Source organism: Arachis stenosperma, chromosome 6 (genome assembly GCF_014773155.1).
Source record: "Arachis stenosperma cultivar V10309 chromosome 6, arast.V10309.gnm1.PFL2, whole genome shotgun sequence".
Lineage (NCBI taxonomy): Eukaryota > Viridiplantae > Streptophyta > Magnoliopsida > Fabales > Fabaceae > Arachis > Arachis stenosperma.
The window spans coordinates 119,782,566-119,845,085 of record NC_080382.1 but is presented as its reverse complement, the minus strand read 5'-3'; the positions used below and the strand labels follow the sequence as shown (position 1 = coordinate 119,845,085).

The window sequence follows — 62,520 nt, the reverse complement described above, 5'->3', positions numbered from 1 at the left end:
GGCGGCATGTAGTGGTCACATTGCAACATTCGAGAACCCTAAACAAAAACATAATATTAATTAATTATCAAATTAAATTGATCAAATCATACTATCATTACCAAATAACCAGTAAAACGTATCCACAACATACTAATTTTACTAATTTTACTGAATTAACTGGGTTTTTATTATTATTATTATTATTGTTATTATTATTATTATTATTATTATGATTCATAACACAACATACTAATTTTACTGAATTAACATTTAATTATTAACGATCATAAATAAAATAATTAATTAAATTTTTTATTAATTATAATAATTAATTAAACTCAATTACTAATACTAATAATAACAACAACAATATAATATATCAATAGCTACCTACTCCAATCTAATATGTACAGGTCTTATTTTTCTTCTTCTTTCATTCATTCATTCTTTACATAAGACATTCATTCATTTCTTCATTTTATTTTAACTAAAATACATAAAAAACCCAGTTCACCGGTTTACTAACCATATCATTCATACATACATACATAATTAATTCCTATTTTAATTTCTATTTCTAACCACCTAATAATAAAATCATACATACATACATGTTTAGTCTCTACTTAATGCCATTATAATATATATTACTAATAAAATCTAATATTATCACTATTATTATCATTAAATCAGATTATTCAAAAATAAAAACTTTACATAAGGAAATCAGATTATTAAATCAGATTATCATTAAATCATTAAATCAGATTATTCAATCAGATCATTAAATCACTATTTCTCTTCATTCATTTTTTTATTTTATTTTAACTAATAGGTATAAAAAAAAACAGTATGACTTATTATTATTATTATTATTATTATTATTATTATTATTATTATTATTATTATTATTCCAATAAATTCAGTAATAATCATTAATAATCATTATTTTATTTATTATCTCTCTATTTTTAATAACAGCATTATTATTATCATTCACTTGCTAACAACAATAATTAATTTATTATTTTATTATAATGTATCATAATCCTTTTTTTTTTCTAAATAATCTTATTACACTAATCTATAATCTCTGCATATTATACTCTAACATTACTAATTCCTAAAATTTAACTAATCATATTAAAGTACTCAGACACTACTACTATTACTACTACTACACTAATTTCTAACATTATCATCATAATAATTTACTAATCTCTAACTTAATAATAATTATTATTTTACTTAAAATAAAATTTTTTAAAATAAAAACTTACATAATTAGGATGATCAAGATAATTTGCAATGTGAAGCTCCGGACGATTAACATCTCTTAATCTTCTTCTTCTTCTAGGCATTGTTACAAAGTGGTATAATTTTTTTTTTCTCAACGTCTTAAATGGAGGGCCATGGCTGTGGAGTTAGAGAGGGATTGATGAGGAAGAGAGGGTTGCTGAAAGTGAAAGAATGAGGGAGGGGTTCATTCACGAAACTTTACATACAATGGGTGCCGGACCAAACTTGCATGCGTGACACCTGGCTGGGGGCACAAATCGGACCGTCCGATTTGTGTTCCTTCCCAGCCCCTAAATCAGACCGTTCGATTTCCGTGGTGAAATCGGTCCGTCCGATTTCTTCATCCCAGCCGTCACAGTTTGGTGAAGCACCATACAACCCCATAACGTTATAATACACCAGATTTTCCCCAATATTAAAAATAAAAAAGTGTTTATAATTATATGGTAGAAGAAAATTTTATAAATATTGATATCCAAACCCGTATTTTTAAGTAAAGTCAAAACTCGAAAGTTCATTTTTCGTAAGCACTTTACAGTTTACACTCGAGATCGTATAAACTACGTAACCTTTTATCCCTTTATATATACGTACATAAATACAGACGACGCTACGGAAACGCGGAAAGATTCAGAGCAGAACAGAATATCAAACAACTCGCTTTATCCCTTCCTCCGACACCGAGTCCGACTCGGTGGGCTTCCAACTTACAGTTACATACACTATTTAACCATTTTTCCCGCAACACATACACAGACACTGCCACAATTACACAAACGTTTCTCTCACAATACACACAGTGTTAGAGAGAGAGAGACACACGCGCGCGCACTTAAAGCACAAAATCGAAATCGTTTATTTTCAGTGCCAACCGAAACGTGCATTTTGCGTCGTTTAATCCCCGTCTCCGTCGTTTAATACGACGGATCACTGTGACACGCCGTTTTCACAATCCCCGCCGTCGTTTCGCGATCTCCGTCATTGTTGTCGTCGTTGTCGTATTAAATTATAGCAATAACAGTTGAAAACCCCAAGGAACAGAGCTGGAGCCGCTACAAGATTCCAAGCAGTTGAAGGCTCCGCCAGTCGCCGCCGCCAACGGTCAGATCCGTTATCGATCGCCGTCCTCCGCCGAGCTCTTCGACGGACAGTCCAGCGGGAACTCACCTCCGTCACACGCCGCGGACCACAACTCGTCGGAATTCGAGCATTCCGGAAAAATGCTGAAGCGCCCCGGCCGCCAGGAGTCCCTCGCCGACAAGATCTACCGGTTCCGAGCAACGCTGCTCGTGGTGTCGATCCCGCTTATCCTCATCACCTTCGTTCTCTACATGATGCCTTCTTCTTCGTCCAATGAGTCCGTCGCAGAGTTCACCCTCGTCAACCGGAAGATTTCGCCGGAGAAGAATCCCGGCGGATCCTATGCCGTGATCTTTGACGCCGGCAGCTCCGGCAGCCGCGTCCACGTCTTTCACTTCGATCAAAACATGGATCTCGTCCACATTGGAAAAGATCTCGAGCTCTTCATTCAGGTCAAAATTAAATCGCTGATCTGTTTGCGGCTTTAGATCTTGCAGTTTTCTTTTTTTATCGTTTAACTTAATAGTGTTTGATTTTGTGTATTTTTGCAGATTAAACCCGGCTTGAGCGCGTACGCTCAGAATCCGCAGCAGGCAGCGGAATCTCTGGTCTCGCTTTTGGATAAGGCGGAGAGTGTAGTTCCAAGGGAATTGCGATCCAAAACACCAGTGCGAGTTGGGGTGAGTGTCTTCCTTTTACTACTATATTTTGTGTGTTAATTTTGCATGAGTTTTCTGAAGAAGACTTGAATTTGGATTTGTTTGATAATGCAGGCAACTGCTGGTTTGAGGGCTTTGGAAGGAGATGCATCTGATAGGATCTTGCAAGCGGTGATTATTGCTGTGTCCCTCTCATGTTGAATTATTTAAGCAGTTAACCGAACCTTCTTATTGATCTGAATTTCATTGATTTAAGGTGAGGGACTTGCTTAAACAAAGAAGCAGCTTGAAATCTGAGGCCGATGCGGTTACAGTGTTGGATGGAAATCAAGAAGGTGCTTTTCAATGGGTATGACTTGTAAACTTAATCTTGTTTGTACCATTATGTATCCTGAATAGAGGAGGATTGTCAAGCTTTTCATTGACATAGATTCGATTTATAAATCTGAGACCAGGTTAGGGACTAGAGGAGCATCGGCTTTCTATTACTTATGTAGGTCATAGAGCATATTACTAAAATTATCCCTTGATTTACCTGATGGTGATTGTTGTGGTGGTTGTGGGATTTGAATTCTATACAACAGGGTTTAATTGCTAGTGGTTGGGGAAACAAGATCCAAATGCCTCCTGGTCAAACTTTGTCCATTTCCAACCATAAAACAAGCAAGCCTATAGGATGTGAATTCTCCAAAAAGAATGAAATGTTTCAGAATTACTATACTTCAGTTCATTGGCAGTCCAGTTTAATTGCTGATTCAGTCTATAATGAAATAGCAGTCAGATGTACAATCGATACTATTACAGTTCGAGTTAGTGCATTTTTTCTATAATAAATATTTTACAGGGGATTAAATTAAAATTTATGTATCATTTATAAAGAAAATTTGAGATTTGGGGGGATCTCCGCCACTGGCAGTGGCTAGCTTGGTAGTCCTATCCTAGTTGAAGCAACCTTTTAACAAACATGCCCCGGTATCTACTATCATGATGGGGAGCATGTTTACAACTTAAACCAACTACATTGCATCTTTTGAAAAACCTGCAGGCCGAAATTGAAACATTAAACAAACATGCGGATCACTAGTGTGTTTTTAATGTATGCTAGGCCAAAAGCTATTGTCTACATTCCCATCTTTGCTTGGTTTAAAAAACTGATATGGCAACTTTCACAACATGATTTGTTTCTGAGTTTGTGTAGTGCATAAAACTTGAGCCAGACCTGTTTTGACAGCTCCAATTTTGCATCCAAATTCCAATGGATTGTGATTGCATCTATTACTCATTGCCTCGGGGAAAATGAAAATATGGGTGTGGAGTGTTACTCGCTCTACGATTTTTGGGTAATTTAGTGAAGCTTGAATTATTATCTATTAATGCCATTCTGCTTAATGAGAAAATATTTTTTGTTAGTTGAAGAATGGGTTAAAAAGTTTGCTGGTTTACATATATTACTAGCTCTTCCATGGAATATGCGCTTGAAAATATTCTCTTAACATGCAGAAGTAGAATAACCTGCTTCTATGCTTGCTCTAGAGAGTTTCATTCTTCCTAATTCATTTTGATCTCCTGTTCCGTGTAGGAACTTTTCATAATTTTATCCATCCTATTTGTATGATGGAATTCTTATTTATTTTGACATGCAGTCCTTGTTGAAAATGTCTGGCTTGTGAGTAATCTTAATGCATGCACTTTGTACTTTGGATTGTAATTGCATCACCTTTCTGTGACTTTATGATTTTCCTCTGTAGCTTTAACTTGAGTTTTACCTGCTCCATATTCTCTTGAATTAGTGAACGCTTTGTTAACCGTTTTCTTATTGATCCAAAATGTTTTAAAGCCTATTAATATTTTGCTAACGACTGATGTATGTATAATAAGATTTTTCCAGGTAAAATTGATTTTGTAATTTAACTATTATCTGTTGATTTGCAGCATCAATTTTCATATATTTTCTTTAAGTGTAATTTAATATTTTAGTTATTAAAAACTATTCAATCTGAATTAATATAGTGTTCATATTAATTCAAGTTTCCTAATTATTACTCTAGCAATCAGCCAACGTTGAAGATCCCTCACTATTTTTGTAGGGTGTGATTTTTATTTTTTTTTATTAAAGAAAGTAAGAGAAAGAGAAGGGAATGGATCCTCTCAATTGGAACTCAATTGTAAAATCCAATTGAGAGGGCTGGTTTAAATGAGAGTTGTTTTATATAAGACTGATATGATTTAATATGATTCTCTTGCATTAATGATCTAGACTAGAACAAAACCTCATGTGAGCATTTTAAGTGATCATCTAACCTTTTGATAACTTTTGATCCTGCCAACCATGTAGGTTGGTTATATGTTTATGTGTAAATGTGTGAGTTATGTACCGAGCCAATTAGAAATTAAGGACCTAATTGTAATTGTGTGGGTTGGTAACTAGCCTAGTTGGGAAGTGAGTGAGGGTGAGCGTTCTGTTATGAGAGAGAGAGGTGAGAACTATAAAGGACTATGGGGAAGTAGTGGGAAGGGGTTAAAAAAAGAAAGAAGCGATGGGATCAGAGGCTAGGAGAGAATCAGATCTCTTGAATACGTGATACTTTCTTACACCTTTTTAGTAAATAATATAAACAAATACTAGGAAATTGGGTGATATCTCATTGATGAACTCCATCTTCCTTGCCCTTTTATTACTGCTTCATTCTTCTACTTACTCTAGATGCCAGGTTCTTACATTGTTAAGTACCTAAAGAAAGTAGGCAACAACACAACTTAAAAACTAGCTATTAAGGGGGAAGGACTACTCTGTTTAAATACAACATCAAGCATCTCATACCAACCGATATAGGACTTTGGGCACTCTATAATACCCAAGTCCCTAACAATACACCGCCCTTGGAAAGCCGAGTTCTACAGCGTCTTCACTCTATCTACACTGGTCAAGTGGTAGCCACTTTGCTACTAGCTATTAGTATTCGGTATTCACCTTAATCCAGCCTATGGGTAGCCCTTTCTATGACGCCGACAACCAAGGCTCTGATGCCATTGTAAAGTACCTATGGAAAGTGGGAAGCTACACCTTAAAAGTTAGCTACTAAAGGGGAAGAACCACTCTTTTTAAATATAACATCAAGCATCCCATACTACTTGATGTAGGACTTCGGCCATCCCATAATACCCAAGCCCCTAGCAGTGTATGCGTGAGAGTGTGGCATCAGGAAATTATTATTTATTTTAGATCTCCAAAATTTAGAAAATAGATTTGTTTAAAATAACAGAAAGACCAAATTACTACAATATTTCGGTTGTTGGGTACAAAATTTTGAGTTGCAGCTTTGAGGGAATTAGGATATTGTATATTCTATCCCTTCTAAGAGAAGATTCAGTAATTTATTGATCTGACCTGGTCCTGTTTTTATTTTAGGTGACTATCAACTATTTATTGGGAAATGTAGGAAAAGATTATTCAAAGACTGTTGGTGTAGTTGATCTTGGGGGTGGATCTGTTCAAATGGCATATGCCATTTCAGAGACGGATGCTGCCATGGCTCCTAAAGTATTGGAAGGAGAGGACCCATATGTTAAGGAGATGTTCTTGAGGGGAAGGAAATACTACCTCTATGTTCACAGGTTTCTACTTACTCTTGATATGCTATTTTGAGATGTTATCTTCTACAGCTTCTAGGAGCATTAACTTTTGGACCTGAATACTTCCACTTTTTGGTCTTTATCATGATATATATTCAGATATATAAGTTTTCCATGAGTACCATGCTCCAAGGCTAATATATTTTATAATGTTTCAGTTATTTGCACTATGGTTTACTAGCAGCCCGTGCAGAGATTTTAAAGGTGTCTGATGATGCAGAAAACCCTTGCATCTTAGCTGGCTTCGATGGTAAATATAGCTTCTAATTTTTGTATGCTTAGTGTTTGTTTTGATGCCCCTTTTTCTTTTAATTTTAACCGAATAGGGACAAGAAGCTCTTGAAGTCAGTTTTTGTTCATATTATTGTCATATGTATATATTTTCCCTTTGCACCTTATAATTTTGATAACAAGTAAATGTTTTCAATTCTTCTTAGGATCATATAATTATGGGGGAAAATCAATTAGGGCCTCATCTTCCCCTTCTGGTGCAAGCTTAAATGAATGCAAAGGCATAGCTCTTAAGGCTCTCAAAGTTAATGAGTCAACATGTACTCATATGAAGTGCACTTTTGGTGGGATATGGAATGGTGGAGGTGGGGATGGACAAAAGAACCTTTTTGTTGCCTCGTTTTTCTTTGATCGCGCAGCTGAGGTATTTTATCATGTTATCCAACCTTGGAGCAATTGCTGATAGTCGTCATTTCTAATGCCTCCTGTATGGCCATTCTAATCATGCTATTCATTCACAGGCTGGTATTGCTGACTCAAACTCACCTGTTGCAATAGTTCGCCCAGCAGATTTTGAGGATGCAGCTAAGAAAGCTTGTCAAACAAAACTTGAGGATGCCAAATCCAGTTATCCACATACGGAGGATGGAAACCTTCCATACATTTGCATGGATCTTGTATACCAATATACATTGCTTGTTGATGGATTTGGTAGGTTTTATTCAGATGCTAGTATAGTTGTGCATGAGAATGGTATTCGTGCGAAGTCTGAGTAACAGTGTTTTCTTCCTGCACTGATTTCTTCCATTTGTTGGCAGGTATCTATCCATGGCAAGAGATTACATTGGTGAAGAAAGTAAAATATAATGATGCCCTTGTTGAGGCAGCATGGCCCCTAGGCAGTGCCATAGAAGCTGTATCATCTACGTAACTGATACGTATATCGTCTAAATTGTTGGGGCACGAGTTTTATATGAACGTTTTTGAGCCAAAATACCGCCATCAATTATGATCAGAAATTGCTTTCAGGCTGAATTGACATTGGATATGAATATGAATTGTGTCGACATTTCGGGAATAATGGGAGAAGGTTAGCTTCATTAATTTTTCACATGTAATTAATTCAGATTATACCACCTGATTTATGGCCTTGGAAGATTCATTCGATTCATTAGTGCATCTAGATATATGTTGTTTTTAAGAGATGAACTAAATGGTGATACTTATACCATTTCATTTTTGTTCTATAAATGATTGTATCCGTGGTAATAGTCAATCCTTTCCTTTCTCTCTTTGGGTTGTTGAGCTTTAGCAAAGGTTAAGCATGCCAGCCAGTGGAGTACTGGAGTATCAGATAACTCATCGTTGTTTTACTCATACAATTAAATCGCTAATTGATACAAACCACAATGGCACAGACTCGTTAATTTGGTATGATGTTTAAAACTTTCTCGATACTTCTGGCTGAGCAACATAGCATTTTATCCACTTTTGATTGGTGAATGTCAATTTTTTTTCATTCGTTTCTATAGTACCTGTGGTGGGTGTCTACCAGATATCAAAATGGTGCCTTATTTCATATCACAAGACACAAGCCATGATGAGTCCCGTTGGAAGTGAATTCATTGATTGCTTAAACTATATCAGCTGGGATGCAAGTTTTGAGTAGGATTGTAATGAATCTTTCATATACAAAATAATATGCTAATATCTCTCGGAATCAACCTCTTATTTTGTAAGAAGCCTCCTAGATATGTGATATTACTTGAGGGGTTAATTAGGCATGTGAAAGAAGCTGTCAGTCTCTTTTTTTTTTTTTTTTTATTTTACCAAAGACCCAAACCCACAATCTCTTAAATAAGTATGAAGAGATTATGCTATTTGAGCTATAGCTATCAATCTCATTAGAACAATGGATGCTAACAATGTTACTCCAAATTCTGTTAGCCTGTTACTTACAACTCCCTCATGAAACCTTTCTGCAAAGCCTGCGAAATGGATGAAACTAAAGAAGTCTTTGATGCCATGCTGAAGAACGGTCTATCACCAATGATTCGGACTCTTCGTGCTTTCTTTCGTATATTAAGAACCAAAGCAGAAGTATTTGAGCATAAAAAATTTTGAATTTTATAATTATATTAATTCTTTAATTGAATAATATATAATTATATATGATAACAAAAAATTATGACACATAATAAATTGAATTTTGGGTATATTTATTATTTCAATATAATAATCTTCTATTTGAGACCATCAATCATGTGTTTAGTTTTGTAATTCAAAGTTGATGTTGGCTAAATATATCTAATGTATAAGCGATATCAAGTTGTAATCAAAACATGATAACTTCCACTTAAGTAACACAGTATTATTATGCACTCTCTTTTTAAGTTTTAAGGAAACTTTTTACTGAAATTAATTCTATTATCTATCAATAGGTAACTGTAACTCTTTTTAGAATTTTCCTTTTATAATTTTTAGTTGATATCTTGTTATACTTTTTACTGAGAAAGATTTTCACAAATTAATTGATTCACTCTATGCCATTAACTGCTGAAATTGATTTCTGATGAGGATCAATTTCAGTAAAACTTTCGTTCTTCTTCTGATGAACAATTCTACGAGGAATGCTTTTTTGAAGACCTGAACCGAGGAGGAAAAAAAAATGCCATCATTGATTTCTTATCCGAAGAATATGTAGGATTTGAGTAATGATTGATTTTTTTATTTTATTTTTGAGTTATTGCGGCAGAATCATTTACGGTGGTTTTATTTTTTATTTTTTTGGTTTTTCACGGTATCCCCCAATTCGGCAAGCCAATAATTAATCCGCCGTGATACTGAGCTCCATTTAAGGATTTGTCGCTGGCCAATGAATTGCTGCATGCACAAGGCAGAATTCGAATTCCCGACATTAACTTAAACGGACTAGCTAGCTAACCACTAGACCAATCCAACTTTGTTTTTTTTATGGTGGTTTTATAATTATATCAACTTCATAAAGTTGACTTCTCAAACTTTAAGATGGTTTTAAGTCTCTGTTTTTGACATTTTCAAAATGATGACGGTTCGAATTTGGGACCATGATGAACTGCTGGTTCGCTAGACCAGCCTGTGACGTCACATGGGTCGACGGGATAGTCAGGGTAGAGAGCGATGACTAAATAGTCCTTGGAGATTCGGTGGAAGCCCTCCCTCTAGCACGACCACGAGATTCACTCGATCTACTTCTGCTACCTATCTTCCTGTCTGTAAAGAGAATATACTATTAACAATAATCAGCATATATACTACACAAATAATTCAATATTTAGATTATTTTAAAAAAAAATGACATAATCTCCCCTAAAATTTGACATATATCCACCTTTATGGTTTCCACAAATCCAACCAACCTTAATTCACAGCATCAGTCAAAGCACAATTAAATTTACAAATTTTCTAGCAGAATATATTAACCTGTTTTGATACTTGCATTCATACTATATATGTAATGTTGTACATATAATATTATAATGTCTAACACAGTAATTTATTTAATTCAATTAAAGAGTTTAAATCATTCAATATTTAAGTTATTTAAAAAAAATGGACATAACCTCTCCTAAAATTTGATATATATCCATTTTTATGGTTCTCACAAATCCAACCAACCTCAATGCTCAGCATCATGAGTCAGAACATAATTAAATTCACAACATTTCTAACATATTATAATAACTTGTTTTCATATAAAGGTAAATTTACAAACTTTAGAATTAACTATTGCTACTATTAAACACTGCATAATATATAAGTAAGTGTATTATATGAACTTAAGGCTTGTAACATTTTCTAGGTATATTTTCTACTTCGAAATTCAAGCATCTTATACTTCTTCCTAAATTCTAAGTCAACATACAACTAAATATAATTCCTAAATTAACTTCATCCTAAATCCTAAATTACCATATGATAACCAAATCCTAAATCCTAAATTTAATTTTAACCCTAAACCCTAATTAGCATATAATAATCAAATCTTAAATTCTAAATTAACATATGACTAATTTCTAAATCCTAAATCCTAAATTAACTTCATCCTAAATCCTAAATTAGCATATGATAACCAAATCCTAAATTCTAAATGAACTTAACGCTAAATCCTAAATTAGCATATAATAATCAAACTCTAAATCCTAAATTAACATATAACTAAATATTAAATTAACATATAACTAAATTCTAAATTAACTTAAACAAGAAAAAAGAGAGACCATGGAACCTAAGGGGAGAACAGAGGAAGAAGAATAGAGAGAAAGTGGGAGTTGGATCGGTGCTAGACGGCAACAGCGTTAGTGTTGGACGGCGACAGCGTCGGTACTAGACGGCAACGACAGCAAACGAATAGAGAGAAAGAGGAAATCACGGCTGACGAAGGGGCAGGCGGCGGCAGGGCTGAGGACGGATGTCAGGGAGAGGCGGCGGTTAGAGAGAGAAAGGGAGAAAAGAGGTTAGAGAGAGAGAGATAGAGAGAAAATTTCAAAATGAAGGGGGAGAGGGTTCGCACTTTAAATTTTAGGACTCGTTACCATCGGATTTACCGGCAGATAAATCCGATAGTAACTCATTGCGGGTCACCAAAACACATTATTTCACTAAAATGGGTTTACTGGCGGATTCTTCCGACGGTAAATCTGACGCTAAATTTTGCGCTTATTTCTCCCATTTTCCCTCCAAGTATTACTGGCGAATTTACTGTTGAAAACTGGAATCCACTGGTAACGAATTGACCAAATGAGTTCCACATCAAAATCGTTCATAAATCTGTCAGCAAATCCGACGCTAATGTGCAACACTAAATCCGAGAATAAATCCAATGGTACACAACATTTTTCTTGTAGTAAAGAGGAAGAAGAAGAAAAGGGGGAGACATCGCAACGGCTCTGTGGTTGCCGACGATGACAGCGAAGATGGAACAGTGGTAGTAGCGGTGATGGTAAGTGGCTGTTCGCGAGGGCTAAGGTGTGACCAAAGGAAAAGAGAAGAATGGGAGAAGAAGAAGAAGAAGGAGAGAGGTGTCTTTGCAGTGGGTTGATAGCTAGGAGAGCGGGCTGCGATGGTGGTAGTTTCGGTGGTGGCAGATGATGGTGTTGGAGAGAGCAAAAGAAACGGATGAGAGAGAGAGAGAGAGTGAGATTCGAATGAGGGGAGAAGAGGGTTCGTTCTTTGATTTTACGGCTCAGTTACCGTCGAAAAAATCCGACTGTAAACCATTGCGGGTCACCAAAATGTAACATTTAACAAAGTGGGTTTACCGTCGGATCTTTCCAACGGTAAATCTGACCCTAAAAGATGCGCCAATTTATTTTTGTTTTCCCCCAAATATTACCAGTGAATTTACTATCAGAAACATAAATCTGCCGGTAATTACTTAACCATATGAATTTGACTCCGTTACTACCAGTAAATTCGCCGCTACTCTTCGACACTAATTTCAACGGTAAATCCGAAAGTATTCAGCGTTTTTCTTGTAATGTCGTGTGACATATTCTAGTTGATAAATTAGTAATATAATGTAGTTATACTTTAATTTTAATTTTAATATTTTAATTTTAATTATAATTAGAGTATATCATGTTATACATTTTGATTATTAAATTTGTAATTAGTCATTGATAATGATATATAAAAGAGATAGAGTAGGTGAATGAACGAGAGAGATGGAGAAAGAAAAAAGAGGAGAAAACTCATTAATTTTAGAAGAAAAAATTTTATTTCAATTACAATGAGAGACTAAATTAGTAAAATTAGGACTAGATAATAGATAAAATAATAAAAAAGAAGAGACTAAATTGAATCACAATTTGAATTTGTCCACATCAACTAGTTGTTGTAGTGTCCAGTGTGGCAATAGAGTGCTATATCATTATTGCAATTGCTGACTTAGAACTGAAAGGAATACTAGAAATCACTATAGTGCCTGAAACTCAATCCAGGAGACTTTTATAATAAAATTGGAATCTTAAGAACTAAATTATGTAATCGCATGGATCTCATAGACTACTATGAGAATTTACTTGATGCTTATCGGTATAGACGCAATTTAACTACACTACTTCCATGCTATAAATTGGCCCTTGTTAGGGATTTTTTTAAATAAATAAAAGGATAAATATAATAATTACTACAAACACTATAAGAAAAATGTTGAGTATAGTTACCAAAAAATAATCTGTCGATAATATATTTACTGGCAGATTTTCATTAAAACTAATCCGACAGTATAATCGTTGCTGGTAATAAGTTATCGTAAGATTTTTCAATTCATCAGTAGTTACCATCGGATTTTGTGACAAATTCTTTGCCTAAAAACTATTTAATTACTGACGAAAATTTTTTGCCGATAATTTTAGCGCTCCATTATTTTCTTTTTTGCTTAATTATCGTTGAATTTTTTTCTCGATAAATTAATTTTTTTAAAAAAAAAATGTATGCACAATTAGTGGTCAAATTCATTTTTTTTGCACAATTAGTAGTCAAATTCTAAATAATAGGAACCAAATATGATAAATTAAATATCAAGTATACAAATAAAATAAAAAGTCAAATAAATAAAATTCAATGAAACAGTCTAGAACAAAACTCTAATCACTAAAGATCCTGATAGTCGTCGTCATCATCCCCTACCTGGTCCTGCTAAGACGGTGGATTAGGCGGTGATGTCGGTGCCCCTTCAGTAGCGCCATTGCCACTGGTGCACATATGATCTTGGTACACCGCCATCTATTGCTCCATTCGCTGAAGCCGCTCCAGCTCTCGCTTCCACTCCAGCCTGAGAGAATTTGTGTCTAACATGCATGTGAGGATCTTTTGATAGCTCTCCTCAGACTGTTGCAGCCGCTAAGCCTGATAGTAAAGGCTCTAGATGAGCTCCAGCATCCGCTTTCTTAAATCAATGTTGTCTTCGGGATCGACAGGATGGTTGGTGGCAAAGAAGGATGAAGGTCTCAATGTGGAGGCGCGGAGGTTGTTAGTGAAGAACGATCCTAACCCATAGACGCAATGCTTGTACGACTCAGATGTGGTCTTGTGCCAAACCGTGTCAGGATCGACTTCTGATGTAGCGAAATTGTTGTCATCGTCTCGAGTATGTTGAAATTGCTGGATTGAGGCCTCCAATCTCTACGTGTAGGACTCCTATGTAACACATATTATGATTACGACTATAGTTAATTGAAAACTTTATATCACATGATGTTTACTCACATAATGATCCGCAGCTTGCTGATAAGCAAATTTCTCCTTATTCTCCTTCAAGATGTGAGTATACTTGAAGGTCTTCGCTATCATCGCATCACAATCCAATGACTTAGACTACACTTGTTGAAACGATATATTTAACCAAGTAATAATGACATTATATTTCAAAGACAAAGAGAATTTAATAACAAAATGAAGCAAGTTACATACCAGTCTGGCCTTTGTCTTCATGAAAGTTGCTGACCCAACGATATACTTTGATGACTTGGACAATGCCCAGTTAGCTCTATTTGTGAGACGATGATGCCTGAACCCCCATCAGTCTTCCAATGGACATACAGTGCCTTCTTGATGTCGGGACAGAGCCAAATAGTGAGGTGGTCGCACCTCTCATGTACGTCCTCAATCATTTACTGAAGCTGCCTAGTCATCTGATGGTCGAAGATCTTCCTGATGATGACATCGTGAGTCTTGTCTCATATAAATTTCTCCTATACAAAGAATATTTAGCACTAGTTAATCAAAATTAAATACATAATTAAACAAAATAGAAGATATAAACTAAAGTTTGAATATGTTGAGTTTTTACCGCCCACTTCTGAAACTATTACTCTCTGGTTTCAGCAGGGATTATTTTACAGCTCGGCCATGGGTAGTCGTACATTAGCTTGATGACATTGGTACACTCTTGCATACATGCATTGTTATTTGGCACAAACCTATCAATGAAAAACTTAAGATTAGTAGTTTACTAACAAATTATTTGAAGCAATCTATAAACTTCAATTATTTTTAGATTTTTAAAAATTTTGACAAAGTTTCATCTATAACTAGAAGGTGCCAAAAACTCTATCCATCAATAATTCACTTAAACAATTCACAAACAAACTAATATGAAATTATATGACTTAAGCAGCAACATCCATTAACAATAAAGAATTCCCAAACACTTTCAACAGTTCAAACCTACTAACCTAAATCGAACTTATCTTAACAATCTAATTCCGCTAAAATTAGAAATTTGAGTGTAACTAAATTAAACTAACAAACTAAAGAAGAAAACTTTATATTAGCAACCACATATTGAATAAGAATGTCAAAATAGTTTGCATATAAAAGACTTAAAATAGTACTCACGCCGTCAAACAATCAAGCCAAATCGTCATCTGTACAATGGGAGGTGGTAGAGGGACATCTGGTTAGGATCCGGGAGAAGATTCTGGCACCACGGTATTTGTCATGGGAGGAATCATCATCGAAATAGTGGGCTGCTAAACGGATGGAAGTGGTAGAGGAATTCACTCTGGTGAAGCAGTCGGATGATTTTTTGGTGGCGAGGGAGGTATAGCATAAGGAGCCACTTAGTTAGGGTTAGAGACCATGATGAATGGCTGATCTTATGCACCTATTGCCTGTGATGTCCCACGGGTAGAGGGTGATGATTGAGAAGACCTAGGGGTATTAGTAGACACCCTCCCTCTACCACAACCACAAGGTCGATTTATGATACATCTAACTATCGTCTGATAAACCACAATTTTATAGTTTATACTGGATTGAATTGAGTGAATTTTGTCACCTTTTGTCACACTTATTCATATAAATTGCATGTATTTGAGATTTCTTCCTAATTGTGCTTAAGAATGAAGACGTGCTTCCTAGGCCTTAAAATTGCTAATTTTTAATCATCTTTTATCACCTTTGATGCTGTGATATGTTTGTTAAGTAATTTCAGGGTTTATAGGGCAAGAATGACTTAGAGGATGAAGAGGAAGCACGCTAAAGAGGAAAGAACACAAGAAATTAAAGATTTGAGAAGCTGGCTTCGACGCGTACGCGGGCTGACGTGTGCGCGTGACCAGGAGCATTGTCCACTGACGTGTATACATGATTGACACGTACGCGTGGCCAGGTGCAAAGTTCAACGATGATACGCATGGCTGACACGTACACGTGACAAGTGGCACATGCCTCAGTAAAGCAAAAACGTTGGAGGCGATTTTTGGAGTGATTTTAGCCCTGTCTCAAGCCCAAAAATAAAGACAAGAGGTTGGAGATGGAGCTGGGGGGATTCATTGATTCATCCTTTATTCATACACTTTAGTTTTAGGTTTTAAATGTAGAATTCTAGAGAGAGAGGCTCTCTCCTCTCTCTAGGTTTTAGGGTTTCTTCTTTTATTTTCAATTTCATCTAGGTTTAGGTTCCACTTCTTATTTTGATTCAAGTTCCTCTTTTAATTTTTTGTTATTACCTCTTTGCTTCCTTAGTTTTATATGTTGTTTCCTTTATCTTGTTGCTTTATTGTTCATGACTTTTTGTTGATTCCAATTTTCTTTTAACACACTTTGAGGCATTCTATGTTTATTGTCACTTTCTTCAATTTGCTGTTATTGTCTCTTGCAATTGTTACTTTTAGATTTTACTATTTTGTGTTAATTTTCTATGTTTTTATTTTGTGTCTTCCAAGTGTTTGATGAAATGCTTGGGTGTATTTTAAACTAGATTTTTGTGTTCTTGGTTTGGATTGAGTAATTTTGAGACTCTTGAATTGTCAAAGTCTCTTGTTGACTGGTGATTGAAAGTTGCTAGTTGGCTTGAGTTTCACTAAATCTAGTCTTTAATTAGGACTTGTGAACTTAAGTTGATTTTGATCACTTGACTTTCCTTCAATTGTTAGAGGTTAACTAAGTGAGAGCAAAAGGCAATTACCATCACGATTGACGATGATAATGAGAATAGGAATTCCAATTCTTAACCCTTGCTAGGACTTTTCTTAGTTGTTAGTTTATTTTCTTGTTACTTACATTTTATTGTTAATCAAACCCAAAAACCCCCAAAAAAGATACAATCTCATAACCAATAATAAACATACTTCCCTGCAATTTCTTGAGAGACGACCCGAGGTTTAAATACTTCAGTTTATTTTTATTGGGTTTGTACTTGTGACAAACAAATTAAACGTTGATTGAGGTTTAATCGTCGGGTTAGATCTATACTTCGACGAGATTATTTTTGTGAAATTCTATACCGACGATTTTCCTCCATCAAGTTTTTGGCGCTGTTGTCGGGGATATGCAAATGTGTGCTTTGTTATTGGTTATATGTTAATATTGTGAATATCTTGATTTTTGGTGTGTTTGTTAGTTTTTATTAGTTTTAGAACTTTGTTTGCTTACTTTTTATTAGTATTTGTTTTTATTTTCTCTTGCTATTATGAATTCTCACCCCTTTGGCTATGAATGTGATTACAACTATGTTGTAGGAAATGAGAACTACAATGAAGGCTTGCATAAAAAATGAGAGAATCAAAGGTGGGAGGAGCCATATGCTTATGATCAACCATCTTGGCAACAACCTCCTCCAATGTACTATGAGCAAGAACCATTCCATGATGCATACCAACCCAATGGATATGGTGGACCTCTTTATGATTATCAACAACTACCACCATATGCCAATGAACTCCCTCCTTAACATAGTTTTGAACTACCATACTCACAAGCCCCACACCACCAAACACCTTCATATGACCTTAACCCTTATCTACCATACCAACAACCATCATATGAGCCATATGAACCATACATAGAACCACAACTATTCCAACACAATTACTCCCAAGAACCACCTCAATACACACCATCTCAATATCCTTATCAAGATGAACTACCTTCCTATCATGAACCATTCTTCCCAAGCAATGAACCCTCATATCCACTCCAATCTCCAATGGATAACACCCTTGGTCTTATTCTTTAAGGACAAGGAGAGATACAAAGGACGAAATTAGAATTCATGGCTACCTTGACCGAGGTAGTAAATACTCTAGCCTCCCAATGCTTAGACACTCAAAGCACTCCCATGGCCGCATGTGGAGAATCTAATGAGGAGCGTAGCATGAAGGAGAGATTAGAAACTCCAATGAAAAATGAGAAATGTGACTTTGTATTGGAACAATTGGAGGAAGCCGTAATTGTTGAAGAGGAAGAAATGGTCGAAGACTTAGAAGATGTTGAACCTCCATGGGAATATAAAGTTATAGAGTATTCCTCCAAAAAGATTGAAATTGATGTTGAGGAGGATAGTGCACAACCTCCAAGGTATGTTCCCTATGAAGAATTGGATGGAATAGAGCAAGAAGCAAGTTCCCTTAGTGATGATGATCATGAATCAAGTCCTCCTAGTGATGAACTTACATCTGCAATTGAACTCCTTGAGTTTGAAGAACCTTCTCTGAGTGAATCTGAAAGTGATGTTATGAATTCACATTTCATGGTATTTATTTGCTCTAATTGGGTGGATTTCATCAACTTTTCTTGCATTTATTCAATGAAATAGCATGGTTTTGTAAATTCTCCATAAATTGTGCTTAAAAGTGAAAACATACTTTTTAAGCCCTTAATTGCTAAATTTTATTTACTTTAATTCTATTTGATGCCTTGATGTGTTTGTTGAGTGATTTCAGGCTTGTAAGGCAAAGATTGGATTGAAGAAATGAAGAAAAAGCATATAAAAGTGGAGAATTCATGAAGAAATGGAGTTTCGAGCTTTTCAACAAGAGTGCGTGTGCACAACTATGTGTCCGTATGCACAGGTGGAAGCATGCAGTTATGTGTACGCACAACCCTTCGTGCGTACTGATGAGCGGATAATTTATACGCTTTTTGGCATTATTTTTAGGTAGTTTTTAGTATGATTTAGCTATTTTTTAGTATATTTTTATTAGTTTTTATGAAAAATTCACATTTCTAGACTTTACTAGGAGTTTGTGTATTTTTCTATGATTTCAGGTATTTTCTGGCTGAAATCGAGGGACCTGAGCAAAAATCTGATTCAAAGGCTGAAAAAGGACTGCTGATGCTGTTGGATTCTGACCTTCCTGCACTCGAAATGGATTTTTTTGAGCTACAAAAATCCAAATGGCGCGCTCTCAATTGCGTTGGAAAGTAGACATCCAGGGCTTTCCAGAAATATATAATAGTCCATACTTTTCTCGGGTTTTGATGACGCAAATTGGCGTTCAAACGCCAATTCCCTGCCCTATCTTAGCATTAAACGCCAGAAACAGGTTACAAGCTAGAGTTAAACGCCCAAAACAGGCTGCAAACTGCAGTTTAACTCAAAGAAAAGTCTCTAAATATGAAAGCTTCAATGCTCAGCCCAAGCACACACCAAGTGGGCCCAGAAGTGAATTTCTGCATCATTTACTTATTTCTGTAAACCCTAATAACTAGTCTAGTATAAAAGGACCTTTTACTATTGTATTAGACATGCTGGGATCTTTGATCAGTTTTATGCTATCTTAGACATTGGGGGCTGGCCTCACGGCCATGCTTGGACCATCATCACTTATGTATTTTCAACGGTGGAGTTTTTACACACCATAGATTAAGGTGTAGAGCTCTGCTGTTCCTCGAGTATTAATGCAATTACTACTATTTTCTATTCAATTCATGCTTATTCCTGTTCTAAGATATCCATTCGCACACAAGAACATGATGAATGTGATGATTATGTGAAGCTCATCACCATTCTCACTTATGAACGCGTGCTTGATAAACACTCCCGTTCTACATGCAAACAAGCTTGAATGCATATCTCTTAGCCTTCTGGTTCACAATCAGAGTTTTTGTGGTATAAGCTAGAATCAATTGGCAGCATTCTTGAGATCCAGAAAGTCTAAACCTTGTTTGTGGTATTCCGAGTAGGATCTGGGATGGGATGACTGTGATGAGCTTCAAACTTGCAAGTGTTGAGCACAGTGACAGACGCAAAAGGATCATTGGATCCTATTCCAACATGAGTGAGAACCGACAGATGATTAGCCGTGCGGTGATAGCGCATTTGGACCACTTTCACTGAGAGGACGGACGGTAGCCATTGACAATGGTGATCCCCCAACATACAGCTTGCCATGGAAAGGAGCATGAAGGATTGAATGAAGACAGTAGGAAAGTAGAGATTCAGAAGGAATAACGCATCTCCATACGCTTATCTGAAATTTCCACCAATGAATTACATAAGTATCTCTATCTTTATTTTGTGTTTATTTATATTTTAATTATCAAAAACTCCATAACCATTTGAATCCGCCTGACTGGGATTTATAAGATAACCATAGTTTGCTTCAAGCCGACAATCTCCGTGGGATCGACCCTTACTCACATAAGGTTTATTACTTGGACGACCCAGTGCACTTGCTGGTTAGTTGTGTGAAGTTGTGAAAAAAAGTTGAGATTACAATTGTGCGTACCAAGTTGTTGGCACCATTGAGATCACAATTTCGTGCACTAAGTTTTTGGCGCCGTTGCCGGGAATTGTTCGAGTTTGGACAACTGACGATTCATCTTGTTGCTTAGATTGGGTAATTTTATTTTATGTATAAACTTTTTACTTTTTATTTTTGAAAAAATAAATTATTCTATGTCTTCAGAATTTTTAAGAATGAATTCTAGAGTTTTATGATGATTTGTTGAAGTCTGGTTGGTTGTGAAGCCATGTGTAATCTCTTGGATCGAGGTTTCAACTTATCATCACAAGAGCTTGTTGATTTCTATCAATCGTGTTGTTGAATGTAATGATCTACTAAAGCTTGGCTGGCCATTGGCCATGTCTAGTGTTTTGGACCGAAGCTTTCACTGAAAGCTTGGCTTGCTAGTAAACCATGTCTAATTCCTGGACCGGAGCTTTAGACTAACATTGCATGATTCCTGGAATTTCTATTAAAAATTTTTGAATTTCTTTATTTTCTTTTTCCAAAATAATTTCGAAAATTACAAAAAAATTAATAAAATAAAAAAACTAAAAATATTTTGTGTTTCTTGTTTGAGTCTAGTGTCAAATTTTAAGTTTGGTGTCAATTGCATCATTTTAATTTTTCTCAAAATTTTCGAAAAATTCATGCATGTGTTCTTCATGATCTTCAAGTTGTTCTTAATGAGTTCCCTTGTTTGATCTTCATATTTTCTTATTTTGTGTCTTTTGTTATTTTTCATATGCATTTTTGCATTCATAGTGTCTAAACATGAAAAATCTCTAAGTTTGGTGTCTTGCATGTTTTTCTTTTCTTGAAATTTTTTCAAAAATAAGTTCTTGATGTTCATCATGATCTTCAAAGTGTTCTTGGTGTTCATCTTGACATTCATAGTGTTCCTGCATGCATCATTTGTTTTAATCCAAAATTTTTATGTGTTGAGTCATTTTGTGGTTTTTCTCTTTCCTCATTAAATTCAAAAAATAAAAAAATATTTTCCTTATTTTACTCATAATTTTCTAAATCTTTGGGTTGACATAGTCAAAAATTTTTAAAATAAGTTGTTTCTTGTTAGTCAAGTCAAGATTTCAATTTCAAAAATTTATCTTTTCAAAATCTTTTTCAAAATCAAATCTTTTTCATTTTTTTCCTTTGTTTTTCTAAAATTTTCAAAAATCTTTTTCAAAACTTTTCAAAATCTTTTTCCTATTTTCACCTCATAATTTTCAAAAACGTTACTAACAATTAATGTGATTGATTCAAAAATTTCAAGTTTGTTACTTTCTTGTTAAGAAAGGTTCAACCTTTAAATTCTAAAATCATATATTTTAGTTTCTTGTTAGCCAAGTCATCAAAATCAAATCTTTTTAAAACTTCTTTTTCAAATCTTTTTCAAAATAAATTTTAATCATATCTTTTTAATCATATCTTTTCAATCATATCTTTTCAAACATATCTTTTTCAAATCATATCTTTTTCAAACTTTAATTTCAAAATATCTTTTTCTAACTTCTTATCTTTTCAAAATTAATTTCAAAATCTTTTTCAAAACCACCTAACTACTTTTCACTCTTAAATTTTCGAAAATCACCTTCCTCTTTTTCAAAATTCTTTTAGTTAACTAATTATTTCAAATTTTAATTTTAATTCTATTTCTTCTCTTAATTTTTGAATTCTAACTAAATTTTAAAATAAAAATAAAAATATTTTCCTTTTCCTTTTAATTATTTTCGAAAACTCCCCCTCTCTCCTTCTATTTATTTTATTTATTTACTAACACTTTTCCCCCACTCATAAAAAATTCGAACCCTTTCTCTCTTTCTGAGTTCGAATTTTCTCTTTCTTTCCTCATTCTTATTCTTCTTCTCTTCTACTCACATAAAGGAATCTCTATACTATGACATAGAGGATTCCATACTTTCTTTGTTTTCTTCTCTCTTATATGAGCAGGAACAAGGAAAAAGACATTCTTGTTGAAGCTGATCCTAAACCTGAAAGGACCTTGAAGAGGAAGCTAAGAGCAGCTAAAGCACAATACTCTGAAGAGGACCTAATTGAAATTTTCGAACAGGAAAAGGATATGGCAGCCGAACCCAACAACAATGCAAGGAAGATGCTTGGTGACTTTACTGCACCAAATTCCAACTTCCATGGAAGAAGCATCTCAATCCCTGCCATTGGAGCAAACAACTTTGAGCTAAACCCTCAATTAGTTTCTCTGATGCAACAGAATTGCAAGTTTCATAGACTTCCATCAGAAGATTCTTTTTAGTTCTTGACTAAATTCTTGCAAATCTGTGATACTGTTAAGATCAATGGAGTTGATCCCGAGGTCTACAAGCTTATGCTTTTCCCTTTTGCTATAAGAGACAGAGCTAGAATATGGTTGGACTCTCAACCTAGAGATAGCCTGAACTCTTGGGATAAGCTGGTCACAGCTTTTTTAGCCAAATTCTTTCCTCCTCAAAAGCTGAGCAAGCTTAGAGTGGATGTTCAAACCTTCAGGCAGAAAGAAGGTGAATCCCTCTATGAAGCTTGGGAAAGATACAAGCAACTGACCAAAAAGTGTCCTTCTGACATGCTTTCAGAATGGACCATCCTGGATATATTCTATGATAGTCTATCGGAATTGTCTAAAATATCATTGGACCATTCTGCAGGTGGATCTATTCACCTGAAGAAAATGCCTGCAGAAGCTCAGGAACTCATTGAAATGGTTGCAAATAACCAGTTCATGTACACCTCTCAAAGGAATCCTGTGAATAATGGGGCGCCTTAGAGGAAGGGAGTTCTTGAAATTGATGCTCTGAATGCCATATTGGCTCAGAACAAAATGTTGACTCAGCAAGTCAATATGATTTCTCAGAGTTTGAATGGTTTGCAAAATACATCCAACAGTACTAAGGAAGCATCTTCTGAGAAGAAGCTTATGATCCTGAGAACCCTGCAATGGCAGAGGTGAATTACATGGGTGAAGCCTATGGAAACACCTATAATCCCTCATGGAGAAATCATCCAAATTTCTCATGGAAGGATCAACAAAAGCCTCAACAAGGCTTTAATAATGGTGGAAGAAACAGGTTTAGTAATGGCAAGCCTTTTTCATCATCCTCTCAGCAACAGACAGATAATTCTGAGCAGAGCCCTTCTAGCTTAGCAAACATAGTCTCTGATCTATCTAAGGCCACTCTAAGTTTCATGAATGAAACAAGGTCCTCCATTAGAAATTTGGAGGCACAAGTGGGCCAGCTGAGTAAAAGAGTCACTGAAACTCCTCCTAGTACTCTCCTAAGCAATACAGAAGAGAATCCAAAAAGAGAGTGCAAGGCCATAACCTTACTTGGTGTGGCCGAACCTAGGGAGGAGGAGGAGGACGTGAATCCAGTTAGGAAACCTCATGGGACGTCCTCTGGACAAAAAGGAGTTTCCAATTGAGGAACCTAAGGAATCTGAGGCTCATCTAGAGACCATAGAGATTCCATTGAACCTACTGCTTCCATTCATGAGCTCTGATGACTATTCCTCCTCTGAAGAGGATGAAGATATTACTGAAGAGCAAGTTGCTAAGTACCTGGGAGCAATCATGAAGCTGAATACCAAGTTATTTGGTAATGAGACTTGGGAGGATGAACCCCCCTTGCTCACCAATGAACCGAATAACTTGATTAGGCAGACATTACCTCAAAAGAAAGAGGATCCCGGAAGGTTCTTAATACCTTGTACCATAGGCACCATGACCTTTGAGAAGGCTCTGTGTGACCTGGGGTCAGGCATAAACCTCATGCCACTCTCTACAATGGAGAAACTGGGAATCTTTAAGGTTCAAGCTGCAAGAATCTCACTAGAGATAGCAGACAAATCAATGAAACAGGCTTATGGACTAGTAGAGGAAGTGCTAGTGACGGTTGAAGGCCTTTACATTCCTGCTGATTTCATAATCCTAGACACTAGGAAAGATGAGGATGAATCCATCATCCTTGGCAGACCTTTCCTAGCCACAGCAAAAGCTGTGATTGATGTTGACAGAGGAGAGTTGGTCCTTCAATTGAATGAGGACTACCTTGTATTCAAGACTCAAGGTTCTCCTTCTGTACACATGGAGAGGAAGCATGAAAAGCTTCTCTCAATACAGAGTCAAACAAAGCTCCCACATTTAAACTCTAAGTTTGGTGTTGGGAGGCCATAACTAAACTCTAAGTTTGGTGTTGAGAGGCCACAACCAAACTCAAAGTTTGGTGTTGAGAGGCCACAACCATGCTCTGATTATCTGTGAGGCTCCATGAGAGCCCACTGTCAAGCTATTGACATTAAAGAAGCACTTATTGGGAGGCAACCCAATTCTTATTTATTTATGTTATTTTATGTTTTCTTTAGGTTGATGATCATGTGGAGTCACAAAAACAATTGCAAAAATCAAAGCAAATTCAAAAATAGCATTAAAAACAGCACACCCTGGAGGAAGAACTTACTGGCGTTTAAACGCCAGTAAGAGTAGCAGAATGGACGTTAACGCCAGAAATGGGCACCAGACTGGCGTTTAACACCAGAAACAAGCAAAAGCTTGGTGTTAAACACCGGGAAAGGTATAAAAGCTGGTGTTTAACGCCAGAAACAAGCAGCAGTCTGGCGTTAAACGCCAAGATTGCACAATAAGGGCGTTTTGCATGCCTAAAAGGAGCAGGGATGAAAATTCCTTGATCGCTCAGGATCTGTGTCCCCCACAGGATCCCCACCTACCCCACCCCCCTCTCTCTCTCTCCCCCTCACACATCTCTATAACACTCCACCCAAAACACCACTCACCAATCAAATCCTATCCTCTTCCCTATATTCTTTTCACTAATCACCTCCATATCTCTTCCCCAAAAATACCACCTACCTCACTTTCAAATTCAAACACTTTTCCCTCCCAAACCCACCCAATTCCATTCGGCCACTCTCCCTCTCTTTCCCTATAAATACCCCTCTTCCCTCCTTCATTTTCACACATCACAAACATTCTCCTACCCCCTTGGCCGAACCTCTATCTCCCTCCATCTCCTCCATTTTCTTCTTCTCCCCCTTCTTTCTTTCTACTTTTGCTCGAGGACGAGCAAACCTTTTAAGTTTGGTGTGGTAAAAGCATTGCTTTTTGTTTTTCCATAACCATTTATGACACCTAAGGCCGAAGAAACCTCTAGAAAGAGGAAAGGAAAGACAAAAGCTTCCACCTCTGAGTCATGGGAGATGGAGAGATTCATCTCAAAGGTCCACCAAGACCACTTCTATGAAGTTGTGGCCAAGAAGAAAGTGATCCCTGAGGTTCCTTTCATGCTCAAGAAGAATGAGTATCCGGAGATCCGACATGAAATCTGAAGAAGAGGTTGGGAAGTTCTCACCAACCCCATTCAACAAGTTGGAATCTTAATGGTCCAAGAGTTTTATGCCAATGTATGGATCACTAGGAACTATGTTCAAAGTATGAACCCGAATCCAAAGAATTGGCTTACAATGGTTCGGGGAAAATACTTAGATTTCAGTCCAGAAAATGTAAGGTTGGCGTTCCACTTGCCAATGACGCAAGAAAATGCACGCCCCTACACTAGAAGGGTCAACTTTGATCAAAGGTTGGACCAAGTCCTCATGGACATATGTGTGGAAGGATCTCAATAGAAAAAAGACTCAAGGGGCAATCCGGTTCAATTGAGAAGACCGGACCTTAAGTCTGTGGCTAGAGGATGGTTAGAGTTTATCCAACGCTCCATTATTCCTACTAGCAACCGATTTGAAGTGACTGTGGATCGGGCCATTATGATCCATAGTATCATGATTGGGGAAAAAGTGGAAGTTCATGAGATCATACCTCTAGAACTCTACAAGGTGGCTGACAAGTCCTCCACTTTGGTAAGGTTAGCCTTTCCTCATCTCATTTGTTACCTATGCAATTCGGCTGGAATTGACATAGAAGGAGACATCCTCATTGAAGAGGACAAGCCCATCACTAAGAAAAGGATGGAGCAAACAAGAGAGCCCACTCATGGACCTCAACAAGAGCATGAGAAAATTCCATCAAGAAATCCCTAAGATGCCTCAAGGGATGTATTTTTCTCTACATAATTATTGGGAGTAACTCAACACCTCTTTGAAAGGCTTGAGTTACAACATGGACCAACTAAGGGTGTAGAACCAAGAGCACTCCATCATTCTCCATGAGATTAGAGAAGATCAAAGAGCTATGAAGGAGGAGCAACAAAGGCAAGGAAGAAACATAGAGGAGCTCAGGCGTTCCATTGGACCTTCAAGAGGAGGAACAAGCCGCCATCACTAAGGTGGACCCGTTCCTTGATTTCCTTGTTCCTATTTTTCTGTTTTTCGAATTTGATGCTTTATATTTGTCTATGTTTGTGTCTTCATTACATGATCATTAATGTCTAGTGTCTATGTCTTACAGCTATGAATAATTCCATGCATCCTTCACCTCTCTTAAATGAAAAATGTGCTTAATTACAAATGAACAAGAAGTACTTGGATTTCAAATTTTATCTTGAAATTAGTTTAATTATTTTGATGTGGTGGTAATACTTTTTGTTTTCTGAATGAATGCTTGAACAGTGCATATTTTTTATAGTGAAGTTTATGAATGTTAAAATTGTTGTCTCTTGAAAGAATGATGAACAAAGAGAAATGTTATTGATAATCTGAAAAATCATGAAATTTATTCTTGAAGCAAGAAAAATCAGTGAAAAAAAAGAAAAAAAAGAAAAATGGCGAAAAAAAGAAAAAGAAAGAAAAATAAAAAGCAAGCAGAAAAATCCAATAGCCCTTAAAACCAAAAGGCAAGGGTAAAAAGGATCCAAGGCTTTGAGCATTAATGGATAGGAGGGCCCAAGGAAATAAAATCCAGGCCTAAGCGACTAAATCAAGTTGTCCCTAACCATGTGCTTGTGGCATGAAGGTCCAAGTGAAAAGCTTGAGACTGAGTGGTTAAAGTCGTGATCCAAAGCAAAAAGAGTGTACTTAAGAACTCTGGACACCTCTAACTGGGGACTTTAGCAAAGCTGAGTCACAATCTGAAAAGGTTCACCCAGTTATGTGTCTGTGGCATTTATGTATCCGGTGGTAATATTGGAAAACAAAGTGCTTAGGACCACGGCCAAGACTCATAAAGTAGCTGTGTTCAAGAACCAACATACTGAACTAGGAAAATCAATAACATTATCTAAAATTATGAGTTCCTATAGATGAAAATCATTCTGAATTTCAAAGGATAAAGTGAGATGCCAAAACTGTTCAGAAGCAAAATGCTATTAGCCCCGCTCATCTAATTGGGACTAAGTTTCATTGATATTGTGAGATTCATTGTATATTCTCTTCTTTTTATCCTATTTTGTTTTCAGTTGCTTGGGGACAAGTAACAATTTAAGTTTGGTGTTGTGATGAGCAGATAATTTATACGCTTTTTGGCATTGTTTTTAGGTAGTTTTAGTATGATTTAGCTACTTTTTAGTATATTTTTATTAGTTTTTATGGAAAATTCACATTTCTGGACTTTACTATGAGTTTGTGTGTTTTTTTGTGATTTCAGGTATTTTCTGGCTGAAATTGAGGGATCTGAGCAAAAATCTGATTCAGAGGCTAAAAAAGGACTGCTGATGTTGTTGGATTCTGACCTCCCTGCACTCGAAATGGATTTTTTTGAGCTACAGAAACCTAAATGGCACGCTCTCAATTGTGTTGGAAAGTAGACATCCATGGCTTTCCAGAAATATATAATAGTTCATACTTTGCTCGAGTTTTGACGACGCAAATTGGCGTTCAAACGCCAATTCCCTGCCCTATTCTGGCGTTAAACGCCAGAAACAGGTTACAAGCTAGAGTTAAACTCCAAAAACAGGCTGCAAACTGGAGTTTAACTCCAAGAAAAGTCTATACATATGAAAGCTTCAATGCTCACCCCAAGCACACACCAAGTGGGCCCGGAAGTAGATTTCTACATCATTTACTTATTTCTGTAAACCCTAATAACTAGTCTAGTATAAATAAGACCTTTTACTATGTATTAGACATGCTGGGATCTTTGATCAGTTTTATGCTATCTTAGACATTGGGGGCTGGCCTCACGGCCCTGTCTGGACCATCATCACTTATGTATTTTCAACGGTGGAGTTTCTACACACCATAGATTAAGGTGTGGAGCTCTGCTGTTCCTCGAGTATTAATACAATTACTACTATTTTCTATTCAATTCATGCTTATTCCTGTTCTAAGATATCCATTCGCACACAAGAACATAATGAATGTGATGATTATGTGATGCTCATCACCATTCTCACTTATGAACGCGTGCCTGACAAACACTCCTGTTCTACATGCAAACAAGCTTGAATGCATATCTCTTAGCCTTCTAGTTCACGATCAGAGTCTTCGTGGTATAAGCTAGAATCAATTGGCAGCATTCTTGAGATCCGGAAAGTCTAAACCTTGTCTGTGGTATTTCGAGTAGGATCTGGAATGGGATGACTGTGACGAGCTTCAAACTCGCAAGTGTTGGGCGTAGTGACAGACGCAAAAGGATCATTGGATCCTATTCCAACATGAGTGAGAACTGACAGATGATTAACCGTGCGGTGACAGCGCATTTGGACCATTTTCACTGAGAGGACGGACGGTAGCCATTGACAACGGTGATCCCCCAACATACATCTTGCCATGGAAAGGAGTATGAAGGATTGAATGAATACAGTAGGAAAGCAGAGATTCAGAAGGAATAACGCATCTCCATACGCTTATCTGAAATTCCCACCAATGAATTGCATAAGTATCTCTATCTTTATTTTGTATTTATTTATATTTTAATTATCAAAACTCCATAACCATTTGAATCCTCCTGAATGGGATTTACAAGATAACCATAGCTTGCTTCAAGCCGACAATCTCCGTGGGATCGACCCTTACTCACGTAAGGTTTATTACTTAGACGACCCAGTGCACTCGCTGGTTAGTTGTGTGAAGTTGTGAAAAAAAGTTGAGATTACAATTGTGCGTACCAAGTTGTTGGCGCCATTGAGATCACAATTTTGTGCACCACGTACGCACAAGTGGAAAAATCAGAAAGTGTGCGTACACACACATCTATGCATACGCACTGGTCCCAGCGTGTGACCTCATTAATGCAATTTGCTGGCAGCGTATTTTGGGCCTCCAAAATCCAATCCAACTCATTTTTGAAGCTATTTCAACCTTAATTCAAGAGGAGGAAAGGGGGAGCAATTAGGTTTAGATTTTTCCATATTTTTTTCTTAGTTTTCTAGAAAGAGAAGCTCCCCCTTCTCTCTAGAATTAGGTTAGGTTTAGTTAATTTTCTCTTAGTTTGATGCTTTAATTCTTGTCTTGATTTAGTTTCTCTACTATTTCTTTTTCTAGCTTCTTATTTCTTTTATTTTTACTTGTTATTTCTTTTATTTGGTTATTTTATTGTAATGAACCTTTGTTAATTTGAATTTCTATTAATGGAATTTAATGTTTTTTTGTTTATTGTTATTTAATTCAGTTGTTGTTTTCTTGCACTTGGTAGATTTAGATTTTATTTTGATTGCAATTTAATATGCTTTTATTTTCATGCACACAAAGTGTTTGATAAAAATGCTTGGCTTAGTTTTTGCTTAGGTTTTTCCTCACTCTTGGCTTGAAATTGAGGACTTTGGTAACCTTGAGTCATTGATGTCCATTCTTGATTGATATATTAGAGTAGTTAGTTGATTTGGTTTCCATTAACTCTAAGTCTTCCATTAATAAAGTTGACTAAGACTTGTGGATTGAAATCAATTTTGCCTATTTGACTTATCCTCGATGCTAGTGTTGATTAAGTAGGATTAACTCTTCATAATCATCATATGTTTGTGGTCAATGGCTAGGATAGGTAACCTTAACTCTCAATCCATGCCAAGAGGTTCCTTAGCATTTAATTTTCCCTTTTCCTTGATTAATTGCTTTCATTTAATTTCTTGCATGTTTATTTACTTTCTTCCTATTTACATTACTTGCTTCTCTTGCCATCAACCCTCATTCCCCCTCATAGCCAATAATTGAGCATTTCATTTGCAACTCCTAGAGAATACGACCCGGGAATTTAAACTCCCGGTTTATATTTATTTTGGATTGTGACATCTTTATTCTAAACTTTGATTGAGAGGATCTATTGCCGGTTTGGATTATACTTGCAACGAAAGAAATTCTATTTTGTCTAAATTCCGAATTGGCATAAATCTTCTCTATCACGATGTTGAGGTAGACTTTTCTCAACCTCCAACTTATGACTTGAGTGACGGGAAAGAATTATAAGAACTCGATAAGGAAGCGGTTGAAGTGAAAGAAGCTTGTCAAGAGGTGGAAGTTATCAAGGAGGAGTCAAAGGGAGTGAAGCTCACATTGCCAAAGTTGTTTGCAACCCCTCTTCCTAAGTCACCATCATCCTTTACACCATTCAAGTGAGTAAAATTCATATCCCTTAGTTTTATTATCCCACTTGAATATAGTTTGCTTGAGACAGACGGACAACTTAGAGCTCTTTGTGGTTTTAAAAGAAAAATGGGAGATGGTTAATGGTTGGCAACACAATCCTAGGTTCATTATGGTTGGCAGTTCAAGGTCTACGTGCAATGGTTGGTATAGTTCTCAATTGATTGGGTCTAGGAAGATGTCTTGGTGCTTAATTAAGAATTCTTCAACCTTGTCACCTGTATGGAAGCACGAAGATCAAGAAGAAAAGGTGATGACAAACAAGGTTTGGGACCACCGAAATACACCTCAACCATCATCTATCTTGGGGCCTTGTCTCTTGTTAAAATTTTCTAGGAAGCTTGATGCGCCTAGTTTGGAATCCCGGAGACTCTTGAAAATACAAACGTTGGTGGGGATTCCAGGAAGAGTTCAAGCATAAGCCACCCTAGCAAGGACCCCACAAAATGTCCAACTTAAAGATAATAACTAAAAGTGCTAGGTGGAAGACAACCCACCATGGTATGATCTTCATTTTCTATAGTTTTTTTATTTATTTGCTTATCTTTGTTTCATTATGTGTGTATGATACATTTCAAATATGCATCTTTGCCTCTGTTCTGAAAAAAATGTGTCTCACACGTGCACATGGCTGACACGCACGCGTCATATTTAATGCTGCAACGCTTTTGATACAAAATCAAGAGAGTTGTGCTGGAACCATGCGAGTGGGGTGCTAGGCGCACAACCAAATCCACGCGGGCGTCTCGCTGGCACGTTCGTGTCATTTGAATTTTTGGCCATCCACGCGTAGGCGTGACTGACGCGCACGCATCGTATCTCAATGTTGCTGATGCACAATACAAAATCCAGAGAGTTGTGATGGTACTGTGCAGACTTCGTGCGCGGAGCACAATAGGTCTTCACATGTACGCATAGCCGACGCGTACGCGTCACTTGCTCTTTCTCCCTCCCATGCGAATGCATGACTAACGCGTACGCGTCGCATCCCGTATTCAAATAAAAGGGCACTTTGCCCTGTTTCTATCTCCCATTTCTTTTCTTCTTTCTTCTTTCTTCTTTTCTTTCTTTCTTCCTTACTTCTTCTCCTTCTTTCTTTCTTCTTTCTTCTTTCTTTCCCTTCCCCATTTCTTCTCTCTTCTCTGCTCAAACTTCTCTGATCATCTCTCACTTCCATTTCTTTATTTCTTATTTTCCCTCTTTTCAAAATTTTCCTTCTCAACCTCTTTTATTTTCTCCTTTTCTTTTGATGATTGTAGTTGATTACTACTTGTATTTATTTTTCTTATTTGTAGTTAGTTGTTTTTCACTATTTTGAAGTTGCTAGTTTACTATTGGTGTTAGATTTTTCCTACTCAACTATTGAGAATTTTTTTGGATTATTTTGGTGCTTCTTGACTTGTTTGATATTGTTGGGTGATAAAACTTTTAAATCAATGCTTAATCTTGTATGACTTTTGCATTCTTTGTGCATTGATATGAACTCACATTGTCTTTCATAACCCACTTTCTCTTACTTATTATTTGCAAATTTAGCCCCACACACAAGATTAGTGCTTTAGTCCTTCCTAACTCATTATTCTTTGTTCTTGTGCTTCATTATCATTGAGTTAGGATGGGACCAAATACTCTCTTGCTTATCACTAATCTTGTCTGTGTCAATTCTTGTTTAAACTTGATGCTTCCGAGTATTCTTTTCATTTACTTATGCTTTAACTTTACTCTTGCATCAAGTGTTAGTTGATAAGCCATTTGCTTGAATTATTTTCTTCCTTACATGTTGTAGCTACCATGTAGGGGAGACCCCACTTTTATTCGGCATTAGCCCCCACTTATATTCTAATTGCTTTGATACCTTTGTTTTTAGGCTTAATCTTCTCCCTTTTTCTCTCCTTTCAGGCTGGCCACCAAGAGGGGACAGGAAAACTTTAAAATGGGGTAACAAACAAGTTCCTCTGCACAATCTTTTGAAGGAGCTCATCAGTTGTAGCAACCCACCCTAATCCACCTTGCTGATCTTAGCATGCACCGAGGATGGTGCAATCTTTAAGTATGGGGAGGTCGAGACCAACTTCCGTGGGTAATTACTTTCTTTTCCAACACCAATCCTTAATCTTCTTGTTAGTTAGTTGCTTGTATTTAGGTACTACTTGGTTGAAGTGATGATTTATTTTTCAAGAAACTATTTTATGGCATTTCACTAATTTGAATTAAAATTTTTGTTGAACTTGTCTGAAGAAATTTATTTTGGAACATGATTTTTGAGCTAAGAACACACAACCTGTGAGTTTTTTAGCCCAATTGATTGGTTGCATCTTATCAACCAATATATTTTATTTTGGTGTGTGTTGTTCTCTCTAAAATTGTGATCTTTGTCTTACTTGATTCTATATTTCCATTGTTTAATGTATGCATGCACTTATGTGATTGAGGCCTTTGTTTCACTAAAGCCCACATACCCAAATGGCCTTACCTTTTCATCATCCTTTGCAAACCAATGTTGAGCCTATTTTATCCCATTTGTTCTTTATTTTAGCACGTCACTAACTCTAAGCGAAAAATAATGATTGTCCTTAATTTGAATCCTTGATTAGCTTAGACTAGTGAGAGTGTACATGAATTAAGTGTGGGAAAATTGGGTTGGAAACATTTGGTTTGAAAATTGGATATTTTATATTCTGTGAAAAAAATAGTTGGGCGCATATGCTTGCATTCAATACCTTAATCATATGCATCAATCTCTTGTGTATATATGTACTATCAACCACATATACAAAAAAAAAATAAAAAAATAAAAAGAAAAGAAAAAAAAAGAAAAAAGAAAAGAAAAGAAAAAAAACAAAAAGAAGAAAAAGAAAAAGAAAAAAAAAATAATAAAAAGGGGACAAAATGCCTTAAAGTAAATGGTGGTAGCAATGCATATGTATTGTACTCAAATTTGGGATGCATGAATATATGGAAAAGATAGTTAATAGGTAGTTAGATTTTGTCTTTTGATTACATGGAATGTCTTAGGTTAGTTGGGAAGTTTAGGTTAATCAAGGATTCAGATTTTAGTCTACTTGACCAAATACATTCAATTCCTACCTTTACCCTAACCCCATTACAACCCATGAAAAGACCTCTTGATGTGTGCATTCATGCATGTTGATTGGTAGAAGAAGAGCAAGCCTTGGAAAGCAAGATTATTAGAGAATTGAGAGAATCGACCCTTAAACACTTGACCGATAAGAACGGATACATATCCAGTGAGGGTTCGACGCTCAATTCCTTGTTCCCTGATTTCATGAGCATTCTTCTTACAAGTCTATTTGTACTCCATTTTGAGATTTGAATTAGTGAATTTTAGTTCATATTTGTTCTTAGAAGATTGATTTACTTTTAACTAAATAGGTAGAGACATTTTATATTTAGTTGCATTCATATAGATAGGTCGCATTTAATAAATTCTACCATCCTTCTTCGCCCCTTTATAGCTCCTTTTGAGTTTAGCATGAAGATATGCTAATCTTTAAGTGTGGGGAGGTTGATAAACTACAATTTTATGGTTTATTTAGATTGAATTGAGTGGATTTTGTCAGCTTTTGTCACACTTATTATTCATATAAATTGCATGTATTTGAGATTCTTTCCTAATTTATGCTTAAGAATGAAAACGTTCTTCCTAAGCCTTAAAGTTGCTAATTTTTAATCATCTTTTATCACCATCCAATGCTGTGATATATTTTTTTAAGTAATTTCAGGGTTTATAGGGTAGAAATTGCTTAGAGAATAAAGAGGAAGCAAGCTAAAGAGGAAGGAACACAAGAAATTGAAGATTTGAGAAGCTGGCTTCGACGCGTACGCGTAGCTGACGCGTGCGTGTGACCAGGAGCCTCGTCCACTGACGCGTATGCGTGACTGACGCGTATGCGTGACAAGTGACACATGCCTCAGTAAAGCGAAAATACTGGGGGCGATTTTTGGGCTGATTTTGACCCAGTCTCAAGTCCAAAAATAAAGACAAGAGGCTAGAGATGGAGCTGGGGGGATTCATTGATTCATCATTCATTCATACACTTTAATTTTAGGTTTTAGATGTAGAATTCTAGAGAGAGAGGCTCTCTCATCTCTCTAGATTTTAGGGTTTCTTATGTTATTTTTAGTTTCATCTAGGTTTAGGTTCCACTTCTTATTTTGATTCAAATTCCTCTTTTAATTTCTTGTTATTACCTCGTTGCTTGCTTAGTTTTTTATGTTGTTTCCTTTATCTTATTGCTTTGTTGTTCATGACTCTTTGTTGATTCCAATTTCCTTTTAATACACTTTGAGGTATTCTATGTTTATTGTCGCTTTCTTCAATTTGCTGTTATTGTCTCTTGCAATTGTTAGTCTTATATTTTACTATTTCGTGTTAATTTTCTATGTTTTTATTTTGTTCCTTCCAAGTGTTTGATGAAATGATTGGGTGTATTTTAAACTAGATTTTTGTGTTCTTGGCTTGGATTGAGTAATTTGGAGACTCTTGAATTGTCCAAGTCTCTTGTTGATTGGTGATTGAAAGTTGCTAGTTGGATTGAGTTTCACTAAATCTAGTCTTTGATTAGGACTTGTGAACTTAAGTTGATTTTACTCACTTGACTTTCCTTCAATTGTTAGAGGTTAACTAAGTGAGAGTAAAAGGCAATTACCATCACGATTGACGATGATAATGAGGATAGGAATTCCAATTCTCAACCCTTACTAGGACTTTTCTTAGTTGTTAGTTTTTTTTCTTGTTACTTACATTTTATTGTTAATCAAACCCAAACCCCTCCCCCAAAAAAGATACAATCTCATAACCAATAATAAACACACTTTCCTGCAATTCCTTGAGAGACGACCCGAGGTTTAAATACTTCGATTTTTTTTATTGGGTTTGTACTTGTGACAAACAAATTAAACGTTGATTGAGGTTTAATTGTCGGGTTAGATCTATACTTCGATGAAATTAATTTTGTGAAATTCTATACTGACAATTTTCCTCCATCATCGTCATGTCTGTAAAGAGAAACACATTAATTGAAACCAAATATATAGTGAGCATGGTTCAATATAACTTGAAAATTTTTCAAAAAGATGTTAATAGACTAAATCATCAATCCAACTTCACAATTTCAAGGCATGCTAACCAAAGCAATAATCTTCCGATAAAGCAACATTCAAAAAGTTTAGGTTCTAGTATGTCCACAACAATTAAGTGTACAAACTTGATAACCAAAGCAATAATCAAAGCAATAATCTTCTGGTAAAGTCGCCGCTAACTTGCGATGCTAAATTCGGCGGTAAATCCAATTATATTCAATGATTTTTTTGTAAGAAAAAATTTTCATGTGGACATCAAAATCAACCTCCAAAATTAGTCATTGTATATTTATGGATAAATACATATATAGTTTAATTAGTTTTAATATATATTTTATACTAGTAACTAATTTTAGTATATACGTAGTATAATTGTAATCACTAATATATATAAACATAGAAAAGATTTATATTTTATATTATATTACACATTTTATTTATGGCACGAACAAAAAATTACACCATAAGTAATAATTTGTTTTTTTTTTTTGCATATCTTGTTTGCAAATAAAAAAAAACGCGTTTGCATAGTACCTATTTCATTTGTGGTGTGAAAGAGATTTGTAATACAGAATAAAAGTGTAATTTTCCTATAAATATTTGATTTATTTTATTTATAAGAAATAAAAAGCCTACTTGTTATCCTCTTGATGTTGAATTTCTAAAACAACCCAATTTTGTGTGTTCTCTCATCAGTGATATACAATTGAGAATTATAAGATGAACTTTGTAATGGTCTGCGAGACTCCTTTGACATGATGCAAAAGTGGAGCTAGAGCCGAGTCTAAAAAGGTAGGGAACATGTGACAAATAAATAATATATCCTAAAATTGACGTGAGAATTATTTTAAGCAGACGATATATATATATATATATATATATATATCCCAAAATAGCTACAATTATTTTCAATAAATTAGTCTTTTGATATACAATATTCGTGAAAATGAATTTTGTTTTTATTCATCATACATAAGATCTGTTTGTTAAATAAAATAAAATTGTTTTTTAATAAACATAAGTCATACAAATATTATTTGATAAAATTATATATTCTTAAAATCTAAAATTGGTTAATAATCAAATTTATTTTTAAAAAATCACTCATTTTTTAAATTAGTTTTCGAAAGATTAAGTTAGTCATATTAATCTATAAAAAATAAGAGAAATTTTTCACATACAAGCATTTTTTTATACAAGTCTTTATAAGTTATTTATATTAACGCGCTTCGAACCGTTACTACACGTTTTTCAGAATGTTTCTTCAGCTAAGTATGGATGTTTCTTTTTATATGGATGTTTCTTCAGCTAAGTATCAGAATGTTTTTTTTCATACTAAATGGATGTTCTTTTATATATTTTTCGTATTTTTTTATATTGCAAATGTGAATGTCTTTATTTCTTTAAAAATTTTATTTTTTTTAAATTTTATAGATATTTAATTATTTTTGCTAAATATAATTAGATGTTTCTTTTGTTAAGTATTAGAATGTTTTTTTCATATTAAATAAATATTTTTTTATAATTCTATAATTGTGTAGTTTGCAGTCTCTTTAATCATCAAAATGGCACCTAATATCGCAAAACGCAGAGAGCAACATCTACAACAAAAAAAACATAAAATAAAAATAAAAAATAAAATTTTATTATTTTCACTTTTTTATAAAATTTAAAAATAAAAAACACTAAAAATAAAATAAAAATAAAAAAGCAAAAGCTGCTATGAGTTGGGCTATAACTGTTCATGGCGGCGCCCGCGACATCTCCCGTTCACTGTCACATGACCGCCGCCAGCCCTGTGAGGAAGCCCTCCGCCACTGCCTTCAAATTGGCGTCGAAACTCTTGAATCCAATTCGCCTCCTTTGAACGTGGTTGAGCTCGTGGTATAGTAATAACTGTAACGGTATTTGTCTTCACTTTCATCAAAGATCCTGTGATCTCATGCTTTTACTCTTCTGTATAGGTTCGTGAACGGGAGAATATTCCGCACTTCAATGCTGGTAGGGGTTCTGTGTTGAGGACGTCGCGGAGAGCATAGAAGTCGCCGGCACTTTCAGCAGTATTGGCAAAAGAGAGATCTGTGTGTGATTGTTGGAGGTGAGTAGGTTAATGTGAGAGAAAAGAGAAAGGCTTTTATAGGTTTTAATTAGGTTTACCTAATTAATTTTAAATTTTTTAAATTTTAAATTTAAAAAATTTAAAATTAATTATTAATATAAATTAATATGATTTTATTTAATTTTTTGCTGATCCCCTTTTAGTTCTATATATTTGGTTCTATATACTTTTCCAAATTTACACTCTCAATGCCTACTTAAAGAAACGAATAAGTTAATCATTCGATTAATGAAATTTATTTATTCCATGTGTATTTTAGTAAAGAACAATTGCACCATATATAATGGTGTATTTCGCACGTGACAGCTAATTAAGTTACTCGAGCAATATATATAGAGGTAGAGACTACCGCATGCAAGTGCAAATTGAAATTATATTTCATCAAAAAGATGGATCTCAAAAGCTTCTTCATATTTTTATTTTTATTGATGCCATCATTCTGTTCCTCTCAATCCCTGAGGATTAACAACATTTTCTTTACTCATCGTAAGATACTACCCAAACAGCAATCCAATGATAATAATAATAATAATGTTACTTCTTATGCTGTCATATTTGATGCTGGTAGCTCTGGATCTCGTGTTCATGTCTTCCATTTTGACCAGAATCTCAACCTCCTTCATATTGGCAACGAAATTGAGTTTTATAAGAAGGTAGTGACTAAATTTCATTGTGTTTTTCTTCGTTCTTTCTCTTTTTTCTTCTCCCGAAGTTTAAAACTAAGAAATTTGTTACACTATTTTGTCGGTGCAACTTGAATAATGGCAGTCATATTACATAAGTATTATTAAGTAGTAATATTATATGCTCCATTTTTTTATATATTTTTTGTATGTTCTTATTTTATATTGAAATAATTGATATGCAAAAGAAAAGAAGTGCACATAAGATACAAAGATCGTTTTTCTAAATATATAAGATGATGTTTTCTCTCTCTTTCTCTCACAAATTCACTCACTCTCTCTCTCTCTCTAAATGTATTCTCCCTTTATGGTTTCAAAAAACTGAATCGAATCGGTGGATTCAAAACAATTAACTGAAAATCAGTCACCAAATTAATTTGGTTCAAATAAAAATTCATTGATAAAAAATTTATCAAAGAATAAAAAAATCAATCAAAAAATTAGTTGACTGATCGAACCAATACAATTTTTTTATAATTAACTAATTTAAAATAATCAAACACAAATATCACTTTATTATATTTGATTTAACTTCGATTGACTGAACCTTTAAATTTTTAAATTTCTATTTTTATCGATTCAATAATCAATTCCATTTTCAAAACTTGCTTTCACTACTTGAAAGGTGAAACTTAATAATTTTTTTACCATGATAGTAAATCAAATAAATATATAAAGATTACAGAATGTCTTCAGAGTTAACATTGCACATTTAATATTGCAGCTAACATTTAACGTATAGAAAAAAAAATCCAAAACTCTTAAAAGCAAGAATATTCAAAACTCAATTAGAAGAAACACATCCAAAATCCAAACTCAACAAAAAGTTATCTTTAATGAATTTCGTATTGGACTTATCCGGCAACTTACTATATATAATGTTGGCTAAAGTTAACTGCTATAATATTGATTTCCTAGTATTATTCTAAAATAATTCACAAAAAAAAATATTAATCTTTTTGTTTAGAATTTGATGATTGTTAATTATATTTCTCTAATTACTGTGATGTAGATCGAACCCGGTTTGAGTGCATATGCAGATAATCCAGAAGAAGCAGCAGAATCTTTGATTCCACTCTTAGACGAAGCACAAGATATTATTCCACCGCAACTCCAACCCAAAACACCCCTTAGACTTGGGGTATCAATCTCTACTCTCTTTTTTTGCATCTTCGATCTCAAAATAGACTCTCTTAATTTGAAATCTAATTCATCATGATATGTCAAAGGTAAATCTTATGCATACTAGATTAAAGATTAAAATAAAAGTAGGTAATAAGACTTTGCTACACGGCCAACAATAATGTTGAATCGAATTTTTGTCTAAAAATCAGTAGTTGATACCTAATTAATTTTTTTAATAAATAATACTATTAAAGACGTCAAAATATTTGGTGATTATAATAGTATATATGATTCAATTATTAACAAATAGATTAGGTTACGATATTAAAATATGTTATCTAAGGGGTCATCATTAAAAAGATTATTCCACATGTCTTCTCAATTATTTTGTTCTTTTTTGTTTTTTCTATGTTGCAAATAAAGGCAACTGCAGGTTTAAGGCTGTTGGAGGGTGATACTGCTGAAAGAATATTGCAGGCGGTAACTAAGCATGATGAGTTCTTAATTATCAGTACAATACAATTTAATTAGATAATTAATTAGATCTTCAAATTTTAATTAATTTAACCTTCATATTTATGTATGTTTTGAAGGTTAGGGATATGTTCAGGACAAGAAGTAACCTGAACGTTCAATCTGATGCAGTAACTGTTATTGATGGAACTCAAGAAGGTTCTTATATGTGGGTATGATTGCTTACTGGCTACCAAACTATATATATATATATTTGAAGTTTTGTTTCATGCCAAGTTTATTTTTCTTAATAATATGTTGTTCGTTTAATTTAACTCAGGTAATAATAAGGGTAGTTATGGTAATATTCATTAAAAGAGGAGGTTTCTTCTTTTTTTTTTTTTTCAAAATCATGAACAAGCTATCACTACTTTAATTTATATTTGGTAAATATTCAAAAAATTCATGTGCTTATGTTTTTTTTTTCATTTTAATTAGTTTTTATTTTTAAAATTGAAAATCTATTATAAGTATTTTTTTTATATTGATGTTTATTATAATAATGTTAAATTGAATAAAGTAATGGTTTAATTTTTAACATTTGTGTTAAGTCTTAATTTAGTCCCTATTATTTAGAATATCTTTTTCTTTCAAATGTTATATTTTATCATATTTTAGTTTTTTGATTAAAATTAATCTTATTTTTAAGAAATATTCTTTTTTTAATTATTCTGTCATATTTACTCTCAAATCATTACAATCATTATTATGACCACTATAATTATAATTTTTGTTATTATCTAAAAAAAAAATAAATAATATTTTTAAAAGAAACATTTTTAATTTTAATCAAAGGACAAAAATAGGATGAGATAAAACGTTTTGCACAAAAATAAAATATTTTAAACGTTAAAGACAGAATTATAATTTAACTCAAACATTAGAGACTAAAATAATATTTTACTTATATACAAAAAAAACAATACTTTATTCTTTTAAATTTTAGAAATATTCTTACTATAGATTATTATTGTATCTTGTATTTATTAAAAATAATTTTTATTTTATTGTAACTAATTAAATGATTATAACTTGTGAGAAAAAATATATTTTAAAGGTCATAATTAAAGATAAATTAAATAACAGTAATATAATACCAATAATGCAAATGAACCCAAGTCTCGTGTTCACATCTGGGTCTCTGTACAATAGATTACAATTAGATTCCTTTGCTAAAAGTAAGATTTGATTTCTCTCGGGATCAATTCTTTTATTAAGACCAATTATTTCTTAAAATAAAGTTAAAACAAACCAACATATGGTCGACAGGTTAATTTTCGGTTTTGCTAGGTAGATAATAATTTTTACGAATAATGTAAATAATGGATTTTAAATTAATTCAGTAAAATAAAAAAAATATTTTATCCTAATTATCTCATAAATTCTAATATTAAGATAACTATTTGTATACCTAGTAAATTAAACATTCAGTTATTATTACCGAATAAAAAAAACTATCTTATTAAGAATCAACATAATCATCCGCATACTTATTGAATTGAACATCCGACATATCTATTATTTACATTGTTTAGTATTGTCTCTTTATACTTTTTTATTAATTTTTTATTGGGGTTTTGTTAGGTAGACAATGACTTTGATAAATAGTAAGCTCTAAAATTGATCAAATAAAATAAAAAACACTCAATTCTCAAATTACCTCATAAAATCTAACAATATGATAACCATCTACACACCTAGTAAATTGAATATTCGATATATCTATTATTTACATTATTTAGTATTCTCATTGTCTATTTTTTTTTATTAAATGGCAACATGAAACATGTTTAAATAATGCATTATTATAAATTATAATTAAATAAGTGGTCACGAAGTTTTGTGGAAATTAAAATAGGAATAGGGAAAAGGAAAACATGTGATATACACAAGGTAAAAAATGGTTTTAGTTACAAGATAACCACTCTCAAATAGCTTATTATTTAACGGTACTTTTCAACTAACTTCAAAAGAAAACATGTGATAAACCCTCTTTCCAATAAAAAATGTGATAAACGCTCTTTCAAAAAACACATGTGATAAACATACTTAAAAAAAAAAGGAAAACAAACAAACATATGTGATTTGCACAATACTACGCTTGTTATTTTTTATGTGGGAGAGAGAAGTGTATAACAAAAAGCTGTGAACAGAAGTGTGTTTTACATTGGTATGGGATGTACAAATCGGATGCACCGATTTGTTTGTTTTATTTTTTTTTCAAACAAACAATCACAAATCGGACGGTCCGATTTGTGAATTCGAAAAAAAAAATTAATGTTAAAATCGGACCGTTCGATTTTTATTTTAAAAAATAAAAAAAATAAAAAATACAAAATGGACCCTTCGATTTGTAATTTATTTTTTTCTCCAAACAAATCGGACCCTTCAATTTGTAATTTATTTTTCTCTTCAAACAAATCGGACCGTCCGATTTAAATAAAACACCATATAAAAAAAAACATCCAATCTTCCAATAATAATGTATTACACATATATTTAAACAATATAAAAAAAAATTAGCCACAATACTATAGTCTGGTAACCGACAAGGAAGCATCGAGCACTGGAAAATCGGGTCAGTTAAGAAATGAATCCTCTATTTTTTTTTAAATGATAGTAAAAATGTAAAATGTGATTTTTCATCGTACATTTTTTAAATAGAACTAAGAGAACATATATGATAAAAAAATGTTTTATAATGTAAAATCATACTTAATAATATCAAATAACAAAAAAGTTAAAAAGATCTATTTCTGTGTCGATCAATAAAGATAATGACGTTCATATTGTATATTATCTAATTGGATAAAAAAATTAATTTATTCGTTTGTTTAAATAATATTAAAAATTTAAATTTTATTTTGTATATACATATACAATAATTTAGACTAATTTTATATTTATTATTATTATAATATTTAATATATAAAATTGTGGATTAGTAAGTACGTAGTTTATTGTTACACTAGTTATAATAAAAATACAAATGTAATATGTATAAAAAGTTTGATTACAATACTATATATAGAAAAGATTAATTATTCTGATATGACATTTTAATTATTCTATAAAAAATTAATTATTTTAATAATTAATTATTTTGTTAAAAAATATGTTTTGATAATATCTAAACTTTTGGTTAGTTTTTGTTTTTTTTATAGAATTTGTAATACAAAGAAATACTACAAAGCATTTGTTAAAGGGTATGATGATTATATTATATTATATAATATTATTATATTATATTATATTATATTATTATTATTATTATTATTATTATTATTATTATTATTATTATTATTATTATTATTTATTTGGAGATATTTGAGGGGGGAAAAAAATCTCAACTCACCAAACGAGGCCAAGTGTAGGGAGAGGATAATTTGATATTTGAAAGGAAAAGAAAACAAATACAAATAAAATACTTGACAAAAAATTATGTATCCTTTCCCAAATATATATATATATATATATATATATATATATATATATATATTATAAATTGATTACATGGATTTCGTATAAGTTTTTGTTGAATTTTTAATTGGATCCTTCTTTGTCTATTCGGGTGAGCTTCACTTTTTTTTAGTGGAAGACAGTAGTGTTGTATTATACCATATTTATCGTTACCATAATAAAAATGTATGCATATTATCACACTCTTCATGAGAGTTTGCCACATTCTTCAAGAGTGTGGTTAAAAATACAATTATATATATGCGTTGTTGTAACATAATACAGGTGCATATTTTATACTATCTAATAAAATTGAAATGTAGCAAAATAGTAATCTGTTAGAATTTGTTTTGTATAACTGTAAACAAACTAATTAACCTGTCAATTATACAAAACAAATTCTAATAGATTGTTATTTTGCTGGATTTTAATTTTATTAGGTAATACAAAGTATGCAGCTGTATTATGTTACATGCGTAGTAATATATTTATACTAAGACAATAATGATAGCTATAGTATTTTAAAAAATAGAGAAAATTTTATTTTTCTCCTCTTCGAGATGATAAAATGACATTCTCCTTTCCTTTATTTTATAAATGTATATTCTCCTCCCTTCTAATTTTTAAAAAACTCATCTTTAATCTATTCTAAATTTTTTGTGTTAACTAATATTAACTTTATCCATTTTTTAGAGAAAAATATATTATTTTTTTTAAAAATACTCATTGGTAAAAATTTTATTTTTTATCATTAAATTTTGCTTACCAAAATATCTTTTAATAAATTATTCTTTTATTGATTAAATTATATTTTTAAAAAAATTTAATAATTATATTTTTTTCTAAAATATCCTTCAATAATTTTTTAATTATTAAATTATAATTTTACCAAAATTTTCGTTAAAAATTTTTTTATATTTTACTATTAATTTTTCGATGTCTATATATATTATTTTAACATTAAATAAAAAATTTTAGTAAGATTATTTTTCAATAACAATATATATTAATTGTTATACATATTAACAGTAGTAAGATTTTTTTATTTAATGTTAAAATAATATATATTGATATCGAAAAATTAATAATAAAATATAAAAATAATTATTAATAAAAAATTTTGGTAAAATCACAATTTAATAATTAAAAAATTATTGAAGGGTAGGTATCTTAGAAAAAAATAATTTAATTATTAGTTTTTTTAAAAATACAATTTAATCAATAAAAAAATTATTTATTAAAAGATATTTTGGTAAGCAAAATTTAATAATAAAAAATAAAATTTTTGCTAATGGATATTTTTTTAAAAATAATTTATTTTTTCTTAAAAAATGGATAAAGTTAACATTAGTTTATACAAAAAGTTTAAAATGGATTAAAGAGTAGGTTTTTTTAAAGTTAGAAGGGAGAAAAATGTATATTTATAAAATAGAGGGAAGATGAGTGTCATTTTATCATCTCGCAGGAGAGGGGAGTGGAATTTTCTCTAAAAAATATTATTAAAATAAAAAAATATTTTTAAAAATATGTTGTTAAAAAAATATTATTAAAATATAAAAATATTATTTTAATTTAACAATACTTATATTATCAATTTATCATCATAGTTATTATAAATATAGATATGCTAGAATTCACCCAATATACGCATTACTCAAGATCTACTGTGATGAACAAATTTCTATTATTATATTAAAATGCTCTATTAAATTCTACCTCTTAAATTTATCAATAAAAGGTAAGATGATTTGAATGTAACTTTTGATTTATGTATAGGTGGCACTAAACTATCTATTGGGAAACTTGGGAAACAAGTATTCAAGGACGGTGGGAGTGGTTGATCTTGGAGGTGCATCAGTTCAAATGGCATATGCTGTTTCAAAGAACACAGCTCAAAATGCACCATTACCACCAGATGGACAGGATCCATACATTAAAAATGCCATTCTTAAAGGAACTGAATATAACCTCTATGTTCATAGGCACGTTTTCTCTTTCTCTTTTGTGATTAAAATCTTTAACACTTACTTAAATAGATGAGTGAATTAATCATTCAACTAACTCAAATTGATAATTAAAAGAAAATAAAAAACGTAACATTTTTTCTTATATTTAGAAAAAAATTTAAATTTAAGATTTTTGTTAGTGTATAATATTTTGGCTAATGCATTTCTTGGTTTAAAAATCTTTCTTTAATTTCAGTTACTTGCGCTATGGTAGTGATGCTGCTCGTGCTGAAATTTTGAACATCACTCATAATTCTGCTAACCCTTGCGTTTTAGCCGACTTTGATGGTAATATATTGTATATATAACGCCCTAACTCATCATTTGCATTTAATACTCTAAACTGTAACTATAGAAAAGCTAAAGATAATGGTTATAGATTGTAACTATTGAAATATGGTCACATTTTTTACTTTGTAAGAATAGGACCATGAAAACCGAATAGACGGTTTTTTATACCTATCATCACTGTTTTAAAATGTGACTTAAAGTTAAAAATGTTATAATGTTCAAAAGATTTTTAGGTTTAATTTAGTAAAATTTTGAATTAGCAAAATTTGTTTTCCATGTCTAATCTTAGCAAAAAATGTATTATTCCAACTACTAGCTACTTCTTTCACAACAGTAGAAATATTTTCTCAAATTAAAAATGCTTTAAAACTTCCAATTTTAAAACCTTAATCAATGACATTATTATTATTATTATTATTATTATTATTATTATTATTATTATTATTATTATTTTGGTGTGATGGTATGTAACACATTATTTTTTTTTAGACCTGACACATTGTTGATTTCGAAATTCTTTTGAAGGGACATATGCATACTCAGGAAACGAGTATAGGGCATATGCACCAAGTTCAGGGTCCAGCTTTGAAAAATGCAGGCATATAGTGCGTAAGGTCCTGAAATTGGAAGCACCATGTCCATATAATAAAGAGTGCACTTTTGGTGGAATATGGAGTGGTGGAGGCGGTAATGGACAAAAAAATCTCTATGTTGCTACGTCTTTCTTTTATATAGCATCACAGGTAGATACACACAAAAAAATCTTCATGTTACTAACTGCTAATAAGTTTTCTTATAATAATATTTTTTTAGATTTAATTGTCTTGTAATAAAATTTGGTTAAACATTTATTGTTGTTTAAGTAGTTGTATTAAAATGTTGATTATTATGATTCTTGTAGACGGGTATAGTTGATCCGAAGAAACCCAATTCGAAGGTTATTCCGGCGGATTACAAGGTTGCAGCTAAGAGAGCATGTAATACGAAATATGAGGATGCTGCATCCATTTATCCTCTTATTACCATTGACAGACTTCCTTATGTCTGCATGGATCTCACATACCAATATACTTTGCTCGTTGAGGGATTCGGTAAGTTATATATACATCTTAAATTGCTGGTTAATATGGTTACTAGATTATATGTAAGTGTAACTAGGACCGGCAAGCGGAGAAGCCTGTCTTGTCATGTCGTACCAAAAGTTCACCAAGTCTATTAAATTTATTTTTTTATTATTATTAAGTAGTATTAAATAATATATATAATTTTATAACTATTTTAATAAATTTATAATTTCTAAAGATATAAAAAATTATAATTTATAGATTTATAAATATTAAAGTCTTTATAATTATAAATATGTAATAAACATAATTATAAATTAAGTTTTTTATAAAAATTAAATTTTTAGCCCAAAAAATTATAAAAAGTATCCTAGCAAAAAAAAATATTGAGTCCGTCCAGTCTCGCTAAAGTCTGTTAAAGTTTATTGTTTAAACGGTGCAAGTTAAGCGAACTTTTAATGTGTGGTGGTATTAATTATTCAACCCAACCTACTTTTTTAGTGGATTATGCAGAACAACCCGATAAATTTAATCCTGTTTACCACCCCATATATATTAAGATAGAAAGCCGACAAACAACTAACTCTTTGACCGAATTCAATTATTCCAGTTATATTATTATGTCATTATGTTAGAATCTGAGAAAAAATCTTAGTTGCTTTAGATGCGAATTGAGTTTTATACTGATTTATTAGTGGTAAGACTCTCTGTCACACGTCATTATCAGAGTGGTCTATATAAGTTCATCAGTACGCATTTTAAATGAAGGTGTCTCATATTTAATAATGTCTAGCATTAGCAAATATTATTATAATTTACCATTGTGCGTAACATTATGTATATTTTCTTCCAATATTTGTTGATAATTTCATTTGTTGGCAGGCATAGAACCATGGCAAGAGATTACAGTTACTCAGCAAATTGAATATGAAGATGCTTCCGTAGATGCAAGCTGGCCTCTAGGGAGTGCCATAGAAGCCATATCTTCATTACCTAAATTTGAGCGATTGATGTATTTTATTTAAGCTTCTACACTAATAAGTAGGGATGTGACACATTGACGCCTATGCCTTCTATATTAAATAAAAGTCATGTGCTCCTATAAAAAATAGTTTGCTATAACGTATTGTTGTGTATGTGTTAGTTTGTAATTTTGGTAAAGAATATGAAATAAATGCTCTATTTTAAGACAAGTCCAGAATTTCTTATTTATTTTGGATCTACACTTATTTTAATAGTAGAATTCTCATGTTCTCTTGATGGAGGTTAGATGCAAGCGTTTTAATTTTCCAGTATATATCGTTATATACATCTTCTGAATTCTTAACTCTTTATATTCCATGTTTATTATTTATTATATTTAAGAGATGTTTATCTTTATGGTTGTCACAAATTCTGTATGTCGATATACCTCTGATTTTTGTCTATAGCTAACTTAATATGAAGTCTTTTAATAATCTCAAAAACTATCTCATAAAATAAAGTATTTCAGAAGACACTTTTGAAAGCATCTAAACTTGTTATTTAAAACAACTCTTTCTAAGATTATAATGTTTTTTCTTCAATCTTCTTGGAAGTTGTTTTAAATTCACTATAAAAAAATCTCTTAAATTATATTCTTACAAGAAATACACTGAATACTAACGGATTTACTATTAAATTCTGCGAGAAATAATTGACAGTTTTACCAGCAAATTTTATGGATAGATGACTAATTTTATCGAGCGTAAAAAGTTACCATCGAATTTATATTTTAATTCCGCCAAAAAATTCATCTAAAACAAATGACACATAATATTTAAATTGGCACACCTTTTATTGTAAGATATTTCAACAAAAAATTTTGACAATAATCCATTTTAGTGAAACACACCATTTCATTTAATAAAACCAATAATATTATCGAATTTTTCTGTGGAAAAATCCAACAATAATTTAAATACGTAAGGTTTATAGTGAACCTCTCTTCCCATTTTCCAAAACAATTAGATTGGAAACTAAACGTAAATATATGCATGCTTGCACTATTTTCTTGGATCATTGCAATTTGTCAACTATTGTAATAACCAATTAGATTGGAAGATGGCGCATCATAAAATTTCTAAGTTTAAATAAAGGTAGGCATTCAGTTACACAGTGAAAAATTACATACTATGTATAGAATAAACATAATTAAAAGCAAAACTCATAAAATATATATGATATTTAATTCTCTCTTTTATATTTTTATATTTTTTTAATATTCATAAGCCAGCAAGAGTAACATGTCTTATCTTTCACAATTCACAGTGTATTGTCACTTCCACAACTGGCACCTTTGTAATTCCTATGCTTACAAACAATGATGGTGATGCACTACTTGCTAATGAAAAGAAAGTGATCAAATTATATATTATTATTAATAATAATTTGAAATTGAGTTTCAAGAAAAAAAAATCTATATAAAAAAGATAACTGTAATTTGTTAAACTGAATTAGTCGAATTTTTAGTAATAAAGTCCAAATATTAGTCTAAAGACTGAAAACAATTAAGAAAAAAGTTAAAAGTTATTTAGGAAGTGATTATATAATCTATTCAACTCAGACACTACTAGAAAATTAGTTATTATAGACGGATATTTCTGACAGATTTTATTCCACGAAAATACAGAGAGAATTTCAGAGAGATTTTTTGTCGAAAAACAAAAAAAATAGATTAGCATAAATTACAGACGGAAAAGAGAATCCGTCAATAATTCCGTTGAAAAAATTAATTTTTTTTTCCGTGATATATAGTTACAAACGAAAAATTCGTCTGTAATTAAACAGGTAAAACGTTACGTTTTATTAAATTATTACAGATAAAAAATTCGTCTGTAATTTAAATTTTTCGTCAAAAAATATTAAATTAACCCTAGCTCAGATCTTACCCTCTCGATCTATTCATATTCCACACAAGTTTAGCAGAAGCTTCTCCTTCTCTCCATCCACGCTCTCTCCATTGCTCCGTCAACACTCTCCCCATTGCAGGAGCTTCTTTTACCGCCGCCGTTCTCTCCATCGCTTACGAGCTCCATTTTCCTGCTTCTGTTTGAGCTGTGTTTCAGTCCCCTCCATTTAGATCCGTGCTTCCGAATTTCAGATCGCGTTCCAGTAACCTCTATTTCTCTTTTTTTTCTGTATTCTCTCTTCTAGTTCTTCATTCACTTGCCCTCACTGCACATTCTTCTCATCTCACGATCTGATCTCATGGCTCTTAACACTGTTACAGACTTTGTTTTCTTGTTAGTTCAATTTGAGACAATAATCACTTCCGTCATTTCAAAGATCGAACGCAGACATGGTAATCCTATTCTTGAGGTTTCCTTGCTGAATATTTGGTGATGTATTCTCAAGAGTAGTACTCAGATGATGAGCAAAGGTGCGGCGCTGAGTCTTTTCCTGGAAATTCTTATTGGTGCCACTGCCATTGTAAGGTCTCTGACTCTGAGGAGTAGCCTTTCTTGATTCAGATTGTATCTGTGGATCCTGAAAATATAAATTACAATTAGAAAAATTAAGAGTGTGTTCGGTTTGCGTTTTTATTTTCTATTTTCATTTTCAGGATCTTGTGAAAAAGAAAGAGAAAATAGGACAGAAAACAGAATTTTATTGTTCTAAGAACCAAATCAAATTTTATAAGGACTCAATTATCCGGAACCACATGGAGATTAAGAACAATATTGTTAACCAAACAAAGCTTGAGGAGAAAATGGGAAAAAAGATTATATTATTATTGCAAACAGTTTAAGATACCTTCCGTGTCTCCTTGTTTGATTCTTTCCTTTCCTTGTAAAAATCAGGTAGTGGCCTTGCTTTGAAGCAAAAGCTTTGGCGAAGTTTTCTGATCTCTGTCTCTGCTTTTTCCTGCAAAATGAGGGGATTGAATGATTTGGTGACCAAACTGAACTGAGGAAGTAAATATTGTTCATAGTAACAGACACTTGGTATTAAATTTTACTTGTCAACCAACCTTGAGTTTTGTATGAAGTTGCACTTTTTGTGCCTCATTGGCATTGAACTTTTCTTCAAGTTTCTGAAATTGATTTAGATCAATAGAGAAAGGAAAGGCAAGTAATACTCAGTTAATTAATTCTGATTTTTATTTGTAGTAAGGTTAATTAAAGCTCACAAACAACTAAATTTGATTGATGACAGAACCTTCTTTCTTCTTGCAGCCCTTTCTTCTGTCCTCAAGCTGAAAGGTGAGGATATCATTGGGGATCTCATTTTATTTCTGCATTCAAGTAGAAACATTGTAAATACTAATGTAAAGAAGAGTATTCACAAAAGCCATAAAAATTCTTTAAGCCAGAGATAGATTATGTAAACTTGTGGTCCTTGAAACGAAAGATAGCATGTTTCAACTATTGACAAACTCTATATTATGTCTGGCATGGATAACATTTGAACTTAGAAACAATCCAAATCCATATAGAACAATGAAAAATCTTATTATTTAATAAGTGGTATCTTTTTGGTTGTAAAACTCTCGTGATCGGAGTACTTCTGTGCAGTAAGATATATCATTATATTATTGCACAAAAGGATGTTCACTTGTCAAGATCATCTCTAGGCTTATTTTTGTTAATTAGTTTAACTTGCTATTAAAATTCTTGTCCCATTTTGTCATGTAGATTCTAATTGAGGTTGATCATCTACAAGATATCCTTGGCCCATATATATTCAGATCAAAGGTGTTAATAAAGATGCAGTGTCAGTAGCGGGTTCAATGCTTGAATTGGATGGCTCATATACAACTAAGGTTCAACATGTTTTATTTTTGTTCCTTTTCTCCTTTCGTGCATAATGCTGGGCTGAATATATCTAGATGCTGGTCAACTTACTATTATTCTTGTTCATTATTTTGGTAGAGTTATCTTGAAATAATTTTAAACAGACTACCAACAATAGAAAGAACTTCTACTGGGATTAACTCTCAGCAATCAGCAAGGCTGCTAGAGATTATTGAATTTATTCAATCTCAGGTATACCTTTCCTATATCTATGTGGGTTGCACATGCGGTTTTTTCTATTTATTATATTTACACAATCCTTGAAATTTTAGAATTAGTATAGTTATGCCACACAAGTTTATATTAAATTAGTTTGTATAGATACAAATTGCACCAATAATGAATTATCAATATGCAAAGGGAATGTATCTTTTGAAAATGGCACGATGGTTCAATTGAATGGAAATTTTGCAAGTTCGGGCCTTTGTTTGGCTATTGCCATTGTTCAGTTGTATATTTTTGTCTTTCTGAGCTGTTGAGTAATAATCCTATTTATGCAGACAAATGAGCTCTATCAGCTGGCGTCTGTTGCCTTCTGCTTGCTTGTAGCCTGATAAGGCCTTAGAGCTTGGAATCATAAACAGCCGCCATGAAGCCTTCATCACTTCCAAACTTTGGTGCAACAATGCGCACCATGACCTTGTCCTTTCAGCCCTCAAGACCACACTAAAGTATGTAAAGTAATTGAAAAAGAAAAAAAATATATCATATATTGTATATAATCTCACCGATGTATAGTTGCTCTTCAAATTGATTAGGAAACTTGGGTTGGACTATTTAGACCTCTACTTGATTCATATGCTAGTGAGGTTGAAACCTGAAGTTGATGGAGTTCTTAAAATAAGAAAGGATGATTTGCTTCCCTTTGACATACAGGATTTGTCTTCCATGAATAAACATAACTTGTGTGGCATATCTACATTATCACGGATATAACTAAATATACAGGAGATGGTACAGAGTGAATTTTCTTCAGAGGGGGTTGACTTCACCGAGGTCAATGACGTCAACAATGGAAGCATAGGGTTTGGCTTTCATCGAGAACCTTCATTTTCAGGATGGTGTGATGATAATGGAACAGTCCATTTGGAGCAGCAACGCAGGGATGAAGATGTTAGTTTAGAGGAAGACTCGGATTTTGAGTGTAAATCTGCTGCTCCAATTTTTCTATTTCTGTTTGCATTTGCTTTTAGGTGAATTTCTTGTAATTACCTCTATAAATTATGTGATTATTTGAGAAAAGAAAAAAATCAAATCTTAAGGAGCTGTTCCAAGAAAATTTGTGGAAGTATTATGGAAAGCAAATATTATTCTTGAGAGATCTCAAGTGACGTACTTCAGATAAAAACACTCTCAGCTATATATATACTTTCATGTATATAGCATTATACTACACATTATAATCTTACCTAACATTTAAATGTAAATATATGTTGGAAGGTTGGAGACACCAAGCTTTAAACTATCAGGCATCATCATGGTCATCTCCATTGGGATACTATTAACAGGTACAAATGAGGCCCTTCATTTTTCATGGTGATAATTTAATATTTTAATATGTATCTCAAACCTTGCATCAGGATTTTTTTCTTTGGTATAATGCAGTCGCAAAAGAAACAGAGTTTGAATTATTTGGATTCATACTTGTCATGCTTGCTGCTGTTATGTCTGGCTTTCGCTGGTGCATGACTCAGATTCTTTTGCAGGTATTATGTTTGAATTTCATTTTTTTCTATATTATACTTTTTCTACAGATGCATTATACCTGCATTACCAACACACAATTGCACTTGCACAAGCATGTTCCTTTTTTTGTATTTTTACCATTCTTTATGCCCTAAACAATGCTGCTTCATGTTTTCTGAGTTGGACCTGATTTTTCATTCTCGTCATGTGTGTTGAACTGCAAAACCAATTGATAGGAAGAATCCTATGGTAAGTTCTGTGAATTTTGCATGCAATAATTTGTGGGAAATATTTACTCTTCTAAGGTTTATTGTTTACATGATAGTGGCTCACTGTCTCAATTAAAATGATTGATATTTACATATTCATTTTTGCTTTTGGTCAATCAATCCATAAATCCCAATATGTGAATGATCCTGAAAGATTCAGTAGCTATGAACAACTTGACTCCGACAATTACTTTTTTGCTGGCTATCATCTTTAGGTAACTAATTACAGGGCATACATCTATGCATCTATGCATGTTTGGATATTTGCATGCATATGGATTTTGACAATGTCTCTTTCTATATAGACTCTTAACCTTGGAAAGTTAATTTGAAATTGTGCTCATTGGCCTTTTCTTTTCATAAAACTTGTTTGTTTGGTCTTTTATTTCTAAGAGTTAATAAATTATATATTGAAATATTTTCATATTGTACAGATCATGGTTAGTTCTTATGCTTTCAATTGACATAATTTTCATTAAGAATGTTAAGTAATGAGTTTTTTGTGCCATAACAAATTGAATAACTGTTATTATTGACATTTTTCATGTATTTTTCTTTGCTGTGTACTTTTACTGACATGTAGTACTTTGAAATTTTTGCAGCCAAGAAGTGTATTCCTTTTCTAATTGCATTAAGAGATATAAAGCAACACCACATTACTCAAAGCATGTGCAGGATACTAGTTGATTGGCATGTAGAGATTTGCATAATATAATTTTTCTCATATAATACAATGTTATGAATTATAGTTGATAAATTTAGTATGGTTGAACAATACACTGAGGACTATAGTTAATGTATCAATACATTTTGTCTATATTTTGAATTATATTGACTTGCTTGATAAATACGATGAATTTGTTTATTTTTTGAAATATTATAAATATTCGAATACAAATTAGTTAAAATTTTGTATTAAATTTATATTTATTTTGTATGAAAACAAGTTTATTTTGTAATTGGAAAAATAAAAGAAATTCTATTTTATCTTACTGATGGATTTACAGACGAATTTTTTGTCTGTAATCAGAGTGTCAGATGATTTTCCAAGGTTCAAATTACAGGCAGAAAATCTGTCGAAAAATCTGTTTGTAATTACAGACGGAAAATCCGTCTGAAAATTCGTCTGAAATTACAGACGAAAAATCCGTCTAAAAATTCATCTGTAATTACAGACGAAAAATTTGTCTGAAAATCTGTCTGTAATTACAGAGAGAAAATTTGTCGGTAACTAGTAAAAATCCGTCGGTAATTTTCTGACGAAAAAAATCCGTCGGTAAATAATTTCCGACGGGGCTTTTACAGAGGGACAAAATCCGTCGGTAATTTCATCAATAACCAAAAATCCGTCTGTAATAGAGACTAAATCTGTCTGTATTAATTCATTTTCTAGTTGTGAGACCTTCATATGTAACAAGAAAATTTCTCATTTAGTGTGGGAGAAGATTATCTAGTGGCACCTTCTCAAAATTCTTATTTACTGAAATATAGTGAAGTAATAAGGAGATGCATATTAAAATGTCTAGGATTTGAGATTTATTTGAATATGTACTTATTTTTATTTATGCTAGCAATTATTTATTTTGTGAAAATTAAGATTTCTTAATTTGGTCTGAATTAAGAGAAAAACTCTACCAAATTTTTATTAAAATCATTTAAAAATATTTGTTGAATTATGAATATGTTGTTGAATTTGTTTGGTTTGTAAGAATTGAAAATTATGTTTGGTAGAAGTGTCTAATTATAGGCAAAACTCTCAAAATTTCTAAAACATTTTATAAATGGTGTTCTTGGTTGAATTTTCTAAGTTGTTTGTGGCAAAATAATTCTAAGTCATCGTTAGTGAATGTATGATACGGATAACGGTCAATGGAGGGGGAGATTAAAACTTAAGTTCTTTGATGGGGTTGATTAATTTGTTACGAATGTGTTTAACATAGAACCATTTCAATGTCAAGGGGCATCTAGATGTTCGTGATATCGGTATCAACAGACTAAGTAGTTAGGAGCTTCAGATCACTACAAGGGAGGCGTTACTTCTCGGCAGTTTTTTTCATAATTAGCGGCGGTTTTAAATTGCCGCAAAATCAAAGGCCAGCGGCTCACTGGACCGCCCTGGTTATAGGCACGGGGATTAGGTTTGGCGGCGGTTTCCAGCAACCGTTGGTATAATTGCCGCTAAATTAAATTTTTGCTAATCATTCAGAAAATCGCCGCCAAAAATACGAGTGACACGATTTTCAGCATGTTTACCGGCGGAACCGCCGCTATTTACTTCGACGTATTTAAGTTAACGCATGTTTGGCGGCGGTCTTAAAACCGCCGCAAAACGGAACTAAGGTTTCGAGCACAGTTATCAGCGGTTGCCGCCACAATATCAGACAGATTTTTCAAACTTTGAGACACTTTTCGGCGGTTTAAAACCGCCGCTATATTAAGGGGAAAAAAAAGAAAATTTGGATTTTTCTAAAAAAATAGTATAATTTTTTAAAATATTATAGAATTATTTTTTTTTGCTTTTTTAGATTTTTTATTATTTTAAGAGTTAATATTTTTAACCTTAGAATCTAAACTTGTAGCAAAAATAAAAAAATTATCTGCAAAACAAAATAATATATTCATGAAAATACGAAGAAAACAAATCTCTTGCAAAGAGTTGCATGGTCTAATTAAAAAAAAAATGCTTACTTCAATCCAAAATATCTCCAATCCTAATCTACTATTTTTCACTCTATCATTCCACGGAACTCATCCCTGCAGCGATGTCTGGTGGCAGCTCCTCACCCTGCCATTGAAATAGATAAATCAGAGCACTCTACATCGCCTGTCTCTTTTTCTTCTTTGCTGCTGCCTCATCCTCCATCACCTTCCTCTTCAACTTCTCACCTTCCAGCTCTGCCTGTAGTTTAAGCAACTTCCTCTGGGTCTCCTCTATTTGGACTCCCTTGCCCGGCGCATGTGAATTTGGATCGAAGAGTTGACTAGGAGTCGGACCGAAACCCACACCACGTACTCTACCCAGTTTTTCTTTTCCAAAAACCTAAGTAATGGAATCATTTTGAGACAACACTCTACAAGACTCATCCTGTTGCTCAATCTCCTCAATTCTTTCCTACAGACACAAATTAGCAAATACAATCATTTTGTTTATAGGTCCATCTCATGTCAAGAACACACCAAACATGATGATTAACTGTATCACTTTCATGTGGTAAAAGAACATAAAATATGAATGAAAAAAATTGGTCTAAAAAATTATTTACATAAAACAACCAAAATAGAGCATTTGTTTCATAGGATGCCAACCACTATAAAAAGAAATAAGGGATAATTGAAACTAAATTATTTCAATTCTACCTCAAATGTTTCTAAATTACATTGAAGTTCTAGCAACATTTGAGGTAAATTTGTAACAATAATTAAAAGTGAGCAGAATTGAAAATTGTAAACTTCTTTTGGTCCATTTTGACATAGAGGATGAAATTGTAGTTGAAAAGCTGATGGATTAGGATTAATAGAAACTCATATTTGAATATTTTATTACTGTTTCCAACCTAATACCAAACTAATTCATGAAGTAAACCATTCAATAAAGAAATAAAAAACAAAATAAAATAGAGAAGTAAACTATTAACCTATTAGAGATCATAATTTTATTGATCAATTATAATAAGTAGTACTTACACCAATTGCTCTTGCTTCATCATTGATATATGAGCCATCTTTTTTGTGAACTGTGATCCATAACTCTCCTCTACCGACTCTCCTCCCTTGTTGTTCTGACTGTAACAACAAAGTTTATGCCACAACCGTATTCCACACAATCAAAGAAACTTAAGTCATAGAGATAGTCCAAAGAGTGAATAAAAAAGTGAAGTACCTCTCCCTCAATCCGCCATGTGAAGCTTTTTGAACCGCCAGTGTGGATATATAATTGTTTTGATTGATTAATCGCGTTTTTTCTGCATTTTTCCTATTGGTCCATCAGAAATAAAGGGCAATTAGAATCCGATTTAAAAAGACTCAATGCAACATAAATTGTATTGTTATGTATCAATGATATACTTAATTACCTTCGTCTCTGCCTTGGCGCGATAGTCAAGGAACCATCTCCAATGCTCTCGATTAATTCCCGGCGGACGGTGCTCAACATTTTGTTTAGTCGTGAATGTTGGGTCATAAAAAGCATTATACAACCTCAGCCTTATTTCCTTCCAAGACTTTCCCATACTTTTCAAAATATTTTTCTTGATAGTTTCTTCACTATCTTCATCAAAGTGGAAAATTTGCTATACAGATAATACAATTTGTCAATAATTGTAATAATAAGAGATTTAATTCAACATGGGTATAAACTTTTACCTTGACACATTCGTTATAAAGCTTGTCTTTAGTGGTAATCTTATGCCAACTTTCCTCACAGATAGAAAATTTTTCATAGTCAAATCCTAGCAGACCAAGCACAGCACTCACAGTCTAGCTTCGTCTCCAATTGATTGCTTTTCGTTGTTGAACTTGAGCACGATCCTTCTATCGTTAGGCCGTTCCATAGTGGTGGACGAAATTGTGATCACATGCTCTTTGTACTTGTATGAAATTTAATAATTGGCTTTATTTGAATTCACAACTCCGTTCAACTAACCAGCAAGTGTACTGGGTCGTCCAAGTAATAAACCTTACGCGAGTAAGGGTCGATCCCACAGAGATTGTTGGTATGAAGCAAGCTATGGTCACCTTGTAAATCTCAGTTAGGCAGATTAAATTGTTATGGGTTTCGAAAATCAACAATAAAAAGAAAATAAAAGGGATAGAAATACTTATGTAAATCAATAGTGAGAATTTCAGATAGGTGTATGGAGATGTTGTGCTCCTCTTGAAACTCTACTTCACTACTCACTCTTTCTTCAATCCTTCTTACTCCTTTCCATGACAAGCTGTATGTAGGGCATCACCGTTGTCAATGGCTACATCCCATCCTCTCAGTGAAAATGTTCCTATGCTCTGTCACAGCACGGCTAATCATCTGTCGGTTCTCAATCAGGTTGGAATAGAATCCCTTGATTCTTTTGCGTTTGTCATCACGCCCAGTCTTCAGGAGTTTGAAGCTCGTCACAGTCATTCAATCCCAGAATCCTACTCGGAATACCATAGACAAGGTTTAGACTTTCCGGATCCTCATGAATGCCGCCATCTATCTAGCTTATACCACGAAGATTCTGTTGGGGAATCTAAGAGATATGCGCCCGGCCTAAGGTAGAACGGAAGTGGTTGTCAGTCACGCGCGTTCATAGGTGAGAATGATGATGAGTGTCACGGATCATCACATTCATCAAGTTGAAGTGCAACGTATATCTTGGAATAAGAATAAAAGAGAATTGAGTAAAAAGTAATAGTAATTGTATTGAAACTTGAGGTACAGCAGAGCTCCACACCCTTAATCTATGGTGTGCAGAAACACCACCGTTGAAAATACATAAGTGAAAGGTTCAGGCATGGCCGAATGGCCAGCCCCCCAAAACGTGCTCAATGGCCTCCTAAGATGAAGAATAAAACAAAGCTGAGACCAAAGATGAAACGTGGTCAAAGACATCTAATACAATAGTTAAATGTTCTATTTATAATAAACTAGCTCCTAGGGTTTACATGAGTAAGTAATTGATGCATAAATCCACTTCCGGGGCCCACTTGGTGTATGTTTGGGCTGAGCTTGATCTATCCACAAGCTGAGGCTTCTCTTGGAGTTGAACTCCAAGTTATGACGTGTTTTGGGCGTTCAACTCCGGATCATGACGTTTTTCTGGCATTTAACTCCAGACAGCAGCATGTACTTGGCGTTCAACGCCAAGTTACGTCGTCAATTTCCGAATAAAGTATGGACTATTATATATTGCTGGAAAGTTCTGGATGTCTACTTTCCAACGCCGTTGAGAGCGCGCCAATTGGAGTTCTGTAGCTCCAGAAAATCCATTTTGAGTGCAGGGAGGTCAGATTCCAACAGCATCAGCAGTCCTTTTGTCAGCCTTTTTTAGAGTTTTGCTCAAGTCCCTCAATTTCAGCCAGAAATTACCTGAAATCACAGAAAAACACACAAACTCATAGTAAAGTCCAGAAATGTGAATTTAACATAAAAACTAATGAAAATATCCCTAAAAGTAGCTTAAACTTACTAAAAACTTTCTAAAAACAATGCCAAAAAGCGTATAAATTATCCGCTCATCACAACACTAAACTTAAATTATTGCTTGTCCCCAAGCAACTGAAAATCAAATAGGATAAAAAGAAGAGAATATACTGTGAATTCAGAATATCAATGAATATAATTCTAATTAAATGAGCGGGACTTGTAGCTTTTTGCTTCTGAACAATTTTGGCATCTCACTTTTTCCTTTGAAGTTCTGAATGATTGGCTTCTTTAGGAACTTAGAATTTTGGATAATGTTATTGACTTTCCTAGTTAAGCATGTTGATTCTTGAACACAGCTACTTATGAGTCTTGGCCGTGGCCCTAAGCACTTTGTTTTCCAGTATTACCACCGAATACATAAATGCCACAGACACATGACTGGGTGAACCTTTTCAGATTGTGACTCAGCTTTGCTAGAGTCCCCAGTTAGAGGTGTCCAGAGCTCTTAAGCACACTCTTTTTGCTTTGGATCACGACTTTAACCACTCAGTCTCAAGCTTTTCAGTTGGACCTTCATGACACAAGCACATAGTTAGGGACAGCTTGGTTTAGTCGCTTAGGCCTGGATTTTATTTCCTTGGGCCCTCCTATCCATTGATGCTCAAAGCCTTGGATCCTTTTTTTTTACCCTTGCCTTTTGGTTTTAAGGGCTATTGGCTTTTTCTGCTTGCTTTTTCTTTTTCTTTCTATATATTTTTTTTTCGCCATTTTTTTTTCGCAAGCTTCTTCTTGTTCACTGCTTTTTCTTGCTTCAAGAATCAATTTCATGATTTTTCAGATCCTCAATAACATTTCTCTTTGTTCATCATTCTTTCAAGAGCCAACAGTTTTAACATTCATAAACAACAAGATCAAAATTATGCACTGTTCAAGCATTCATTCAGAAAACAAAAAGTATTGTCACCACATCAATATAATTAAATTAAATTCAAGGATAAATTCGAAATTCATGTACTTCTTGTTCTTTTGAATTAAAACATTTTTCATTTAAGAGAGGTGAAGGATTAATGGATTTTATTCATAGCTTTAAGGCATGGTTACATACTAATGATCATGAAGTAGAGACACAAAACATAGATAAACACAACATTAAAAACCGAAAATAGAAAGAAATAAAGAACAAGGAATGAATCCACCTTTAGTGGCGTCTTCTTCTTGAAGGACCAACAATGTCCTTAAGCTCTTCTATGTCTCTTCCTTGCCTTTGTTGCTCCTCCCTCATTGCTCTTTGGTCTTCTCTTATTTCTTAGAGAATGATGGAGTGCTCATGATGTTCCACCCTCAATTGTTCAACATTGTGGCTCAAATCTTCTAAGGAAGTGTTGAGTTGTTCCCAATAGTTGTTGGGAGGAAAGTGCATCCCTTGAGGCATCTCAAGGATTTCTTGATGATGAGCTTCCTCATGCATCTCTTGAGAACCGTGAAGGGTCTCTCTTGCTTGCTCCATCCTCTTCTTGGTGATGGGCTTATCCTCTTCAATGGAGATGTCTCCTTCTATGATAACTCCAGCTGAGTAACACAGATGGCAAATAAGGTGAGGGAAAGCTAGCCGTGCCGTGTTGGAGGGCTTGTCGGCTATTTTGTAGATTTCATTGGAGATGACCTCATGAACTTCTACTTCTTCTCCAATCATGATGCTATGAATCATGATGGCCCGATCCACAGTAACTTCAGATCGGTTGCTAGTAGGAATGATGGAGCGTTGAATGAACTCCAACCATCCTCTAGCCACAGGCTTGAGGTCCAGTCTTCTTAGTTGGACTGGCTTGCCTTTGGAGTCTCTCTTCCATTGAGCTCCTTCCACACATATGTCCATTAGGACTTGGTCCAACCTTTGATTAAAGTTGACCCTTCTAGTGTAGGGGCGTTCATCTCCTTGCATCATGGGCAAGTGAAACGCCAACCTCACATTTTCCGGACTAAAATCTAAGTATTTCCCCCGAACCATTGTGAGATAATTCTTTGGACTCGGGTTCATACTTTGATCATGGTTCCTAGTGATCCATGCATTGGCATAGAACTCTTGAACCATTAAGATTCCGACTTGTTGCATGGGGTTGGTTAGGACTTCCCAACCTCTTCTTCGGATTTCATGTCGGATCTCCGGATACTCATTTTTCTTGAGCTTGAAAGGGACCTCAAGGATCACCTTCTTCTTTGCCACAACATCATAGAAGTGGTCTTGATGGCTCTTGGAGATGAATCTTTCCATCTCCCATGACTCGGAGGTGGAAGCTTTTGTCTTCCCTTTTCCTTTTCTAGAGGATACTCCGGCCTTAGGTGCCATTGATGGTAATGGAAAAACAAAAAGCTTATGCTTTTAC

The 62,520-nt window shown here is 33.5% G+C and overlaps 3 protein-coding genes, 1 long non-coding RNA gene and 1 other non-coding gene across 5 annotated transcripts; 3 read left to right on the top strand and 2 right to left on the bottom strand.

Moving 5' to 3' along the window:
• Nucleotides 1-1,906: 1,906 nt before the first annotated feature.
• Nucleotides 1,907-8,173, top strand: LOC130935461 (apyrase 2-like). The gene is made up of 9 exons (XM_057865217.1): nucleotides 1,907-2,813; nucleotides 2,913-3,041; nucleotides 3,135-3,191; nucleotides 3,277-3,369; nucleotides 6,430-6,635; nucleotides 6,812-6,903; nucleotides 7,091-7,308; nucleotides 7,406-7,595; nucleotides 7,703-8,173. Exons 1-9 carry the CDS (start codon nucleotides 2,502-2,504, stop codon nucleotides 7,813-7,815), a joined length of 1,410 nt encoding a protein of 469 aa, XP_057721200.1. The 5' UTR covers nucleotides 1,907-2,501; the 3' UTR covers nucleotides 7,816-8,173.
• A 1,276-nt stretch (nucleotides 8,174-9,449) lies between these two features.
• LOC130938669 (small nucleolar RNA Z159/U59) lies at nucleotides 9,450-9,545 on the top strand. Its single transcript, XR_009069826.1, has one exon. It is a non-coding gene; the product is annotated as a small nucleolar RNA Z159/U59 (small nucleolar RNA).
• A 28,931-nt stretch (nucleotides 9,546-38,476) lies between these two features.
• Nucleotides 38,477-48,455, top strand: LOC130935462 (nucleoside-triphosphatase-like). The gene is made up of 9 exons (XM_057865218.1): nucleotides 38,477-38,755; nucleotides 39,798-39,926; nucleotides 40,334-40,390; nucleotides 40,504-40,596; nucleotides 45,659-45,864; nucleotides 46,085-46,176; nucleotides 46,705-46,922; nucleotides 47,081-47,270; nucleotides 48,126-48,455. The coding sequence occupies exons 1-9, from the start codon at nucleotides 38,492-38,494 to the stop codon at nucleotides 48,266-48,268; spliced, it is 1,392 nt and encodes a 463-aa protein (XP_057721201.1). The 5' UTR covers nucleotides 38,477-38,491; the 3' UTR covers nucleotides 48,269-48,455.
• A 2,638-nt stretch (nucleotides 48,456-51,093) lies between these two features.
• Nucleotides 51,094-51,498, bottom strand: LOC130933423 (uncharacterized). Its single transcript, XR_009067716.1, has 3 exons — nucleotides 51,423-51,498; nucleotides 51,235-51,297; nucleotides 51,094-51,128 (listed from the first exon to the last, which is right to left on the bottom strand). It is a non-coding gene; the product is annotated as an uncharacterized LOC130933423 (long non-coding RNA).
• A 5,329-nt stretch (nucleotides 51,499-56,827) lies between these two features.
• Nucleotides 56,828-58,384, bottom strand: LOC130934485 (uncharacterized). Its single transcript, XM_057864051.1, has 4 exons — nucleotides 58,375-58,384; nucleotides 58,086-58,279; nucleotides 57,697-57,795; nucleotides 56,828-57,052 (listed from the first exon to the last, which is right to left on the bottom strand). The coding sequence occupies exons 1-4, from the start codon at nucleotides 58,382-58,384 to the stop codon at nucleotides 56,828-56,830; spliced, it is 528 nt and encodes a 175-aa protein (XP_057720034.1).
• Between the last annotated feature and the right edge of the window lie 4,136 nt (nucleotides 58,385-62,520).

Excerpts from the sequence above, each read along its gene's own strand:
- LOC130935461 (XM_057865217.1), top strand. The coding sequence starts at position 2,502 with ATGCTGAAGCGCCCCGGCCGCCAGGAGTCCCTCGCCGACAAGATCTAC. Across the intron at positions 3,042-3,134 it reads AAACACCAGTGCGAGTTGGG|GCAACTGCTGGTTTGAGGGC; the intron begins GTGAGTGTCTTC and ends TTGATAATGCAG. Across the intron at positions 3,192-3,276 it reads CTGATAGGATCTTGCAAGCG|GTGAGGGACTTGCTTAAACA; the intron begins GTGATTATTGCT and ends CATTGATTTAAG.
- LOC130935462 (XM_057865218.1), top strand. The coding sequence starts at position 38,492 with ATGGATCTCAAAAGCTTCTTCATATTTTTATTTTTATTGATGCCATCA. Across the intron at positions 39,927-40,333 it reads AAACACCCCTTAGACTTGGG|GCAACTGCAGGTTTAAGGCT; the intron begins GTATCAATCTCT and ends TTGCAAATAAAG. Across the intron at positions 46,177-46,704 it reads CGTTTTAGCCGACTTTGATG|GGACATATGCATACTCAGGA; the intron begins GTAATATATTGT and ends ATTCTTTTGAAG.
- LOC130934485 (XM_057864051.1), bottom strand. Across the intron at positions 57,796-58,085 it reads GCGCCAAGGCAGAGACGAAG|TCAGAACAACAAGGGAGGAG; the intron begins GTAATTAAGTAT and ends TTGTTGTTACAG. Across the intron at positions 57,053-57,696 it reads ATGAAGCAAGAGCAATTGGT|GTTTTTGGAAAAGAAAAACT; the intron begins GTAAGTACTACT and ends TCCATTACTTAG.